General features: G+C 43.7%; 1 protein-coding gene across 2 annotated transcripts; it reads right to left on the bottom strand.

Moving 5' to 3' along the window:
* Positions 1-1,594: 1,594 nt before the first annotated feature.
* On the bottom strand, positions 1,595-44,429 carry SAR3 (SUPPRESSOR OF AUXIN RESISTANCE 3). Of its 2 annotated transcripts, XM_086488728.1 has the most exons (5): positions 41,349-44,425; positions 12,753-12,876; positions 12,469-12,614; positions 2,318-2,415; positions 1,595-2,241 (listed from the first exon to the last, which is right to left on the bottom strand). In XM_086488728.1, exons 1-5 carry the CDS (start codon positions 44,103-44,105, stop codon positions 2,037-2,039), a joined length of 3,330 nt encoding a protein of 1,109 aa, XP_086344854.1. In that variant the 5' UTR covers positions 44,106-44,425; the 3' UTR covers positions 1,595-2,036. The 2 variants fall into 2 exon arrangements, with proteins under 2 accessions (XP_086344854.1, XP_086344856.1); XM_086488730.1 differs by lacking the exons at positions 1,595-2,241; positions 2,318-2,415 and having other exon boundaries at positions 12,474-12,614; positions 12,728-12,876; positions 41,349-44,429.
* Positions 44,430-60,948: the final 16,519 nt, after the last annotated feature.

Genomic DNA, 60,948 nt, shown 5'->3' with positions numbered 1-60,948 from the left:
ATGGATCATGGCTGCTATGTGCAGCTTGTGGCTTTCAAAGAGTTGCAATGACACAATCTACTTCAACCAAATATAGGAGAGAAGTTGCAAGAGCTACAACAAAGGACCATGCTTTATTCCATCCCAAAGGATCTAAAACATCCTTGGAAAGATTCCTTGTAAGAAATAGGAGAGCGACATCTCACTCAAGAACTTTAGGTGGACTCTCTACGCATGACATGGCAGAGGGGAAGAAGGTTGCATTGGGTAAGGCAACCAAATGCTATCAATTCAAGAGCAAAGACAAGACTCTATAACTTGAAAAATGAGTTGACTAGAGCAAACCATAAGAAAGGAGCCGTAGAAGAAAGTAAATGTACAATGACATGATCTACAAACCAATGGACAAAACTATGTCAACAAGTCATAAGAAGCTCACCATCTGCATCCAAATTGTTTGGACCACACAACTAGACTACAAGGCACGGCATGGCTTCCATTCCTTGTAATTTTTAGGGGTTGACTCTCCACCATAATTCTGTATGTGACCCTTTGTATTACATGCACTATATATGGTATGTAGTTTGTGGCATTTCCTCATTGCATGAACAACACTTTAACTCCTCACATGGTTTCCTATAGCTTGACAAAATAATGTTCTCTACCTTGCACACTTGGACGAGACGCCTACTCAATGACCGGGTGGGAAGCCCAAGTTAATTATTGCATTTCTTTACACTACAATCTACAGGCAAATTGTTTATGACTCGTAGCAACACATCAATACTACCATATAAACAAATCAAAACTAAGCCATATCTACAAATTTCTTTGGCAAGGCCGACCATGTTATCACGCCCGTGGAAGAATTCAAGCATTTAAATTGCAAGGCAATCGCATTCAAACGAGTTTTGAACGAACATGATCTAAAAGGCTTATAACGTGATTTATAACGTTGGCTCCCATTATTTTGATGTGTGCACCGGATAGTTTCCGACGATGTTAAGACTCTTCTTCTTCTTCCCCCCCCCCCCCCCGCCCCCCCCTTCTCTCTCTCTCTCTCTCTCTCTCTCTCTCTCTCTCTCTCTGTGGGCTATTCCGGAGGCAGCACCAGGGAGGCCTTTCTCTCTCTCTCTGGAAGCCCAGGAGGCAGCGCCAGCGAGGTAAAGGACGCTCAGAACACGGTGTTTGTTTGTAATCAACAAAAAAAGGAAACAATAATCGAGATATGTACGACCCTTCGCTTAGACGAAGCCCATGACATTAAAGCTATGGAATCCTTCATCTCGCATTCAAAGAGCAGAGAAAAACCATAAAAATAACCATAGAAACATGAAAAAGAATCTCCAAAAACTGTCAAAGACTTGAGTTCTTTAGCAAACGCGTTCTAAATGCAACCTTGATCACAATTTGGGTTAGGTGAAATATGGCAATTCAAGTGCCCACTTGTACCCATGCGAGGTTATGACACTAGGCCCTTAAAAAATCAAAACTAGTGATTACAGATGATGTCGCAAAAACTGTACAGCCCATTCTCGAAGTGCAAGACGAATAGCAGGGATTCACAGATAATCTTATGCCATGTCAACCAAAGTGCACTCGCCGACTTACATGCTAATGCTATCTTGAGAGTATATATATTTCTATGGTTAGGCCATACCTTTTTTCTTTTTTTTAAAGAGAGTAGGAACTTGAAATTACAACTTACACACCCAACTCCGTGAGGTGGAGCATCCCGACTGGATAAGGTTGGCCATCCCATCATATGGACTAGGGGAACAACCCCTAAGGGCTACATGTCACATGAGCTGTCAAGGGGGTATGAACCCAAGACCTTCAACACAAGAGGCTCTTGCTCTATCAACTGAGCCACACATTTTTTGGGATTCTGCATATCTGGTTAGTAGTTTGATTGACTAACTAAAAAAAAGCTACAGCATATCCTTGAGCTAACAAACAGCTAGCAATTAGTGATGAGCATTGGCACACTGTGTTGACATATGCCACACTCACCGATACCTTCCGAAACATTTCCCTTTGGTTTCTCATTGTCAGCTTTACCTTGGCACCGTCTGTAAAAGCCACGAGGTGAATGACGCAGCTGCTCCCTGGAGGCGACAAAATCGATCATCGTCCGGAACAGGTGCATCCATCACAATATTCTGTAGCTTCAACTCTGCTGATTCCCCATGGACCATCTTCGCCTTGCTCTCCGCCAGTAGTAGTGTGGCTAACTCATGAGCCATTCTCGAGTAAACCATCCTACAGAACAGAAGCCCTGTGTAACTATCTTAATACTTAATGTTAAGATCAACAGTAAAAATCTTTAAACACGTACCTGTTCTTCGCTTCCCATCGACCTTCCCATAGGACTTGTGATTCTTTCAAATGCTGAAAGAACAACTTACAAGCAGCAGTCTTGCTCTCAAAATTTCCCTGTTCACATGCAGGTAAGACTTCAATACATTGTAAATCCTCCGCAAAGTCTGAACGATGAACTAAAAGAGGGGCTAAAACATTTGCACAAAACCCAAATAAGCCACACAGAAAAGGAATAAAAAAGCAAGACTACATTAAAATTTGTCTAGCTTGTTTGAAAAGTACATAAATAAACAAGTTAATCCAAAATTGAAATGGCCTGCCTCCACAAAAAGATAGAGAGAGAGAAACTCACACACACAAAGAAGAAAGAACTTGTGACAACGAGAGTGAAAAAAATAGTTGAAAGTTTCATTGCAAACAAAACTAAAATATAAGATCTTTAAAAAGAATCTCCTTAATAGTTCTTTTCTTAAAAATGTAATCAACTCATACATAATCAATTAACACAAACTCATCAATGTTATGAACCAAGAGAATGAAGTTTGGTATCTTGAAAGAAATTCCATCATGTCTCTTTAGTGAGAGAGTGCAATGATCACAAACAAAGTGGTAAACACTGTGAATGAAGGTGCTGAGACTGAGAGATAGAGAGAGAAGAATACGACACCAGAATGTTGGCAAACCCTCCTCCGAAGGCCCCACTCTCTATGGCGAGAGCGGTCTACTATTGATTGCACAAATCTCTACAATGCAATGGACTTGCGATGATGTCGACGACAATAAGGACGACGACGAGACGGGCTAAAATCTGAAAACGCTAAGGGCTGAAATATGCAAATCTTGTATCTGTTGAATTCTAACTCTATGTCGGTGACGACAACGCGACGACGATGCACTGAAAACGCAGATGCTGAAATCTGCGAATGGCAGGCTGAAACTACAAACGCTTGCTGATCTGACCGTGCGGCGAGGATCTGTTGCGGGATGGTGAGATCTGCGAGGTTTGGCGCTGCTCTGCGGTGCCTATATGCTGAAAACTGAAAACGCTGATGCACTAGATGGTTCTGTCGCCAAGAATCTGCAAAACGCTGATGGTATCTGCAATTGCAAAAACGTTGGGCTGATCTGCTGCTTGATGCAAAAATGCTAGGAAGTTTGTGGTGATCTGCCGTCGCCAGGCATCATCAGCAACTGCAAAACGCTCGGCTGATCTGCAAATGCTAAAAAAGCTGGCTGGTCTTTGGTGGCTGAAAACGCTAGGTTGCCTGCCGGGGGGTCTTGCTGAGAAGGTGCACTGTCGAACACTCGTCCCTGCTGCCTCTTCTACCAGAAAGTGCTAGCGCTAGCTTTTCTTATATATTGCCTGACTCAATTTGCCCTACCCAGTTTCCCAACAAAGTCACTTATTAATAATAAGTGAAAAATGGCTAAAATAGGAAAAAAGGATCTGTGCACTGTAAAAATGCTCATGATGGGTTCTAATAGTAATCTGATGATGCTGTGTGCAACCAGAGGATATCCATCTACTCTAAGTGCCTGGACATGCACGGTCTGCGAACAGACTCACAAAGTGCCAGAACACTTCCTAAGCTAGGCTAACTAAACTAAACCCAACCCTTGTCATGAAGTAGCTTGTCCACGTACACATAGGGTTAGATGTGCACGTGACAGGAAGACCGTACTAGTAGCTTCACGCAAAAATTGTCCTTGCTTTATATTTAAAGATCTTGTGTCCCTTGGGCCCCATCGGACAGGACCCCATAAGATGAAACTTATGAAACTCATTTTATATGTCAACTGGACATGCACGCCATCACTTTGAGACATACCCCGAAAGAATTGTAATCACCCTCGATTACACCTACAAAATCAAACATAAGCCTCAAATCACATTCATATTACTACTTCCATCAAGATATTGGATCGTGATCAATCAGCAATGTATTTAGCAATCACATAGATGTCTCGATTGACTAAATCTTGTTACTATCATGTCCATCTCATGATTCATCTCTCCAGAATATCAAGACCGAAATGCTAGTCATTTTGTCTTTCAAACATGCACTCAAACACTACTCACATGAGAGAGCACACGTATATCAAATTCATTTTGGGAATTCCTAGTTCGAAGTACTTCTTTCATAAAGTCCTCCAACAGAAAACTGTCAGCCACGTCAGTATCCCTAAAATCCAAAGGAAGTCAGTGACTTTATTCCATCTATGTAATTTGTGACAAAGGAGCAGAGTAACTCCCCTCTTGTGCAGTCCCGCTTGCACCAAATTCAACCCGCTGATCTCTGGGAACTCTTGGAATAGTCAAAGCTAGACCAAAAGCGTCAAGGTAAAGTTCCAAATCTAAGGAGTATCTGCTAGGTCCTCCTCCATCCACTTCGCATCCAATGGCGGATAGTTCTTGACTAAGAACCGCCCTTCACTTTACCTTTCACTTCCTTTCCATGTGAGCCAATATCTGTTTTGGAACACAGATGAACCCTAACAGTGTTCCCATGTTTCAGTCACTTCCATATGACAACTTAACGCCGCTGGAGAGGCCAACTCCATACAAAGAAGGTGGCAAAGGTGTGACATTCACGACCGTTATAGGGTTTGATGACAAGAAGAAGGCTCTCTCATTCCTCCAGCAGTTTGACAAGGCCTATGCAGGGGGGAACTTTACAGAGGCTTCAAAGATCCGCAAGGCAGCCACTTTCTTGACAAGGAATGCGGGACAATGGTGGACAACTTTATTGCTTCAAGGGCAAGCTCCGTCCACATGGATTTACTTCAAGCAGATTTTTGCAACAGCATGGTTATCTGATGACTTTGAAGCAGATGTCATGACAGAATGGCACCAGCTTAATGCTGCCACTTGCAAGAATATGGACGACTATAATCGGAAGTTTTGGAAAGCTCTACTTCCAGTAACTTCCTATAGATTTGTGCCATTGACAGAACAGATTGAAAAATAATGTTGTGGTCTACCCAAAGGATTGAGAAAGTACTGCACAAAGACCAAAGTCACTACTTTGACGTAGCTCATCGAGGTAGCAAACACTGGCAATGGTTTGCTCAAGGGAGAAGATTGTGAATTTAATACTGGCGTCAAGGAAGGATCAGCCAAGAAAAATTCAACGAAGGATCAACCAAGAAAAATTCAACGAAGAAGTATGTTCCCAATGAGCTTCCTAAAGGGACTCAGGAGCCAGCCAACGCAGGGAAAGGCAAAGCTACGGCTAAATCAGAAAAGGGGCCAGCAAAGAAAAGGAAAAGATAACTTCAGATCCAATCATTGTGTTGCCAGATCTTAGGAAGTCATTTGTGGTCCATTGTGACGCAAAGTTATGGAAGAGAGTCATGTCCCACCGTATGCAGGGCATCGTGGTATCGATGCTACAGTTAAAGCGGTTGAGACATTCTTCTACTGGCCTACATTGAGAAGAGATGTGGATGCCTTTGTGCGAGAATGCCTAATATGCCAAAAGGTCAAGTTTGACAGGCAAAAGGCACCAGGGTTATTGCAACCACTGCCTATTCCAGATAAACCATGGGAAAGTATTGCTATGGATTTTATCTTTGATCTTCCGAGAACGCAGACAGGAAATGATGGTATTTGGACCATCATATGCAGATTCAGCAAACAGGCTCATTTTATTCCTGTCAGGAAGAAAATAAAGCCAGATCAGATGGCACGCTTGTTTATGAGCAATATTTTCAAGTATCATGGCATGCCACAGTCGATTGTTAGCGATCGTGATCCACGCATGACAAGTTTGTTCTGGAGAGGTTTGTTTGAGAATATGGGCACAACGCTCAAATTCTCTTTGTCATTTCATCCTCAAACAGATGGGCAATCAGAAGAGGCAAATTCTATTGTCCTAGATCTGCTGAAGTGCTATGTGTCAGAGCATAAAGGAAAATGGGAGTAGTATTTGCCATTGGTGGAGTATGAATACAATAATACAATGCATTCATCAACTGGCAAGGCACCTTTTGAGATAGTTGAAGGTGGCAAGAAAGTTCCTCCCATACTGCATACAAAGGACAAGATATTTGAAGTAGACAAGTATGTTCAGGACATGGATGAAATGTACAAGAAGGTCAAAGTCGCCTTGGAAAAGAGTCAGGCAAAGCAAAAGAAGGCAGTTGATCGTCACCATCGTGAAGTGGTATTTTCACTTGGTGATTGGGTGCTTCTACGCTTTGAAAAGGCAAGGTTAAAGAAGATAAAGGGCAAGGAAAGACTGTTTCCAAAGCTCATCATGCGTTACTATGGGCCTTTTCAAGTATGCGACATAATCAATGATGTTGCATATAGGCTGAAATTACCTGAGAGTTGGAAGATTCACAATGCGTTTCATGTGACTCTTCTCAGACCCTATGTGGGTGATGTGCCAGAGGATATGCCAGCTGAAGATCAGCCGGAAGTCGAGGAACTTGACGAAATCTTGGTCCCGGAACAGATTTTGGCACATAAAGAAAGAAAAGTGAAAGGCAAGGTTGCTAGGAGTTACTTGGTAAAGTTCAGAAACTATCCACCAATGAATGCTAAGTGGATGGAAGAAGGTGAACTTGCAGAGTCACCAACTGTGTTATCACTTTACCTTGAAGCCTTCGAGTTGCAACCTACCTTGACCCCTTGACTTTCAAAGCTACATGGATTGTCAGTGTGACAATGGCTTCTGAAAGAAATGATGTACATGGTAATTAAAGTGAGCTCAAATCAAGTACATGCTACATGAATGTTAGAGCTGTACAGATTGTCAGTTTGGCAATTGCTCTTATGGAAAGTCTAAAAGTTTGGTTAGTGCTATAGAAGTGAGTATTTCTTGTCAGTTTGTCAAGGATACAGTAATTGCTTCTATTAAAGGGTACATGTGTAACTGCATTCTTAAATTGTCGGTTTGGGTATGCTCGAAAGTGTTACTGGATCCAACGTGTACTAAAAGACGGTGGCAAAATGCGTAGCTACCATTTTGTCATTGGAAAGTTAATGACTCAAAGAAACGGCAGAGTGCGAAGCTACCACTATGTCATTGGGACAGGGTTCACACGCAGGCAATACATGTGTCGACAAGGTGTTGAATACACCAAGGTTGACAATGAGCATGTATGTGTCGTACATGTGTTGAATACACCTAAGCATGTACGACATAGATGCAAACGAGGACGTTTGAGATTTCAAGAGGGGAGTATGTCACCAGCGTGTGACTACTATCTATCCTTTTTGTTGATTTCTTTCTTATTATTTATTCATTTTCACTTTTTGGAAACACCCCTCAAGAAATCTAACTGCCCTGCATTGCATAGCTAGTGTGGAACTGTTCAGAGGGAGTCTAGGCCTGAGGGCAAGAGAGCACTAAGGTTGGACAAGGACTATGGTTAGCCAAAGTGGGATCATTGACTAGCCAAAGTGTAATCCTTTGCTACAGAGGCTACATTTGAGTTCTGGGTGTCGCTGCAATGTACAAAGGGGGTCAGATGACCTAGAAAGATACAATGGCAGCATCTCCTAAAATTTAGGGAACTGCTATTTTGGGACATGAAAATGTGTTCGCGTCATTACCTCCGGTATGACTAGGGGAACATTTTACAACTCTGCCGCGAAGTCAACTGGGTAACCGGTCAGGATATTTTTAGGTGGCAACCCCGAAACGGGAAATAGCTTATAAATGTGCCAAGTGACACATTTCTGTGCACTTTCCTCGTGCATGAAGAGGGGGCGCTGATTTTAGAGAGGAGGGGGCTCATTTTCAGCCTGTCAAGGTTGAGAGCTTCAATGGAGTGCTTGCTTTCCCTCTTATGTACAATGCGGTGCCAGGAGTGATGCCTTGTACGCTACGCACTGCCCTCTCTCTCCCCTATGGCAATATGTTATGCCCCTCTAGCGGGCTTTTCAATTGACCAATGTACAGTTGTGTGGGTTCATGCGCGATTCCCGAGGCAAAAGCCTCTTGCACAGGTACTGGATTAGCTAGCGGCTAATCCCCCGCAGGTACAGGTGATTCGGAGAGGTTTCATGTGAGAAATCTCGTCCGATTCAAAGGGAAAGTAGCCCTACAGGTGCGGGAGCTTCAGGACTTGCTACGGATGTGACCAGCACGCAAAACGGAGCCCGAAACAGTGAATTACAGCCTGCTGTGTATTTTTGCAGGTTTAGGGTTTTGGCCCTAAACGGACCCTAATACCCCCAAGAGGTTCAGGGACGCGAGGGGACCGTTGTACAGGTGATCTGGCGCATTTTCAGGGCAGAAAACAGAGAATTCAGCGTGCTGCAGATTCTCACCAGGTTTTGCAAAGTGTCCGTATGCATCGAGAAAGTCATCCAATGTGTGGGAATACTGCCTGTGAAGGGTCCTAGTACAGTTATGCTGCTGAAATCGGGCCAGAACAGTTGAAATTCAGCCAAGGTTGTGTGGAGCAGCTTGTAGGGAACCACAGCTTTTATTCCCTCTGTCAAAGAATAAAGAAATACCGAAAGGGGCGCCTAATTTAGGGGCCAGTCTGGTGTCGGTCTTCTCATACAGGTGCAATCTAGTAACCTGTATCCCTTTCCCCTTTGTTGTGTCTTGAAAGTACAGGTAAAGTGGGCGACAAATTAGATGGGTGAAAGCAAATAAGGTTTAAGTCTAAGGTCTACCTCCCTTTTTGGATTAATAGGCCGGTTTCACATGCTGAGAAAACACTGGAGATCTGCTGGGTCACGCGGGTACTACCTGGTACTACTGCATCTCCGTGTCCTCTGATGTCTTTAACGCCCAAAGGGAACCCCCTCCCTCCCCCCCTTATATAGGTGGAAAGGGCTGGTTTGGCCTTTTGAAGACGTTTAATCTAGCATTTTCATTTCATTTCTCTCTCTCTCTATTAAAGTTCAGCGACCCAGACCTAGTATCAGATTCACCACATGTAACCTTTTGGTCTCATAGGTCATTTTGGCCTTTTGAAGACGTTAATATTACATTTCATTTCATTTCATTTCTCTCTCTTTCAACTCTCCTCGTCGGCTAGATCTTTAAGGTCTCTTGGGATAGTTTCCTACGACGTTAAAACTCTCTTCTTCTCGGGGGGGGGGGGGGGGGTGTGTGTGTGTGCTAATAAAAAGAGGAAAATGGTATAACTTTTCTATCACCCAAGTGTGGTAGATTGGTTATGCCATTTCCCTCTTGAATAACAGGTCTTGAGTTCAACTCTCCTCGTCGGCTAGATCTTTAAGGTCTCTTGGGATAGTTTCCTAAGACGTTAAAACTCTCTTCTTCTTCTTCTTCTTCTCCCTCTCTCTCTCTCTCTCTCTCTCTAAAGTTCAGTGATTATGAAGTTTCTGTTCGTGTGTTGCTATTGATTTCTCGCTTGGGGTGTCCAAGCCAGTTACAGTCTTTGGAGTACTTGATCAATCTTTTCACACACGTGTCAACCTGCAGTTGACGCTTGTACTCCGCTTTGGCAAACTTCTCCGCCAAAAATTTGCCTAAATCTTCATTCTTTTCTTCAGTTCCCACACCAAATTTCAACTTTTCTTTGCCTCCCCCTTGAGAGGTGTTATCTCTGTCAGATTCTCCACGAGAACCCATATGTAATCTGGGGTTCTTTATGGCTTATATCTTTTAAGACGGAGTGATAAAGACGGGAGCGCGCCTGATGCACGATGAACGAAGGGTGTGAGTGGCTACTAAGTCCGGGGTCCACACACGAAGATTCTTTCACAAAAACCTGCGTGTGTTGCAAAAAGGATCAGATCCTCCGTAGAAAAAGAATCTTCATGAGCTCTCATACCACTAAAATAGACTTGGACACCCCAAGTCGAGAATCTAATGCAATACACGTGAGAGAAACTGAAAGTAACTTAATCACAATTGAGAGAGACGACACAACCCGGCGTAGTTCCGTGCCCAAAGAGATTGGCCCCAAAGTCTGGCGCCCCTTTCGTATTTTATTTTATATTAATCTTGGCAAAGTACAATGTCAAAGGGCTCTCTCCAAGCCAATCTGAGGGAGAGAGGCTCTGGCAATTCTTATACAAGCTCTCATGCCTAAAAGCAGTACAAGAAAAGCTTCAAATCCCAAAAGCATCTAATCTCTCAAGCTAGAGTTGAAAATTGCCAGCGTAAATTGCGCCGCGATTCACCGACGTCCGTACAGCATGCCACATCAGCGTAATTTGCAAAAGACCATACTACCTGCCTCGTCAGCAACTTCACACAAAAATTGTCCTTGCTTTACTTTTAAAAAATTATGTCCCCTGGGCCCATCGGACAGGACCCCATAAGTTGGAACAACTTATGAAACTCATTTTATCTGTCAGTTGGACATGTTACATCCTCACTTTGTAACACAATCCCTCCAAAAACAACTTGCAATGTCTTGACTGAAAATTGGCATGCGCAAAAAGCAAGGAAAAAACATGTGAATCAATCTTATAAAAAATTTAAATCAAAAAGTGTCACATGGACATGGCTCTATGTGCCACGTGGACATGTTTCATCGACTTCCAGAGCGAGTTTTCCACCTATCCCTAGATAGGAGTCTCTAGAATCCTAGGAGGATTGGTACCGGCAAGTTTGTGAGCTTGTTCGCAGGACTTGTATGTTCGAACGAGTCTATTAGATTAGCTTTTCCAGTTTTGGAACCCTCTTGCATAAATGGTTTGTACACGCGTTTTGATAGATGTTATTAAACGACAATGGGCATCTCGCATGACGTGCATGTTGTTTTAGCTTAGAGGAATCCAACGAGCCATTCCCCGTGTCAATCGGATTCTCGAGTGGGCAGATGTGCGACAGTTTCACCCAAAAACTTAGTGGAAGTGAAGTTTATTTAATAAATCATTTTATGATTTAATTTTTCACTCTCTCTTCCAGTTTTGCCCTACCTAGCCCTCAAGAGATTTATAACCTACAATTCTTGTCTATAAAGGGAGCACTGAAGCCATCGGTTTCGACAAGTGAAGGAAGCGCTACAAGAGCAGCATATCAGCTTCAACGTTCTGTAGTTCCATATCAGCTTCAGCATTTTTGCAGCAATCAGCAAGCGTTTTCAAATTTCAGCCCTGGCGGTATCCTCCCTCTTGCAAATCTGCCAGCGTTTTCAGTTTTCAGCCCTTCCGTCGCCGGAAGTGTGCGAGATCCGTGAGCGCTAGCCTCTCAAATGCGGTCCGGTACTTCGACAGCCCATTGAGCTTCCCCTCACCCATTCCCTCGCCGCATCGAGTGCTCGCATTGCTGCCCATCATCGGCATCATCGAGATCTGTGTTTCAGCCCTTCATTCCTCTCACATCAGGAGCCCCAGATTTACCCCTTGGTGGCCATCCGCAATCCCACATCAAGAAGGATCCAAAGGTGCATCAATCAACACCTCATCTCGAGGAGTTACCGCGACGACATTCCCCATTTGAGTCAGTAGAGTCTGCACTTGAGAGGTATTGCATGTGTGTACATTCCATTTACGCAATCAAAAACAAATACCACATCGGCAACGGTGTGGGGGGCGCTTGAGAGGGTTGGTTGGGACCCCGTCGGGTCTCTCTCTCTCTCTCTCTCTCTCTCTCTCTCTCTCTCTCTCTCTCTCTCTCTCTCTCTCTCTCTCTCTCTCTCTCTCTCTCTCTCTCTCTCTCTCTCTCTCTCGGGAAAGTAAAAGGAACCATCACTCAAGCTGAAGCAATTACTAATGCAAGGAAAGAAGGGATTTGTGAAAATGTAAAACCTAGATCTTCACCATTTCAATTCCGCTGCACCTGACAAGAAGCTTTTGGGATAGGAAAAACCAAACCAAGCGAGAGAAAAACAGCACCCTTTTCTACAGAGAGAACATCAGCCGAGTACTTGATACAAAAAAAAAAGCATCTGTCTAGAGAGTGAATATCAGACTTCACTCGAGACATAAAATATAGGTTTTAGGGAAAGAAAATCCATGTGCAAGGAAGTAAGTTGCACCTTCAACTCACGGGGAATTCTCAAAGGTCGAAAAGGAGTCCACCAATATTGTACTTCAATGTCAGAATGTTAACATATATGCCTTCAGAAGATCAGAAAAGTCTGAAGCTACGAATTAAAAAATGGGCTAAAACACTTGCACAAAGGTATCTGCTTATCAGGGTGAGCATGGGATCATGATTTTCAAAAGTGACACTTCCGGATATTCCACTAATGTCCATAGGAAAGAAACAATTGACTCACCAAGTCTGTAGTGAAGTGGTTGCTTTGGAACGAGCTTCTCAGCACAAAGAAATCTGCATAAATTCCTCCACTTACAGCCCAGTCATCCAGCTCCATTTTATTTTTCTCCAAAGAAGTAACTATTTCCAAAAGTTCTTCATATTCCCCTGAAATGAAAATAAATAACTGTAAATTCTCCAAAGCATTGATACTTCATAAAATCAACAGGTGCACTCATGAAAATCTTTATATAAAAAGCTTTTTCAACCATAGATCATGCCTGGCGCTCGATAACGTGATCTCACCCGCCAGAAAGAGCATTGCTGCAACCGAAATCACAAAAAGAAGATGCGCTCTCTGCCATTGCATGCTTCGGAGCAAATGTCTGATTGCCTTGTGTGTATTGCCATTATACTGCCAATATGTACCCTGCTTGATCAAAAACAAATTCTTAGGCCTTCTACAGAAAATGCATTAAACGATGTTTATTGTTAAGTGAACAGATCAGAACAGAGTATAGGTTTGATTTGGTAACATGACAATTATACTCTGTTACATATGAAAAATGTAAAGATTCCCCCCACCAAGTAGCTAATTCATGCACAGTTAATCACTGTGAGCTTTGCAAACTTGAAGCACCAAAGATTTCTCTGCAGCCCTTACCTTTCCTCAGCCACCTCCATGCGCCCCAACACCCCCACAAACCCCGAATAAACAAAACAAAACAAACAAAGAAGCCATCTTACCCACCCTTCTGAACCTTCTGGTCTTTGCAAGCTCACTTTCGTATAAACAGCCCGTACAGTCACCTTTTTGGATCTTGCCACAATTGCTGCTCCAATCTTCTTGCCAAGGAATGAAGAGAGAAGCACACGAGAGAGGAGACAAACACAATGTGAGCTAGAGAGAATGAGAGCCTTTGCATAAGTGAAAACCTGTAAAAGCTCTAACACCCCCCCTAACAATAGATGCTGAGAAGCTGCGGAGGAAAACGTTTCAGTCCTGACAAATCTGGAGAACCAAACTAAGTGCCAAGCCAAAAACGACAGACATCTTGGTCCTCACTGGACTTCAGATGCTAACACTATATCTAGACATCTCAACCCAGCTCACTAACCTTTACACCAAACTCTTGATGCCCTAGAAGCACTGTCTATCTACTCATGCTCCCCTCAATAGATGTCTAGAAGATCCCTCTATAGTTCCGTCAAATCAAGTAGCTCACTATCTGATGCACCTTTCCCTTGCACCTGTTGCTACACATCAACAGATGTTTTGCATCCAATTTTTGATTTGTACCTTTTTGAAAAGTTCCAACTGCAACTTTCCTACTCACGCAATCTTTTCAACAATTTTGGCTTTCTTTGCTTTTTCTGCATAATAGGAAGTGTTTAACCGGCTAGCCACTGGCAAGGCGGTGAATTCACAACAATTGAACGTCAAAAAACTGTTAACACTTGAACTTGAGAGATGGCAGTGGAGTGGCGGAGTTCCACTCCCGGATACACTAGCCCCTAAGTCGGGTACCCCGTACCGTAATTTTATATACTGATAATTAGAGAGTACGATTGTCGGAGAGTCACTCTACAATTCACTTCCAAGCAATGATCTGCCAAAAGTCGGTCCCTACTGATAATTAGAGAGTACGATTGTCAGAGAGTCACTCTGCAATTCACTTCCAAGCAATGATCTGCCAAAAGTCGGCGGTCCCTACTCTCATTTTTTAGAGGCATGTGGCCCAAAAAAACAATGCTAAAAACACGCACCCCCAAAAGTCCTACAACTAAAATGTCATGTGCACATGGCTTTGTGTGCCATGTGGACATGCTACATCGGCTTCCAAAGCCAATCCTGTACATAGCAATGTCTTAGAGCCTAGGGAATTTAGTACCGGCAACTTTGTGAGCCTATTCGGAAGACATGCATACCCAGACAAGTCCATTAGATTAGGTTTTCCAATTATAGAACCATCTAGCATAAATAGTTTGTACACACGTTTTGACAGATGTTATTGCACTTTGGTGGGCATTTGGAGTTACTAGCATCTAGATTTACATTGGAGGAACTTCTTGTGCCAATTCCCACAACAATCACATACTTCAGTTGGCAGATGTGTAGCAGTTTCACCCAGAAACTGACCTTTCTAATAAAATATTAAATAAGTGACTTGTGATGTGTAACAAACTGCTGACGTGTCAAAGCCTAAAGAATGGAGCCAACTTACAGATGTGGCCGGGGAGCCTAAACCCTAAGAAGAACAAGTAACAGAAGAAGTGTCACAAAGTGATGACGTGGTTGCCTAACCCTAATTTCTGCCAGAAACCCTAACTGCTGAAACCCTACTTCCAGAAACCCTAATTCTGAAAACCCTAACCCTAAAACCTGCAAACCCTAATTCTGGAAACCCTAACCCTAAAACTGCAACAGCGTGCCTGATTTCCGAAAATTGCACTGGCATGATGATGTGGCAGGCTGTACGGATTTTCGTGATTTATGCTGGCACCTTTTAGCATTGCTTTTTGGACCAAAAGCTTTTGAGTTTGAAAGTTTTTCATGTAAACTGCTTTTTGGACCAGAAGCTTTTGAGTTTGAAAGCTTTTCATATAAAGTGCTTTTTAGGCCAAGGGCCTTTAAATATGAGGCTAGGGCTCATTCTCTAGCATGCTTCTTGGAGAAGGTGCAGAGTCTGGAGTACCGGCTTGTACTTTGATGATGCAATATAAAGAAATACCGAAAGGGGCGCCAAGGTTTGGGGCCAATACTCTCTGGGGTGGAATTCAGCCACTCCGTGTCGCGTGTCGTCTCTCTCTTTCAGTTCAGTTGTTATTGAAGTGCTAAAAGTCTGTTCAGTCTGTTCTTTTCTATTGGCACGTGGTGCCCACCTTGTGACACTGGTATCAGAGCATTAAGCGTGTGCTTTTCTAAAAGCATACCGGTCCTACAAAAGAGCAGACAGAGCTATTGGAATTTGATTCGAGGTATCTTCGGCCCCCAACCCGGGCGTATTAGCCACTCCGGCGTATTAGCCACTCCCACCCTTACTTCATTGCGCATCGGGCGCGCTCCCGTCTTCACCGCAGTGTCTTACAGGGCATAAGCCAATTAAGATCACTTGCAAGAGAAGGATCCAGATTTGTTTCAAGTCACTGTTTTTTTTTTCTCAAAAGTAGTGCCATGCAGATGTTGATGTCTACAGCTACCAAGCAGCATACTCCAAGTACTTGGCAAGCTTTCGAGAAATTTTTTTGCCCGAAGTTATATGGTTTCTGACATCTTCCTTCGGAGTGCAACTTCTGGCAGATTGGGGTATCCTAAAATGCTTGCCATGGAAACCCTAGCAGATTATATCTTGAAATTTCTCGACATCTCTCAGTAGATGTCTCTTCTAGAGTTGATAACCTTGGAGGTTTGGTGTGATTGCTATCTCTTGGAACTACCATCGCCGCCAAAGAAACACTGTCTGTCCAAGAGCTGATGGACCATGCTGTGCTCGGCTATGACCTTATGGAATGAACCTAACCCTAATTTTGGTGCAGGTTTAAGGATGGAAAGTCAGTCGACTTTTCGAGCTCGACTGATGTCGAGATTGCTTTTTAAGTTTGAAATCTGTTTGAGAACTTGTTTGGTGATCCTGTTTGAAATTTGTTTGAAATGGATGGTATCTGTTTTTAACCTGTTTTGGTGCCGATTTGAATTGTTTGACTCTGGTTTGATACTGGTTTCAATGATTGGTGATTTTACTCCCGGGTGGAGAAGTGAGAAATACTGTTTTGGTATTGTTTGAACCTCGGAACGACGCAAGCCGATGCCTGGGAAGCGTTTCGTTGTATGTTTGAAAACCTCGGAACGACGCAGGCCGATGTCTGGGGAGCGTTTCGTTGTATGTTTGAAAACCTTCGAACGACGCAGGCCGATGCCTGGGGAGCGTTTGGTTGTATACTTGTAAAATAATTGTTGTGACTCCTGGCCCGGACCTGGGTGGTTATGCGTAAGGACTATTAAGAAGTCTAAGCAATGGTTACTCTCAGCACCTCCAAACGTTGAATATCTCCCGGCCCGGACCTTGTTAGGTTATGCGGGAGGAGTGTTCATCGGCGGCTTTATGTTTCTATGTCTTGTAACATGCATATGTAAGCATTTGTGTTGCATTGTGATGTGCCAACTACTGAATATTCTTAATTGGATGAGATTGCTTGGGTATGTAAGTTTAGTGCATCAAGACACCCGTGGAAGATCAGTACGGTCTGGGTGTGATGGCTAATTTTACTACGCCGGAATATCAAGAGTTCCGATTTGGACGAAAGGAGAAGCTAACTCCTTGATCAAAACAGCCGAAAGGAGAGGCTAACTCCTTGATCAAAAGAGCAGAAAGGAGAAGCTAACTCCTTAATAAAAAGAGCAAACTGATTGTCCCTCGGAACGTCCCTCGGAATGACCCTCGGAAATTTTTGAGCTAACTTGAGTTGTTTTGCAGATATGTTGTAATCGAGGACGATTACTCTCTTTCAAGAAGGGGAGATGTAACAAACTGCTTATGTGTCAGCCTAAAGAATGGAGCCAACTTACAGATGTGGCCGGGAAGTCTAAACCCTAAGAAGAACAAGTAACAGAAGAAGTGTCACAAAGTGATGACGTGGTTGCCCGAGAGCAGAAAACCCTAACCCTGATTTCTGCCAGAAACCCTAACTGCTGAAACCCTAATTCTGAAAACCCTAACCCTAAAACCTGCAAACCTTAATTCTGGAAACCCTAACCCTAAAACTGCAACAGCATGGCTGATTTCCGAAAATTGCGCTGGCATGATGATGTGGCAAGCTGTACGGATTTTCGTGATTTACACTGGCACCTTTTGGCATTGCTTTTTGGACCAGAAGCTTTTGAGTTTGAAAGTTTTTCATGTAAACTGCTTTTTGGACCAGAAGCTTTTGAGTTTGAAAGCTTTTCATGTAAACTGCTTTTTAGGCCAAGGGCCTTTAAATATGAGGCTAGGGCTCCTTCTCTGGCATGCTTCTTGGAGAAGGTGCAGAGTCTGGAGTACCGGCTTGTACTTTGATGATGCAATATAAAGAAATACCGAAAGGGGCGCCAAGGTTTGGGGCCAATACTCTCTGGGGTGGAATTCAGCCACTCCGTGTCGCGTGTCGTCTCTCTCTTTCAGTTCAGTTGTTATTGAAGTGCTAAAAGTCCGTTCAGTCTGTTCTTTTTTATTGGCACGTGGTGCCCGCCTTGTGACATAATGATCTATTTTATAAGTCATGTCAAAGTCACTTGCCCGACCAAGGGTCAAATGAGTACATAAGATGTGTCTATGAGTATAAAGGGCACACATAGGTTCCTCTCTCAGCAAATTCCATGGTGCCTATCATCCCTCCAACATCAGTACATAAGATGGGTCTGTTAGTATAAAGGGCACAAAGAGGTTCCTCTCTCAGCAGATTCCAAGGCAGCTATCAAATCATCCCTCCGGCGTTTTTTGCTCTCTAGCGTTTTCACTCCTTTGGCATTTTTTGTCTGAAATCGCCCCTCCTTGCTTGGAGTATTTTTCAGCCAAATCGCCTTCCTCCCTGCTTCTGTATGCCAACAGCCATCAGTCTCCTACATCCCGGCGCACCATTGTTGGGTCAAAGAACCTCCACTGCTGCCCATCATAGCCTAATCACTTGCAACCTTTTTCCAGTTGGTTTCCCAAGACAAATTTGCTACATTTACATCTCAGATCTGTGTTTTTGACTTTTTGCGGATAGTGTAACAAACTTGGGCACCCCAAGTCTAGATTCTGTCATGACACAAGAGATTCACTTAGAAACACTTCATAACTTTAAAATCACAATTCAATTTGGTCGACACGGCCCGGCGTACTTCGGTGCCCAGAGAGATTGGCCCCAAAGACTAGAGCCCCTTTCGGTATTTCTTTTATATTAATCTTTGATCAAAGTACAACTCCCGCAGGGTCCGCCGCTCTCAAACTCTACGTCCAAATGCTTTGAGAGTGAGGCCCTTAGGGCTCTTTTATTCTCACAAGGGATGCCAAAAGCAAAGCCTCAAAATCATTTAAACTCAAAAGCAAAAGTTCCAAAAGCAACTGTTTCCAAAAATCTGCAATAAAAGCAATCAACGTAATTTATGGAAATTCCGTACAGTTGTCAGTGCAAAAAAGCGGGCATGTCCTTATAGCCTGCCACGTCAACATGTCAACGGAAAATCCGGGTGTTCCGTATTGCTGCCACGTCAATGTCCGTACCGCTGCCACATCAGCATGTGAGCGCAAAAAACAAAAACCCGTACTCCTGTCCGCGTGTGTGTCAGGGCAAAACTGCCACATCATCAATTTGTGCCATACCCCCCAAGCGTAACCGCGAAACGTTTCAAGGCCAAAATATTTCACCCTGAAACGGGGTGTTTCACCACGAAACGTTTCAGTCTAAAATTAGAGCATAGTGAAACGTGAGACCGAAACGTGCGTTTAGCGACTTCGAAACTAAAACTATGGTAGCTTGTTGTTAGTGAAACGGCTTGTGTTTCACTTGGTGAGCGAAACGTTTCACCCGCCTCGACCTGTCGAAACGCGTTTCATGCTGATGTTGTACCCCCCTCTTGAAAGAATTGTAATTCCCTTCGATTACGCCTGCAAAACAGACAGAGGCCATAAACTGTCTTAGAAGACATTGATTCTTAGTACCGACGCACTAGACACGACACATCTAGCACATGTACAAAGACGACAGTCACATCATTGCACATGACATCACAGGACATCACATGACAACCAATCACAGAAACATTCATTCCAAATCTCAGACTATGATTGTCAGCAACGTATTTGGTAACCACACCTAGATCCATTCTGGACCTCGCTGATGTCAAGTGCCATGTGACACATCCAACCCTATGTGTCCGTGGACAAGCTACAACACGACCAGGGTTCAGTTAGTCAAGTCAGTCTAGAATAGAAAGTGATCTGGCACTTTTGTGAGTCTGTTCGCAGATCGTGCATGCCCAGACACTTAGAGTAGATGCATATCCTCTGGTTGCACACAGCATTACCATCAGAATCCATCAGTAGCATTTTTACATTGCATAGATCTATTTTCCCTATTTTTGACATTTTTCACTTATTATTTTTAAGTGACTTTTGTTGGAAAGTAGGTAGGACAATTTTGCTAAGATAATATAAAAGCAAACCAGAGCTAGCACTTTCTGGCAGAAGAGGCAGAAGGAGCACCTTGCTCAACAGGCAACTTCTCAGCAAGACAAACCCCCGCCACAACTCTAGCGTTTTTAGCATTGCAAAAGGCCTAGCGTTTTTGCATCAGATCAGCCAACGTTTTTGCACTTGCAGATTCACGACGACAATAGACAGCAGATCAGCCCTAGCGTTAGCAGATTCCCCCACAATAGCAGATCAGCCCTAGCGTTAGCAAATTTCCACCGCAGAACCCCAAATCAACTTAGCGTTTTTGGATCAGCCAAAGACCTAGCGTTTTTGCAGATCTTCTCGACAGAAGCAGCACAAGCCCTAGCGTTTTCAGTTTTCAGTAGTCAGATCCCGTAGTAGAACCCCCGAACCTCGCAGATCTCACCTTCCCGCAGCAAATCCTTCCCGCTCGGTCAGATCCCGCAAGATTTACAGTTTCAGCCCGGAAAACGCAGATTTCAGCATCTGCGTTTTCAGCGCGTCGTCGTCGTACCGTCGTCATCGACATCGTCACCGACATAGAGTCAGAATTCAACAAATACAAGATTTGCAGATTTCAGCCATTAGAATTTTCAGATTTCAGCCCGTCTCGTCGTCGTCATCGACAAGTCCAAGCATTGTAGAGATTTGTGCAATCATAAGTAGACCACTCTCGCCATGTCATATTCTTCTCTCTCTATCTCTCAGTCTCATGCACTTCCATTCACAGTGTCCATTCACTTTGTTTGTGTCCATTGCACTCTCTCACTAAAGGACAGAAGGCTCTCCCTTCCCTAAGTAAAAGGGACCTTGAGCACAGTTCGGAGCACTCATCTTGAGCAAAGTTCAACATTCACTTCCGCTGCACCTTACATTGGTATCAGAGCTTTGGCAATGTTCTATATCAATCAAGGAAAGAACCACATAATTTTTTTGTGCTTGTTGCGGTCGCACGTAACCCAAGTTCTCTTGGGCGTGTCGATTCCTAATCGTGTTTTTTGGGCGTGTCGATTCCTAATCGTGTTTTTGAAGAGAGACAGGAAACCCAAGAAAGAAGGGCTTGTCCAGCCTCCCCTTGTGCCTCTTTTCACTCATTGAGAGCGGACCGTGCACTTAGTGGCCGGCCAATCGACGTGAGGTGGGAAAAAGCAACCTTGGTGTGAGCGCAAGTCCGCCAAGGGGTGCGCCCGCGGAAAAGAGCAGAACTCGGGTAAAGAGAAGATCCTTCTCTAACACAGATTGCAAGCGAAAGAAGAACCTCAAGATCCGCAAGAACCTCAAGAACTCAAGAACCCCAAGAACCAAGACCCCCAAGAACCCAAGTTCCTCGTGAACTTCAAAACCCAAGACCACAAGAACCCACGACTTCAATGGATGGTCATCACTCGAAGCGGAATGGATACTTCGCTTAGACGTGATGAGCATGAGAGAGGCGAAGAACAATTTTCCTCACCAGGAGGTTTTTCTAACCCTCCCCTTTCCCCATCTACGCAAAGGATTGCACTAACTCCTATGGAGGCTTTCGACAAGATGGTGATGGACATGAAGTTACAACGCAAAGCACGAAAAGCAGAAAGAAAAGCAAAAAACAGAGAAAGAATGGCAGCCATAGAGCGTGAGCACGAGCAAGAATGGCAGCCATAGAGCGTGAGCACGAGCAAGCGCGCTTGGAAGCCGAAGAAAGAAAAGCAGCCATAGAGCGTGAGCACGAGAAAGAATGGCAGCCATAGAGCGTGAGCACGAGCAAGCGCGCTTGGAAGCCGAAGAAAGAAAAGCAGCCATAGAGCGTGAGCACGAGAAAGAATGGCAACCATAGAGCGTGAGCACGAGCAAGAATGGCAACCATAGAGCGTGAGCACGAGCAAGCGCGCTTGGAAGCCGAAGAAAGAAAAGCAGAATTTGATCGAGAGACCAAAGCAAGAAAAGCAATGAACGACAGACACATGAAAGAGATGTTCCGACTCTTTTCTCAAGTGCAGGCACAGATGCAAGAGATTCGGGAAAAGGAGACTCTCTCAGTCTCTTCTTCTCCAAAGCATGACACACAGGATTTGCATGATGATAAGCATGATGGTTTGAATGATAATGACAAGCATGAAGAATTGCATGACAATGACCAGCATGATGATCAAGATGTGATTTCTCACAAGCATGATGATTTGTATGACCACGATGTGATTGTTCACAAGGATGATGTGTTAGTGGATACTTTTTCTAGCGAAGCTAACCTCATTGCAAATTCGATCAATCACGCAGAACCGATCTTGGCTTTCGAGTCTAGGTCCACAGAACCCCCACAAGAAGACTCGATAGATCCCGAAGAACCGATCTTGGCTCTCAAGCCTAGGTCCAAAGAACCCCCTCAGGAAGAACCGATCTTGGCTCTCGAGCCTAGCTCCAGAGAACCCTCACAGGAAGTATTATGTGTTCGCATGATTAGTCAACACGCATTGTACAAGTGTTTCATTCGTTATCGTTTCCTGTATTTTAGTCAACGTCTTTATGTGATCCCTTTTCCTAGGCATGACATATTGTATGTTGAGCACATTTCACTCATGGATGAGCACAGATGTATGCGGATTATTCATGAAAAGCTGAAAAGTATGCATTCAAGGAAGTCACATTCCATGTCTCTTCTTTGGCATGACACAATCGTAGAAAGAGCACAAGAAAGATCGAGAATCAAGCATTGGCATTTCCATTATGATTTGCCACAATTGATTGATTTAGATCAAAAACACAAGATTCGATCTCATTGTTTGCGTGTGTGTGGTGAATGGTTGGGCACTCCGTCTATTTGTTCATCTACATTGCATGCACAGTCTTTTAGGAAGACCAGATTTTTTCCAGTCACCTTACATGGAATAGGTATGTTCATGTTTTTGTGTTGGAAGTGGTTTCAGGAATTTTCAGCATTGGAGATTCTTGAAGAAGATGGACCTACGTCCATAGACAAAGTTGAAGCATTGAAGGAGCTACCAATGACTTTGTGTCGCTTTCGGCGCGGCCAAAAGAAGCAAGCATTGCAGACCTTTATGACGTTCAAGTATCGCATGACCCACACATCAGAGTGGGCCGGCAAAGAGTACTTTCCAAGATTCCGGATGTTGTTGGCGATCTCCTTCGACGCCATACAGTTCAGTACCAGTACCTCACTTTGAAAAGGAGGGGATGTCACGTGACACATCCAACCCTATGTGTCCGTGGACAAGCTACAACGCGACCAGGGTTCAGTCGGTCAAGTCAATCTAGAATAGAAAGTGATCTGGCACTTTTGTGAGTCTGTTCGCGGATCGTGCATGCCCAGACACTTAGAGTAGATGCATATCCTCTGGTTGCACACAGCATTACCATCAGAATCTATTAGTAGCATTTTTACAGTGTATAGACCTATTTTCCCTATTTTTGACATTTTTCACTTATTATTTTTAAGTGACTTTTGTTGGAAAGTAGGTAAGGCAATTCTGCTAAGATATAAAATCAAACCAGAGCTAGCACATAGGCAACTTCTCAGCAAGACAAACCCCCGCTAGAATAGGAAGTGATCTGGCACTTTTGTGAGTATTCGCAGATCGTGCATGTCTAGAAACTTAGAGTGGATGCATATCCTCTGGTTGCACACAGCATTACCATCAGAATCCATCAGTAGTGCATAGACCTATTTTTCCTATTTTTGACATTTCACTTATTATTCTTAAGTGACTTTTGTCGGAAAGTAGGTAGGGCAATTTCGCTAAGATAATATAAAAGCAAACCAAAGCTAGCACTTTCTGGCAGAAGAGGCAGCAGGAGCACCTTTGCTGAACAGGTAACTTCTCAGCAAGACAAACCCCCGCCACAACTCTAGCGTTTTTAGCATTGCAGAAGGCCTAGCGTTTTTGCATCAGATCAGCCAGCGTTTTTGCACTTGCAGATTCACGGTGACAGTAGACAACAGATCAGCCCTAGCGTTAGCAGATTCCCCCACAATAGCAGATCAGCCCTAGCGTTAGCAGATTTCCACCGCAAAACCCCAAATCAGCCTAGCGTTTTTGGATCAGCCAAAGACCTAGCGTTTTTGCAAATTTTCGCGACAAAAGCAGCACAAGCACCAGCGTTTTCAGTTTTCAGTAGTCAGATCCCGCAGCAGAACCCCCGAACCTCGCAGATCTCACCTTCCCGCAGCAGATCCTCGCCGCACAGTCAGATCCCCCAAGGTTTACAGTTTCAGCCCGGAAAACGCAGATTTCAGCATCTGCGTTTTCAACGCGTCGTCGTCGTACCGTCGTCATCGACATCGTCACCGACATAGAGTCAGAATTCAACAGATACGAGATTTGCAGATTTCAGCCATTAGCATTTTCAGATTTCAGCCCGTCTTGTCGTCGTCCTCATCGTCATCGACAAGTCCAAGCATTGTAGAGATTTGTGCAATCATAAGTAGACCGCTCTCGCCATAGAGAGTGGGGCCTTCGGAGGAGGGTTTTGACAACATTCTGGTGTCGTATTCTTCTCTCTCTATCTCTCAGTCTCATGCACTTCCATTCACAATGTCCATTCACTTTGTTTGTGTCCATTGCACTCTCTCACTAAAGGACGGAAGGCTCTCCCTTCCCTAAGTAAAAGGAACCTTGAGCACAATTCGTAAGTTCAACATTCACTTCCGTTGCACCTTCCATCAAGTAAACTAATCCCATATTGCGATCATGTCTATAGAAATTTTCGTGTGCGAGAATCACTCGCCTCAAGCATTATCATGTGCGAGAAATCTTTTGCCTCAAGCATTGTCGTGTGCGAGAATCATTCGCCTCAAGCACTATCCTATGCGAGAAATCTTTCGCCTCAAGCACTGTCATGTGCGAGAAATCTTTCCCCAAGGTCCCAATCCATCACCAAGTTCATATTGAACAGAGTGGTTTAATCATTCATTCGATTGAATCAGTCGTGATCCATGATTCGTTATCAGGTTCATTCGGGAGCTGTCACTACTCCAAAATCATCATCATCTCATTCTTAATTCTGCTCTTTGTCCAAAATTAACAAATTCTTTCATAAAACATTAGTTTTATTCAAAATTTAAAATCATCTTCCAAAAAGTCTTGTTTCATAAAATTGATAAAGCAAAATAATGCTAGTTCATCAAAAATCTGTTCCGGAACGAGTATCGCCTCGTCTTGTTGTCCTTCAATCTGCCAGTCATCCTGATTCTTGTGCCTTTTTGGGGAACTGTGTAGCGATATATCCTTGTCCTCCAATATTCATCTCTTTCGCCTTCTATCACTGAAGGTCGCCTATCTCATCGTCGATTGTTTCTGCTATGACTTATTGAAGGTTCATTTGATGGGTAAGTCAAGCTATCCGAATGTATAGCAAACCCCCGCTTCACATGTCCCATCAATTGTTGTATAGACTCGTACTTCCTTTCGAGACAGTAGTCTCGAATTTCTTTAAAAAGCCCACAACAAAAACGTTCAATCTGCTCCTTAAAACTGATCTTCTTAAAGGATAAAACAGATAGAAAAAATTCCCAAAATCTTTCACAATAAGAATCAATAGATTCTGTCATGACCATCCGAGCATGATTCCAGTCAATAATCAAGTCTCATTCGTATTCTTTTGTGGGCCATGAAGAAATAAAGAGCTCTTAAATTTCAACCACTTAGTCGGCGCTTGTTTCCTTAGCAACAGAGTGGACCACCATGTCCGTGCATTGCCTTTCAGAAAGGATGCTGCCTCTGACAAACTGTTGACGTCTCAAGCCCCGAAGAACGGAGCCTCAACCCTAGAAGAAGCAACATAAGAAGAAGTAGCAGCAACATAAGAAGCAGAAGCAATTGATGACGTGGCAAATCTGTACGGACAGCCCGGATTTCGCGCTGACTGTTGACGAGGCAGACTGTACGAATTTCCGAAAATTGCACTAACATGCTGACGTGGAAGTTGTACGGAATTCCGTGATTTGCGTTGGTAGCTTTTTGGCATTGCTTTTGAACCAGAAGCTTTTGAGTTTGAAGGCTTTTCATGTAAACTGTTTTTGGGGCCTAGGGCCTTTAAATATGAGGCCATGAGCTCATTCTCTAGCATGTTTCTTGGAGAAGGTGCAGAGTCTGAAGTACCGGTTTGTACTATGTCGATACAATATAAAGAAATACCGAAAGGGGTACCAAGGTTTGGGGCCAATACTCTCTGGGGTGGAATTCCGTCACTCCGTGTCGCGTGTGCTCTCTCTTTTAGTTCAGTTGCTATTGAAGTGCTAAAAGTCTGTTCAGTCTGTTCTTTTCTATTGGCACGTGGTGCCCGTTGTTAGGAAATAAGACGTAGCTAAATAGATAATTGAGTAGATTACTTAATGGAGAGAGACAGATTTATATACACGAGATTGTAGAGTAGAGAGAGAGAGAGAGAGAGAGAGTACACACGATATACGTGGTTCACCCAATGTGGGCTACGTCCACGGGAAAGTAGCCACTCAATGGCTTTAGTACTTCAAAACAAGAAGTAGTTTACAAAGTGATTATACCCTTAATGGAGCTCCCGCCTTGCTTCACTCTCACCACCTCACACTCACCTTGTTGCATCAACTTCACACTATGAAATGTGTGTAGAAATGGCCTCCTTTTATAGGCCAAAAGGGCTGCCCTCTCTTATGAGAGACAGCCATGTGTAGCCGCCCTTGTGCGAATAAGTCCAAATCGAACCCTCCAATCCGCCAATGTGTGGCCGCCCTTGAGAAGACAAGTCCGCTTTTGAATTCAGCCATCGGCCATTGACTTCCGACCACCGGCCATCGGCCATTGACTACCGGCCACCGGCCAACCGACCGGTTGTTTTTCGACCACTTTCCGGCCGCCGTCCGGCCATAATATTCCGGCGAAAAAGAATATTCCGGTGAAAAAAAAAGTCTCGGGGGCCTTCGTCCCCGAGGCCTTTAGAGTTGCCCCTGATTCTTGCCCGTGAAAATTTTGGTTTCCGGTGAGTGATTTTCCTTTACGCACGATGGCTTCTCCTCATAATGGGGGCCTTACAAATGTGCGCTTTTACCACAGAAAATTACAAGGGTAAATCAGGCTCCATACTTAACACCCGTCTTGTGACACAGCCCGTCTGATCTTGGAGTGCTTTGTATAACGGCCTCCAGAAAATGCTATGTCAAACTGTTGGACAAAGGCTAAAGCCTTGGGAGCATCTCGAAACCCTGAAAAGTGCTCAAACTTTCCTATCTGTCCTCCCTCTTTGAATTCTTTGGGCTTTTTGCCCTTGTCATCGAGGAAATCATATTGATTGGCTCTGTAAAAATGCTTTCTTTTTGCATAAAATATGTCATCTTTCCGTCGTTTCTTGCCCTTCCTGTTCTCATCACTCGAGTCAGAAGAAGATGATGTGTCCGAGCTTTCAAAAGATGAGGATTAATCGGGCAATCCTTCAAAGCATATATGCTTCTTCTATAGAAAAAGCATCAACTAACACATCATCCTTGTGAATATTCACATCTTGTTCATGCAATTCATCATGCTTGTCTTTTTCATCCAAATCATCATGCAAATCATTATCATTCAAATCATCATGCAAATCCTGTGTGTCATGCTGGGGAGAAAAAGAGACTGAGAGAGTCTCTTTCTCCTGAATCTTGTCAATCTTGTTCTGCAGATTAGCAATGAGAGATGGAGAATGAGCAATGTCCTCTCCGTGAATGACAATAGGAGAATCACTTTTGGCATTGAGAGTTATAGTGTTAGTCAGAAAATCCATGAGAGCGTCATTATCACGAAACCATCGAATGCCCAAAATCATATCACATCCTGAGAGAGGAGAAACAACAAATCTTCTAGTAAAGGCAGTCTGTCTAATTGCAAACAACACATCAAAGCATTCCTCGGTGATGAGAGCGTCCATACCAGGACGAAAGCCAGAGACCTCGATAGGAGATCTCGGACTAACTTCGAGGCGGACTCTCTCAACAAGAGAGGAATAATCACATCATGCATACTACCTGGGTCAAACAATATGACAAAACGGTGCCCCGACGTACGACCATAACATTTAATGAGAGAATCATCAATGGGAGGGTCCTAAGAAACATTGGGCACAATCGTCTTATCATTGATTGCATTGACAGATGTAGTGGGTGCTGTGGGTTCTCCTCTGCGAGAGCAATCGCTACCGCCTTGTTGAGATCGATTGGATCGAATACCTCGACATCGTACTTGATATACTCGTCCAATCCAAAGAGAAAAGCCTCTTTGCGCTCATCATCCGACATGCGAAGTTGGGTACCTAGCTGCAAAACACAATCAGAGAAAGACATAACCGGCATACCATTTTGCTTGAGAGCGCGCCAATCGTCTTTCAATGTGCGAGGTACTGAGGTGGCATAAACCGCGCCTTGAGATTGTCTTGGAAATCAGCCCAACTAAAAGCGAGGGGCGTGAAATCGTCGGCTGCCTCGAGGTGCACGGCTAGCTGTGCCTCTTGCCATGCGTGGTACCAATTAATGGCATCACCGGCAAGGTACATAGCTACCGTCAAAACTTTGCTATTGCTTGTCTTCTTAGTTGTCGCAAAATAAGCATTAAATTGATGCAACCAAGAATGAATAACAGTAGCATCCATCTTACCGTCATACTTACTGGAAATCAACTTTTTTGTTTTACTGGATGGTTGGAATCCGCGTCGTGGCTTGCGCCACTTGACGAACTCCCATGATCTTTGGGCGGTTCGGTCTTCGAGGCTAGGACTTGGGCAATCAATTCTTGAGTGCGTAGCTCTCGTCGAGCTTCACGCTCAGCCTCCAAAGCCAATCTATGAGCAGCAGGATCGGCCTCCAATGCTGCGTTTCGTGCTGCCGCTTCTTCCTTCCTTAGTTCTTTTCTTTCTTTTCTTGCGTCGCGCTCGCGTTGGAGAAGGATCTTCTCTTCACCCGAGTTCTATCCTTTTCTGCGGGCGCACCCCTTGGCGGCCTTGCGCTCACACCAAGGTTGCTTTTTCCCACCTCACGTCCATTGGCCGGCCGCTAAGTGCACGGTCCGCTCTCAATGAGTGAAAAGAGACACAAGGGGAGGCTTGACAAGCCCTTCTTTCTTGGGATTCCTGTCACTCTTCAACAAAACACGATTAAGAATCGCCACGCCCAGGTAAAAATGGGTTCGTACGATCGCAAAAGCAAAAAAATTCTTGTGGTTCTCGTGGTTCTTTCCTTGAGTAATGCAGAACACTTCCAAAGCTCTGATACCAATGTTAAGTGCAGCGGAATGAATGTTGTATTTTCTCAATATTAGTGATCTTTATTGCTCAAGGTTCCTTTTAGTTCTTAGGGAAAGAGAGAGCTTTCCGTCTTATGGAGAGTGTTATGATCACGAACAAAGTGAGTGGATATTGTGCATGCAAATGAATGAGACTGAGAGAAGGAGAGAGAAAAGATACGACACCGAGAGGTTGTAAAACCCTCCTACGAAGGCCCCACTCTCGTCGGCGAGTGGTCTACTTTGATTGCACAAAGGTGTACAATGCATATGAAATGGACTGATGCAATGGGACTATGCCGATGACGACGACGGTGGTGACGACGACGACTTGGTGGCTGAAATCTGCAATCTTTCTATTGCTGTCCAAAAACGCTATGGGCTGAAATCTGCGAATCTTCTATCTGCTGAATTCTGACTCTATGTCGGTGATGATGTCGATGACGACGATGCGACGACGACGCGCTGAAAACGCAGATGTTGAAATCTGTGTTTTCCGGGCTGAAACTGTAAACCTTGCGGAAACTAACCATGTGGCGAGGAACTGCTGCGGGAAGGTGAGATCTGCAAGGTTCGGGACTTGATCTGCGGGTACTAAGGGCTGAAAACTGAAAACGCTGATGTTCTTTGACCTTCCGTCGCGGAGAATCTGCAAAACGCTAGGGTTTGTAGCAGATGCAAAAACGCTAGGCTGATCTATTGTCTGCTGTAGTCGCCGGGGCTGATCTGCTGTGCAAAACACCAAGGCTGGTTCTTCATGCAAAAACGCTAGGCTGATGGATCTGCTCCAAAAACGCTAGGCCTCTTGGGGGGGTTCTGCTGAGAAGTTGCCTGTTGAGCATGTGCTCCTGCTGCCTCTTCTGCCAGAAAGTGTGAACTTTGGTTTGCTTATATATTAACTTAGCAAAATTGCCCTACCTACTTTTGTAGAAAAGTCACTTAAAAATAATAAGTGAAAATCCCAATAAATAGGAAAATAGGCTAAATGCATTGGAAAATTCCCCTAACTGATGCGAATGGATTCTGATGGGAATTTCGATGATCATGCTGTGTGCAACCGGAGGATATGCATCTATGCTAAGTGACTGGGCATGCACGGTCTACGAATAGACTCACAAAAGTGCCAGATCACTGCTATTCTAAACTGATCGGACTGACTGAACCCTACTATGGTGTAGACTGTCCACGGACACATAGGGTTGGGATGTGTCACGTGACAAGCGGGATATTCCATTCGGGATGGCTACTTAATGAGGAAAACAATGTTGTGCGTTACACAGCCGTTGAGGGAAAAGGTTATGACTGAATGCCACTGTCCACCTTTTACAGGTCACCGCGGCATTGCTACCACCTTGAAAGGGGTAGAGAGATACTTCTTTTGGCCGACACTCAAGAAGGATGTGGATGAGTTTGTGAGCAGGTGCTTGGTATGCGAGAAGGTCAAGTTTGACAGGCATAAAGCACAGGGATTGTTACAGCCTTTGTCCATACCCACCCGCCCCTGGGAAAGTATTGCAATGGATTTTATTTTTGATCTCCCGAGAACACAGAGTGGTCACGATGGTATCTGGACTGTTATTGACAGGTTTAGCAAGCAAGCTCATTTCATTCCAGTGAAGAAAACAGTCAAGCCGGATCACTTAGCAAGATTGTTTGTGGCCCAAATCTTCAGATTACATGGCATGCCCGAGACGATTGTCTCCGACACGGACCCCAGATTTACAAGTTTGTTTTGGAAGGCAATTTGGGAGAACATTGGCACGCGGTTGCAGTTCTCGTCATCTTTTCACCCACAAAGACTGATGGGCAATCTAAGATTTGCCAATTCAGTGGTTCTAGATTTATTGAAGTCTTACATCTCAAATCAGAAGACTCAATGGGAAAAGTATTTACCTTTGGTGGAATTTCCCTACAATAACACAATACACTCTTCGCCGGGGAAGGCACCATTTGAGATTATTGAAGGGCACGAAAGATAAAATTTTTGAAGGCGATGAGTACACGCACGACTTGGACATGGCTTTTGCCAAGGTCCGCGAGGCTTTGCAGAAATCTCAAGAAAGACAGAAAGAGGCAGTAGATCGCCATCGTCGTGATTTGAAATTGAAGGAGGACGATTGGGTGCTCTTACGTTTTGAAAAGGCACGCCTGAGAAAGAAAAAGGAAAAGGAGAGGCTTTTTCCAAAGCTTAGTATGCGATACTACGGACCTTTCCAGATCTCCGAAAAGATAAATGATGTCTCCTTTCAACTAAAGCTGCCTGAAACTTGGAGGATTCACAATGCTTTTCATGGGAGTCTCCAAAGGATTTTTAAAGGCGATGTGCCCGAAGATGGGGAGCCTGATCAGCAACCCGAAGTGGAAGAAAACGAGAAGATCCTTGTTCCAAAACAGATATTGGCACATTAAGACAATGATAAGGCGGTTCTTGGTTAAATTCAAGAACTATCATGCATTGGATGCGAAGTGGATGGAGGAGGACCTAGCAGATACTCCTTAGATTGTGAAACTTTACCTTGAGCTTTTAATTTAGCATAGTCTATTCCAATTGGAACCCGGAATTCAGCTTGGCCGCAAATCTAGTGCAGTGGGTATGCACAAGAGGGGAGTTACTCCGCTCCTTTGTCAACAGATGCCACGAATTTTGAATACTAGAGTCATTGATGTCTCTTTGAGCTTCAGGGATACTGAGAGCTGACAGTATTCTGCTGTAATGACTTTATGAAATGACATTCCCGATAATATGATACTGATTTGTTCTTGACTTGTTTAAGTGCAGGAATTGATGGACGAAATGACTGCAACATTTTGGTCTGAATGATCTCAATAGACATGGTTGCAATAGGGATTAGTCAATCGGGCATCTATGAGATCCTGAGTGGATCTAGATGCGGTTGCTAATTGCATTGCCAATAAATCATGGTCTGAGATCCAAATGAATGTTAAATATGATTAGTCATGTGATGTCTTGTAATGTCAAGTGATGTCCTATGATATCGTGTGATGTGACTGCCGATTGGTACATGTGCTAGATGCGTGTTCCTAGTGCGTTAGTACTACCAGTCAGTGTCTGCTAAGACAGTGTTTTCTGTCTGTTTTGCAGGCGTAATCAAGGGCGATTACAATGCTTTCAAGAGAGGGGTATGTCACAAACTGGTGACATGGCTGCCCTTGGTACACACATACTCTAGCTAGGGCTGGCTGAACTGTCGACTGCAGTGACACGTGACACAACACCGTACGGACAGGCCCGCCTTTTGCGACGCAGTTCACGGATTCCGTACAGCCTTGCTGACGTGGCAGAATTGCGTACGGAAGAGCTAGCTGCTTTTTGGCTATACTGTTTGCCTTGCTTTTCCTACGCATATTAGCAAGAGAGAGAGAGAGAGAATCCTTAATTGCTTTATTTTTGCCAAGTAGTGGCTTGAGAGAGAAAAAGCAAAAAGAAGTGCTTTATTTGTAAGCTTTTGATTTTCAGCTTTTGGGGCTCTGCTTTTGGCATCCCTTGTAAAACTCTTTAAATAAGTGGGCAAGCCTCCCACTCTATAGAGCATCTAGACGGAGAGTCTAGAGAGTGAGAGCCTCCCACTTGCTTGTACTTTGCAACAGATTAATACAAAAAGAAATACCGAAAGGGACGCCAATCTTTGGAGCCAATATCTCTAGGCACGGAACTTCGTCAGGCCAGTGTCGAATCAATTGTGAACTATGAACTGTTTGAAGTGATTTCTTGTGGTGTCGTGATAGATTCTTGACTTGGAGTGTCCAAGTCTATTACAAATTTACTGTTTATGGGCAGAAATCAAAGGGTTTATGAAACCGGTCCGTAGGGCGGTAGGCTTTGGCTTTCACCCGAAATTCTTTACTTTACTTTACTTTAGACACACAAAGAAAGAGAGTACTTTGCAAAGGGAACCTGCGACGGGAATTAACACTTAAATACACACACAGCTCGGAAGCTAGAATGCTCCGAGCAGACGCCGACAACCTATAGGCCCCAAAATTGGCGCCCCTTTCGGTACTTCTTTATACTTTGAGAGGGTAAATTACAAAGTAGAGTCCTGGGAATCCTTCACCTGTATCCAGCTAGATACCATCTGTTTTGGCAAAATTTCGGTAGCATAACAGCCCCAAAACTTGCGTGAAACCAATTCCCCTGCTAGAACTCACTTCCACTGGCATATACCCTCTGATTCCTGCCCAAAAACGGTAAATTCAGCACGCTGTATTTACTGGTTTTTGTCCTCTTTTCAGGACCAAACAGTCCCCTAACTGTCCTCTGCCAATGGGGCACGATTCCCAAGAGTTACGGCGTTCGTATGGCTGAAAAACAGTCAATTTACAACGCATACACAACGCTGAAAACGCACATGTACGGTGAGGTTATGACCCTCATCAGTGCATGCTTTGGAGTAGCAGCTAGCTACCCATGTTCTTGCTCAAGGAGCCTCTTGCCTCTGCACAAAAGCATGAAACCACACAGCTGTACATCAATCAAATGAAGAGCCCTCTTGTGGGGCATCACATAACTGCACGTAGGGGGGAGAGAGAGAGAGCAGTGTGTAGTGTGCAAGGCATCGCTTCTAGCACCACATTGTACATGAGAGGGAAAGAAAGCACTCCATAGCTCTTAACCTGTGATGACAGGTTCTCAATGAAGCATCCCCCCAGCATAAATCGAGCGCCCCCTCTTCTGCCCTTGACCTGCAATGCATCTGTGAACAAATAGATGCAAAAGGGGAAGATTTCCATGGCTGTCAAAACCTGTGTATCGCTGAAAACGCAGCAAAACAGCCCTGTAAACATGCATCAGATGCCTTCCAATGCTGAAAATGAGCTCCTTGGACCTAAGTAAAGTCATGGGAAGCTCAAAAATAGAGAGAAATGGCTGAAAATCAGAGTTATCAGCCTCCAAAACTGCTCCAAAAAGTCAATTACGAGTTCTGTTCTCCTAGACTTGGTAAATTGGCCAAAAAGTGCCACTTGGCACTCATACATGCAATTTCCCCACATTGGGCTTCCTGCTTAAAAATCTCTCAACTAGTTCATCAATTGACTTTACAGCAGAGTAATAAAATGTTCCCCTTGTCATTCTGAAGCTAATGACGCGAACAGATTTCGTGGCCCAAAATAGCAGTTCCCTAAATTTTAGGGGATGCTTCCGTTGGGCTCTCATTGGTCATCTAACCATCAATGCCCATTGGGACCGCATCCAAAATGCAATGTAACCAAGCTATCGGGTACTTTGCTTTGGTGACCCCACCTTGACATTGTACCTTTATTGAGTTCACTTCCTAGTATCCACCAACTTGCTAAGTGCGACGGGGGGACCTACATGATCTTGAATTGAGCCTAGACATCCTTTTACTTTACGAGTTCCAGTGCCGACCAACTTCCCGTCTGCGGGTGAAACTACGGGTGAAACTACGGGTGAAACTACCATTCACATTGGCCATACAATGTCTGACCATTTGCAACTTCAAAAAGAGGGTCTCAAAAATTAAACAAAAATCATTGGAAAGAAACCAACAACTAAGGTTAGCAGTTGCCACGTCCTCATGACATACCCCCCTCTTGAAATCGCAAACGTCCTCGATTGCATACCATAAATACATGCCACTGATGATCTTGTGTTGTTAGCACTCTTTTATCATCGCATGTATCCCCAAGAAAGGTCGTAACACATAGATACAAATGACTTAATGAGACCTTCATACTTTTGTCATTTCCATCTATTACACTGAATTTATATGTACATATGATGTGCTAGCTCTATCATTATCCCTCCTTTGCACACGTTGGGTTGGGGCATAAGTAGGCTGTAACCCAAAGACCTCAAAGTAAAGCTGCAATACATTTGGTGACTCTGACAGTTCATGCTCTTCCATCCACTTTCGATCCATAGGTGGATAGTTCTTGAACTTCACCACATAGCATCTTGCAATGTCACGTGACACATCCAACCCTATGTGTCCGTGGACAAGCTACTTCATAACAAGGGTTCCGTCAGTCCAGTCAATCTAGATTAGCAAGTGTTCTAGCACTTTTGTGAGTCTATTCGCAGACCGTGCATGCCCAGGCACTTAGTGTAGATGCATACCCTCTGGTTGCACACAGCATGATCATAAGCATTCCCGTCAGAATCCATCAGAATCCTTCAAGGGAATTTTCCGGTGCATTTAGCCTATTTTCCCTATCTTTGACATTTTTCACTTATTATTTTAAGTGACTTTTTTTGGGAACTGAGTAGGGCAAATTGGGTAAGATAATATATAAGCAAACCAAGGCTAGCACTATTTGGCAGAAGAGCAAGGAGAACACACGCCACCGGCAGCACACAGGCCACCGACAGCAGGTTCCCCTCTCTCTCAGCAAGACCAACCCTTGGGCGATTCACTCTCAAGCAAGACTTTCCCTTTGCTGGCGTTTTTCAGCAAATGCTCATCGCCATCATCAACCTCAACCTAGCGTTTTCAGCAGGGATCCATCGCCACAAATCCCCCCCCCCCCCCCCCCTTTTGCTAGCATTTCCATCAGCAGGACTTCATCGCCAAAGGACTACAATACCTAGCATTTTCAGCAGGCAGTTACCGCTCTTTGCCTAGCGATTTCAGCAGTATACAGCAGCAAATCAGCGACCTAATCATCAAGGATTCAGCCATACCAGATCAGCCAAACCAGCGTTTTTTTGGAGTCCTTTCACAGCTGCAAATCAGTGTTTTTATGGGCAGCAAAACAGCGTTTTTCAGCAGCAGCAGATTTCAGCCTCCGGCGTTTTTGGACAGCGGGACAAGAGCACTCATTTTCAGCCCTTAGATCGGTCTCGTCATCCCTGTCGTCGACATCGACCTAGCCTAGACTTGGATCAGTCGCATGCATCCACTTTGTACCAGTTTGTGCAATCAATAGTAGACCACTCTCGCCAACGAGTGGGCCCTTCGGAGGAGGGTTTTACAAACGACTCTGGTGTCGTATTCTCTTCTCTCTCTATCTCTCAGTCTCATACACTTTCATGCATAGTGTCCATTCACTTTGTTAGTGATCATTGCACTCTCTCATTAAGAACGAAAGGCTCTCCCTTCCCTAAGAACAAAAGGAACTTTGAGCACATTATGGAGCACTCATCTTGAGAAAAGTACAACATTCATTCCGCTGCACCTTGCATTGGTATCAGAGCTTTGGCAGTGTTCTGTATCACTGAAGGAAAGAACCACAAGAATCACAAGATTTTTTTTTCCTTGTTGCGGTCGCACGAACCCAAGTTCGCTTGGGCATGTCGATTCCTAATCGTGTTTTTGAAGAGTGACAGGAATCCCAGGAAAGAAGGGCTTGTCCAGCCTCCCCTTGTGTCTCTTTTCACTCATTGAGAGCGGATCGTGCACTTAGCGGCCGGCCAATCGACGTGGGGTGGGAAAAAGCAACCTTGGTGTGAGCGCAAGGCCGCCAAGGGGTGCGCCCGCGGGAAAGAGCAGAACTCGGGTGAAGAGAAGATCCTTCTCTAACACAGATTGCAAGCAAAAGAAGACCCTCAAGAACCCAAGAACCCAAGACCCGCAAAAACCCAAGTTTCTCGTGAACTTAAGTACCAAAGATCATAGTGCATCGTCATCACCCGAAGCGGAATGGATACTTCACATACAGGTGATGAGCATGAGCGAGGCGACAAAGAATTTTTCCCACCGGGTGGTTTTTCCAACCCTCTTCCTTCTCCATCTACGCCACGAGTTGTACCAAATCCTATGGAGGCGATCGTCAAGTCGATGTTGGACATGATGACACGACAAGAAGCGACTCGCATGGACAAAGAACGTGAGCGCGATGAACGCAAAGAAAGAAAAGCAGACAGAAAAGCGGCTATAGAGGATGAGCGTGAGCAAATGCGCTTGGAAGCCGAAGCAAGACGAGCGGCCTTCGGGGCCGATCGAGAGATTCAAAGGGACCTTCGCACTCAAGAATTGGTTCGACAAGTTCTTGCCTCGAAGTCCGAACCAGCCAAAGAAGTTGGTAGTTCCTTGAGTGGCGCAAGCCGGGATGCGGACTCCAACAACCCAGTCACAAAGAAGTTGACTTTCAATAAGTATGATGGTAAGATGGATGCTGCGGTTATTTATTCTTGGTTGCATCAATTTAATGCTTATTTTGCGACAACTAAGAAGACAGGGAATAGCAAGGTTTTGACGGCAGCTATGTACCTTGCCGGTGATGCCATCAATTGGTACCACACATGGCAAGAGGCACAGTTAGCCGCTCACCTAGAGGAAGCCGACGAATTCACGCCCCTTTCCTTTAGTTGGGCTGATTTCCAAGACAAGCTCAAGGCGCGGTTTATGCCACCTCAGTACCTCGCACGATTGAAGGACAATTGGCGCGCTCTCAAGCAAAATGGTATGCCGGTTATATCTTTCTCTAATCGTGTTTTGCAGCTCGGCACTCAATTACGCAAATCGGATGCGGAGCGCAAGGAGGCATTCCTTTATGGATTGGACGAGTATACAAGTATGATGTGGAGGTACTTGATCCAATCAATCTCAACAAGGCGGTAGCGATTGCTCTCGCCCAAGAGATGAAGCACAACAAGGGGAAGCCTAAGGAAAACAAGACTTCTCAAGGAACCCCTCAGAATTCATAAAATACGCAGAATGGTAAGAACGGTAAGAATGATAAGAATGGTAACTCTTCTAACCCATCTTCCTCTAATTCTTCGGAAAAGAACTCTAACAATGAATCTAAGGGTAAACTAAAGCACCTGCAAAACCTAAGCTAACCCCATATGAAAAAGCTGCACAAGGAATTATAGGAGGTTATATCACGGCTAAAGAACAAGTGATTTATACTAAAGAAGGTAGATGTTATCAATGTCATGTCAAGGGTCATATTAAGAAGGTTTGTCCTAAGACAACCCCACCTAAGGAACCAAAGGCACCCACAACAACCACAAGCACTTTAATGAACCAAGCTGAATCTTCTCATGTCTCTGAATCACACATTGATGAGTCTCTCATGAAGTGTTATGGTCATGTAAAGGGTCAGCGTTTTATCATGTTGTTTGATCCAAGCAATATGTGTGATATGATTAGTGCCTCTCTTGTTGAGAGAGCCCGCCTAGAGGTTAGTCAAAAATCTCCTCTCGAGGTTTCTGGCTTCGCTCCTGGTATGATCACAAAAGAGTGCTTTGATGTGATGTTTACCGTTCAACAAGCTGCTTTCCGTAGGAAATTTGTTGTGACTCCTCTCTCAGGATGTGATATGCTTTTGGGCATAAGATGGTTTCGTGAGCATAACCCTTTCATTCATTGGGAGGCTAACACTCTCACATTAAATGCCAAAACTAACTCTCCCCTCATCATTCGTGCTGAGGAGGGCTTGCATTCTTTGCCTCTCATTTCTCATGTGCAGGTAAAGCGTGAATTACGACGAGAAGCACAAGCAGCATTCATCTATGCTTCTCCAGTTTCCCAGAGCATTCAGGCTCCAACTAAGTATTCAGATTTGTTCACCAAGTTTTAAGCATCTCTTTTTGCAGGATGATCTTCCACCCCGTCTCCCACCTGAGCGGCCGGAGGATCATCGCATCGAGCTTATGGAGGGGACACAGCTTGTCAGTAAGGCTCCCTACCGTTTGAACAAGACACAGGAGGAAGAGTTAGAGCGACAACTCACGGAGGTGGTGGCTACAGGATTCATACATCCTAGTGTAAGTCCTTTTGCTGCTTCTATTTTGTTTGTTCGCAAGAAGGATGGTTCGTCTCGTTTGTGTGTTAATTACAAGGCATTGAACAAGATGACCGTCAAGAACAAGTTTCCGATGCCTCGCATTGAGTATATCCTTGATAGGCTCAATGGGGCAAAGGTTTTCAGCAAGGTCGATCTCAAGAGTAGATACCATCAGGTACGGGTATTCAAAGGCGACATCTTCAAGACCTCTTTTCGCACTGAGCGAGGGCAATGGGAGTATATTGTTATGCCTTTTGGATTGACAGGTGCTGTGGGTACATTTTATCGTCACATGGTAGGTCGTTTCGGCGACATGGTCGGTATATGTGTGTTTATCTTTTTGGATGACATTCTCATTTTTTATGCATCATGGGAACAACACGAAAGGAATGTCGAAAGGGTACTAACCCGTTTGAATGAATGTCAGTTGTACATTGTAGCTAAGAAGTCTGAATTTTTCCTTACTGAAGTCACTTATTTGGGTTATATCATTTCTGCAGACGGCGTCAAGCTAGATCCCGCGAAGGTGGAACAGGTTCATAATTAGGATTTGCATAAAACTGCATATGATGTGCGTTCTTTTCTTGGTTTATGTCAAGCATATAGTTCGCACATAGAGAATTTTGCACGCATTGCTGCACCTATGACTGATGTTTTGAAAGGGGTAAAGACTCGCCGTCAGTGCATAGACTTGCCCGAAGCAGCCATTGAGACTTTCGCAACTCTCAAGGTTGCGGTGACAGAAGCACCGTGTCTTATCCTTGCCTCTTGGGATGATCCCTTTGAGGTATGGACGGATGCGAGCAATGTCGCCATAGGCGCTATGCTTCAGCAGCATGGTCGTCCTGTAGCTTTCCTTAGCCGGAAGCTCAATAGTGCGGAAAAGAATTATTCAATTTATGATAAAGAACTTTTGTCTGTCATTCACTCTCTTAAGCATTGGAAGCATTTTCTTTATGGAAGAGAGTTTACAGTTTGCACAAATCATCAAGCCTTCAAGTGGCTCCAGTCTATGCCTAGTGCACATTGGAGTGATCGCCAGGCACCGTGGTCACAATTTTTTGAGCACTTTGGAGGTTTGATTGAGTATGTGCCTGGAAAATCTAACCCTGTTGTTGCAGATGCGTTGAGTCGCAAAGGACAGATTTTGGCTCTTGAATGATCCACTTTTTCTATTCCGGGTGTGTCTTTCGAGAGCATGAAGAATCAATATGCGGATTCCGAGTTTGGTAAGCATTGGTTGCAGGCTCTTCCTTCCCAAGGGCCAAGCAACTATCTCATTTGTGATGGTTTGTTGTTTTTTCGTCAACGTTTATGTGTGTTGCCCTCTCTCAGACCAACCATATTACATGATGCACATGATTCTCTCACGGGTGGGCACAGGGGAATGAACACCACTTTGGAAAAAATAGAAAGATTCTTTTATTGGCCTAAAATGCGAAAGGATGTGTTTCGTTATGTCACACAATGCACTATATGTCAAAAGGTAAAAGCTCCTCGGGGTAAGCAACAAGGCCTTGCTTCCACTGCCTATTCCCGATGGACCTTTTCAAGATATTTCCATGGATTTTGTGACTAACCTTCCACCAAGTTTGCATTTAAGGAGCACTCAATGTTTGACAATTGTCGATTGTTTCAGCAAGTTTTGCATGTTGATACTTTGTAAAGCCACAGTTACTGCACAAGATGTAGCATGGTTGTTCATTAAACATTGGTACCCCCTCTCTGGTTTGCCAAAATCAATTGTTTCAGATAGGGATGTTAAGTTCACGTCCAATTTTTGGCGCGCACTCTTTGAAAATTTTGGCACTAAGTTGAATTTTTCATCGGCTTTTCGTCCACAGTCAGATGGTCAAATAGAGATTTACAATCAATTGCCTTTTGATGTTTTAAAGTCATAAGTGCATGAACGGCAGTCTCAGTGGGAGCTCTATCTCTCATTGATCTAGGCTATTCTGAATGACTCTTTTTCTTCTGCCATTGGTCGAACTCCGTATGAGGCAACTTTTGGCCGTCCGTTCCAATCACTTTTGACTCGCTCGATCAGTCAAATGCCTGATGCCAATGCTGAAAGTCATCTCCAAGAGCAATCATGATCTAATGATAGCCACTTTTAAAGATTGATGTTCTACTGAAACAAGTAGAACATTGTAATCCATCAAGTACATCATTGACCTTGGGTATTGGAAACCTACTCTAGATCGTAGTCTTATTAAGAGCCCTGTAATCAATACACATCATACAAGATCCTTAGATATATAAAGTGTATCATCTTCTATCATCTGAAACTTATTCCAAGCAGTCAAACCTTTGCTTCGTACTTTGGTGTAACCATAGAGATGAAAAGAATTTCTTAAACCCCACCCACTTGCGAGGTGTACGATAGGTGTATTAGTTACTCTTTGGTCATTAGCTGATAACCGAGAGCCAGCATAGAAATAAAATAACTTGCCTTCTATTGATTCCCACCCTCAAATAGGTGTATTAGTTATTCTTCGGTCATTAGCTGATGACAAAGAGAGCCAGCATAGAAATGAAATAACTTCCCTTAGCCGAGAAAATATTACAAAGAAATGAATTCGTGGAGCTTACAAATCAGCATGCAACCTACATCAAAATGTTGCATACACAAACAATAAACATTTGTTGAACTAGTTACTTCCCATTTAACCTTTGGTAACTTTGTAAGAACAATTATTATGCAAAACTTATAAAGCACCAACGTAAATAAAGCACAGAAGTACAACTTTTACTGAAAAAAATACCAAGCAAAAGGATAAGGAAGAGAGAACTACCAATGCCTCATGCAGCCATTCTGCAGGTACACCGAGCTCCTTTTCAATAAATGCTTGCTGAATCTCATTTGTACTCCACACTTCACAATACTGATTCAAAATCTCTTTCACGACCTTCTCATGCAAACTGGGATAGTCAACAGTTGGAGGCATGTGGAGGGCAACATACAGAGCCCAGTGGCACTCACCAACAGAAAGCAGTTGGGATACAAAATTCATGTCCAAAATATGCAGCTGTGTAGGTGCAAGAACTTTTATAGATTCAAGAATGGTATGCTGAAGCCAAGCCATCCTGTGATCCAAAGGATCGTATGTTGATGAAGAGGAAGAAAACATCCTTGAAACATCTACAACATTTTGCCCCTGACTTGCATGTAGAAGCATTAAGTAATAAGCTGTGTCATACAGAGCTGATCCATGTACACTTGAAGAGGCCCCTTCTTCTACATACATCGGAACTGGTAATGGTGCCGCACCTTGTTCGATGAGGAAACTGTAAGCCTTAATAATGTCTGGGATATGTGTGTTAGGAGCAAGATGATACCACATAAGCAGTCCCAGAAAGCGTTTCCAATCGATTGAACGGTCTTCCAATGCTCCTTCGATGTCCCCGGAAAGCAGCTTGTATATCAGGATCATGTCCCTCTCTATCAAGCTGAAATCTAGACCTTCTTTCTCCCAGACATCCAGCTGACAAGCAATGTCTCTACGGGTAGCCATGGAGCTTCCTCCTTGACTTACTAAGCAAGCCAAGCGAACATTCCCTTGCAATGCTGCCAGTTGAACTCCTTCATCTAACTGCCTACCTGTCAAGTGAGAAAACAGCACCTTCAAGTGGTCTTTAGCATCTAAATCTCTCATTTCGTCCTGAATAGCAAGCCTAACACTGTCTTGAAGCCACCTGCTAAAATCTGCTCTCCTGACTAAAGCAGCTACTCCTGGCTCTAAACCTGGACTAAAGGCTTTGACATCATCAAGCGTCTCTAGGTCTTCATCATCTTGCACTTTGTGTTCTTCGTTTACAGACTTTTCTGAAAAAAGCACACTCAATAGGTGCCATGCCATGACTTGATGACGTAACACAAGGAGTTGAGAAGAAGACAAGCCTTCTACAGCATGTTGTTTAACAAGAAGATCTTCATACTTGTCACATAGACCCAGAAGTTCGACTCTGTTACATTGAACAAAACGTAATTTGATTTTAGCTGATTGGTCATCCATCCCGTTTACAACCCTGCTCAGAGACATATGAAGGTTTAGAGGAGAGAGAAATTGCAGTTCAATCAACTCGTCCCTAACCTTCCCTTCATTATCCCTTACACAAGCATCTAAAGCTACCTTTTCTACTTGTACCATTGAGGACATCGTCAGTCCCTCTACTCCAACTGGATTTCCTGAATGAACCAAGAGTCCATGTGGGCCCCAACCCACACGAAAGGAGCGCCCTAAAAACAGTGCAGCATCCACAATATCTCCAGATCGCCCATACATACAAGATGTTGAATCCAAGTTAATTTCAAACCCAATTTTGGGCTTCTTCAAGGCAGACATCTCATTTTTTCTCTCTATTGACAACAACATTCTGGAATGATTGATCAGTGAGCCTTCCTGCTCTGATTGCAAACTCAAATGTCTGCCTTTAGGGCTTGGGGAGTGACTTGACGTATGTTTCCAAGAAGCTTGTGGACTGATTTTCATGATGTGCTTTGAAAAAATAACTGATTTGGGAGACTCCTCCCTAGATAAAGGTTGATCTTTTTTCCAACCAGGACTGCTCGTTAAGCCAACAGCAGCGGGTGTCCCAGGACTTCTACCCTTACTTCTTGGCTTGAATGAAACCCTTTCAGAAAACTTTGGCAAAGCAGGGATGTCAGCCTCCTCTTCAGAAGAGAAAAACAGCATTTTCATCTGCTGCATCTTCAGAGGATCGAGCCTTAGATGTTGAGGGAGTGAGTGAGCTAGTGCACTTTGAGGGCCACCATAACGTAAGTCCTGCATTGGAGAAGCTTCTGCTTCTATCTCCTCTGAGCCATCCTCCAACCTTTCGGATTGCCAAAGAACAACTTTTCCTGAACTTTTATCCAAATCAGCTGGCATGGCATCATGCACAGCTTCAGCATTGCTTGGTGGAGCGTTGGTATCATCCATGGGCTCGTCATCATCATCAGAATCATCAAGAGCAAACCTACTGAAATGCTCGACCTGGAACCTCCATTCCTGTTTGCAGATGTTGTAGGATATAAACTTTGCCCCTTGAGCTTCTATTTTTCTTTTCAAAGTTTCTATAAAGCTCTCCAATTCTGGACCATTATAGATAAGTTCCCCGGTCACCTTGCTTTTGCACTGAACTCTAAGTAAAGTAACCTCTGCAGGTTTATTGAGACCGTACCCAATACAAGGTTTGGTGTTTTCGTTAGGGTAAACAATCACCTCCTGATGTCTAAAACATACAATGCTATCAAGATCCAGCCATCGCACATCTGTCTCTCCTAAAAACTTAATGGATCCATAACCCTTGTGTCCGATCACAAATCCATTGATCCTGCTGCAAAAGCCCGGTTGTGCACATTCCAAAGCTCCAAGCTCATTTAATGCAGGTATTGTGAAATAATGTGGGCATTGAAGCTTTGGAAGAAGACTTTGTTTCTGTGATGTATTTTTCAAACAGGAAAAGGGAGGATCAAGCGCCGTAAGGCTGGCAGCCTTGTACCAGCACAGTTCATCCATATCTTTATCGGAGACACAGAGTCCCACCATCTTCACCTGTCTGTTGGACTTCCCATAAGCTGATCTTTGCTGCACTTGGATGCTTAGAGATGCTGCATTTTGGGTCGAGAAAGGAGATGATGCCGAGCTCGGCTACGTGATGAGCTCAGTAAACCCTAGAGCTCTGGTCAGAGAAACTATGAATCACCTAGCAAGCGCTTCCATGGTTGCAGAAACCGCACCTCGAAGCAGTTGAGAAGCTGAGAAGAGGGAGGATCCTCGTCGCGCTGAGACATAGAAACTGCGCGGTAGCTCATTTGAAAAGCGTGCTTGCTTGAAACACAGAAGTTCTCAAGATTCTAAAGAAGATGCTAATATCAGAAATATGAGAAGATTTTGGTATTGAGCGTTGGACCTTATGTTAAGTATTTTGGGTGTTGGCCGTCACTAACTTGACGATTGCGGCACTGCTTGATGAGAGAGAGAGAGAGAGAGAATTGCTTACAGAGAATTGCCTGAGACGAGAGCGATCGGGAAGAGTTTGTTGCTGTCAGCTTTTTTAAAGTGCGTGCTATTTTTACTGCAACAAGCATGGCTCCAAAGAATAGCATCTTAAAATAGCTTCAAAAAGCCTAAAAGTTGTGTACAACATTTCATAGGCACCACGCCTATATCACTGCAAACAGTGCCAACAAGCTTGTGAACAACTCACAAGAGTGCCTGAGGGGGGGGGGTGTGTGTGTGTGTGTGTGTGTGTGTGTGTGTGTGTGAGAGAGAGAGAGAGAGAGAGAGAGGAGAGATTTTGCATATAAGGAACATTACCAAGAGACCTCAAAGATCTATCCAACGAGTCTTGAACTATAGACCTCAAATCTTTTCGACAAGTCTTGTGTGTGTGTGCGAGAGAGAGAAAGAGAGAGAGAGAGAGCTTTTAGGGGAGAAAGGAAGAGAGAGAGAACTTTGAGGGGGGAGGGAGAAGTGACCTGCCTTAAGCATGCATTACATGGGCATGGCAAGCTTAAAACAAACACATATGCTACAGTGCTATCAAAGCCATCTAAAATTGGGATTATGTGTGGTTCATTAGTTGAGTATAGTATGTACGATTGAAGTAAAAGTGAAGCTCGAGGAGGTCATTCATCAAAAGCTTCCAATATCATTCGCTACTATGCTATCAAACCCATTTAAAATTGGAACTATGTGTTGTTTATTAGTTGAGTATTTACGATTGAAGTAAAAGTAAAGCTCAAGGCAATCACCCATCAAAAGCTTCTTAAATCATGTGCTTTCAAGAAACTATTAATAATTTTTCAATATATGTGCTATATTTACATTGTGAGACTATTTAAAAACACCCTATCTCCTGGGGTAAAGTAGCCTAAGGTGATATGTTATTCTTCTATTTTTTGGTTGAGAGTACCCTGTTATCTTGGGTTGTGTTTGTTTCTAATAAATGACCACTACCTACAAAATCGAGTTCTTCAAGGAAGGGATCGATTCTTTCTCCTCCAAAATATTTGATTATTGTACAACAATGGCAATGTCCATTGCTTGGTATATATGCCCTTAAGAGCACAATTAATTTGTCTTCTTTGACTTCAGTCTCAACGTGGACAAGATGAGACATTTGCAAACATGGAATGTGTTTTTTTTTTTTTTTTTTGGGGGGGGGGGGGGGGGGCGGCACAAGGGGGGGAAAAAAGTTGGTGGGTGCGAGCTCGCTAGTAAAGGGAATTGGGGGTACTGAGGTCCACCCTTGCTAAGAGGGGAGGGTGAAGGAGTACGAGCGGAAGCGCGACGCGAGAGAGAGTGCGAGAAGAAGAGCACGACGATATGGTGAACTCGCTCTTCTGTAATGTGTAGAGCATAGTGAGTTTTTATTAGGTTTTTACAAAAGAATATGTGTACATACCTGGCGGCCCGCCCACTTACCTGGGCGACCACATTGGGCTTTATACCCCAACAACCTCCCACTTAAAGTCCAATGTGGTACTTTAAGTGTGAGAGAAGCTACTATACAAGCTAATATACAAGAGATGTAGAGAAGTGATGTACTACCCTACACCTAACTGCTTGCGAAAATGCACAAAGCTCTCTGAGGGAAGTCCTTTTGTAAGTAGATCAGCAGGATTTTCTGTGGTGTGAACTTTGACAAGCTGAAGTTGCTTATCCTCGAGCATTTCCCTGATGAAATGATACTTCACATCCACATGCTTTGTCTTTGAGTGATAAACTGGATTGCTAGCCAATTGTATAGCACTTTGACTATCACAATATAACACAGGCATCTCTTCTTTGATTCCCAAATCTGTTACTAGTCGATTAAGCCAAATTGATTCTTTGCATGCCTCTGATGCTGCAACATATTCAGCCTCTGAAGTAGACTGAGTAACACAATCTTGTAATCTAGAACGCCATGATATTGCTCCACCAGCCAATGTAAAGACATACCCTGACGTAGCCCTTCGGTTGTCTAAGTCACCTGCATAATCTGAGTCTGTAAAACCCTTTACACTTAGCTCCTGACTCCCATAGCATATATGCATACTCTTTGTAGCTTTCAGGTATCTCAATATTCCTTTCACTGCCTCCCAATGTTTCTTGCCTGGGTTTGACATGTATCGACTTACTACTCCCACTGCAAATGCAATGTCTGGGCGACTAGCAATCATTGCATACATCAAACTACCCACTGCAGACGCATATGGAATCTTATCCATTTCAGCATGTTCTTCCTCAGACACAGGACAATCTTGTTTGCTAAGTTTCACATATGGTGGCAATGGAACACTCAATGCCTTTCCCTTCTCCATATTGAAACGTTGCAAAACCTTGTCAATATACTCTGTTTGAGATAACCAAATCAACTTCTTTGATCTGTCTCTCTCAATGCGCATACCAAGTATATGACTTGCCTCACCCATGTCTTTCATGTCAAACGATTTTGCCATCTTTGACTTCAAAGCTGAAATTTCTTCCAAGTGCTTGCCAGCAATCAACATGTCATCCACATACACTCGGTGATTGTTTTAAGCCATGAAGACTCTTTAACAACTGGCATACCCAATCTTCCTTGCCTTTCTCAACAAACCCTTCTGGCTGCTGCATGTAAATTTCCACATCTAAATCACCATGCAAGAACGCTGTCTTGACATCCATTTGGTGCAACACCAAATCTAATATGGCAACCAATGCAAGAAAGCATCTCAATGTAGTCATCTTGACCACCGGAGAGAAGACTTCATCAAAGTCAATGCCTTGTTCTTGCTTAAAGCCCTTGGCAACAAGCCTTGCTTTGTACTTTGGCTGACTATCATGAGCGGTGATCTTATACCTGTAAACCCATTTACAGGGTAGAGCCTTTTTGCCCTGTGGTAATTTAACTAGCTTCCATGTCTTGTTTTTATGCAGAGCTGTCATCTCTCTGACTGCATGGCCAATTGCCAATTCCCGGAGTCCTTCATTTGCACTGCTTCCTTGTAACATGAAGGCTCATTGCAATCAGTCAACATGACATAGTTCATAGATGGAAAAAACCTATCAGGAGATCGCATGACACGTCCAGATCTACCCACAATAGGTGGCTCAGGCTCAGCCACAACCTGTGGTTCTACTCTATCCTGTCCTTGCTCCTCTTGAGCCCTGACATTTTGTCTTGCACGTGCAGGTCCATCTTCTTGGAAGACAACTCTTCTAATCTCCTCAACCCTCTCTGGTTTAGAATGATATTTGGATTCATTAAAGTGAACATCATTGCTGCGGACAACCTTTCTGGATTCGGGATCCCAAAGTCTGTACCCCATCTCACCAGAATTACCATAGCTTAGAAAGATGCACTTTATACTCTTTGGCTCAAGTTTGTTCCTAAATTCCTTTGGAACGTGAGTATATGCCTCACAGCCAAAGACTCTGAGATGCTTGTATGAGGGCACCTTGCCTGACCATACCATCTCTGGCACTGAATCCTTCTGCAAAACCTTGCTAGGAGATCTATTTACAAGATGAACAGCTGTTGATACAGCTTCAGCCCAAAACCCATTTGGCAGCTGTGCATTAGACAACATATTTCTGACCTTCTCTTGTATGGTCCTATTCATCCTCTCAGCAACACCATTTTGAGGAGGATTGTAAGGAGCAGTAAGTTCACGTTTTATACCTTTTGACTCACAAAAGTCCTGAAAGGCCTTTGAAACATAATCTCCACCATTGTCAGTGCGTAAGCATTTAAGCTTCTTGCCACTCTGATTCTCCACAAGTGTCACAAACGTTTTGAAAACACTAAACGCTTCATCCTTGTGCTTGAGAAAGTAAACCCATACTTTCCTCGCGTAATCATCTATAAATGTCATAAACTAAGAAGCTCCCCCTAGAGATAGGTTAGGCATAGGTCCACACAAATCACTATGAACAAGTGCCAACTGTGTATCTCTTCTACTGCTTCTATGCTTATGTGGCTGCTGTGTTTGCTTACCATACAGACAATGTTCACATAATTCAAAATCATTAAATGAAAAGCCAGGCAAATAACCAGAACGAGACAAGATTTCCATTCCCTTCTTGGACATATGTCCTAACCGGCTATGCCACAAAGAAACGTTCGGCTGCTCGGTTACATTGATTACATTTTTAGAGACATTTGATACATAAATCATGTAAAGTCCTCCAGACTTTACTCCATGTGCTACTGTCATAGAACCCTTGGATATCTTCCACATGTTCTATCCAAAAGTGGTGACGTAGCCAGCATCATCAAGTAAACCTGTGCTGATCAAGCTCTTTGTAATTGCGGGAACATGTCTCACATTCTTAAGCGTGAAAGAAGAGCCATTCTGAAACTTCAATTGAACATCTCCAACACCTAAGATCTCACATGTCTGCCCATTGCCTAGCCGAACATGATCTTTAGTGGTCACATAAGAAGTAAACCACTCCTTGTTTGGAGACACATGAAGTGATGCCCCTGAGTCTATAATCTAGTCACTTAGTGCATTTCCATCAGATGCTGTAAGAAGAGCTGAGTCCATTGTATTCTTCAAGAAGTAGATGTCTCCTGACACTAGACTGTCATCCTCTGCAACAGTGTTTATCACATTTATTTCTTGAATCTTCACTGAGGACTTGTTCTTCTCACCATGGTCTTCAGCTTTCTCTTTGCCTTTTTATGCTTTCCATTCTCTGCAATCTCTTTTCATGTGACCCTTCTTGCCACAATGGTAGCATTCTATGTCACTCTTGCCTTTAGCACTGCAGGACTTGCTACGAGACTGATTCCTCTTTCCACCTTTGTACTTTTCTTTGGTCCTTCCCCTGACAACTAAGGTTGTTCCTTTGCCTTTGTCCATTGTATTTCTATTGGTTTCTTCAGTAAGCAGACTTCCTTTTACACCTGCTATGTTCAAACCATCTGGAGGTGCAGAAATACTCAAAGCTGTGCGAAAAGTGTCCCAACTTTCCAGCAATGTGATCAACAGGAACATAGCTCTAACAGGTTCATCAAACTTGACACCTTGAGTTGACAACTGACTATAGATTGTGTTGAATTCATTCAGATGATTGGACATAGGTGTCCCTTCTTTCATCTTCAAGTCAACAAGCTTCTTAAGCCAGTATACCTGTGAAGCTGCACTCTGCTTCTCATAAAGATCACTCAGCTTTAACCATGCTTGATAAGTCGACATCTCGTCTGCTACATTGAAGTAAACGCTTTCTGCCAAAGTCAGCATAATGGTAGAAAGTGCCAATTCATCCATTTCGCTCCATTCATCTTCGTCCATATCTTCTAGTTTTATCCCCTTGAGCTTTATAGGTTTTATCTGCTTCTTTTGTACCAACACGTGCCAAATCTGCTTCTTCCACAATGGGAAATTGGTTCCATCCAGCTTCTTGATATTGTAAAGAGCAGTGTCTTGTGATCCAGCCATAGCTACTCTTCACAGTGGTTTACTTTCCTGGGAAAAATTCGGTAGAGTTTCCCCTGTAAATTGACCTCTGAACCAATATCAACCTGTCAAATGAACCAAGAAAGCTTCAGTTTCTGCATGAATTTCGGCAGAGTCTCCTTTGTAAAATAGTTCTGGTGTACTCAAAAACTAGACCAAAAAACAGCTCAAAAAACACTGTCTCTCTGACACTGTAAGATGCGGGTAAACCTGTCCTGCACGTGTACTGTCTCTCACTGTCCTGTCACTGTCCTATAAGCATAGACTGCGACAATGCCTCAACGGCAGTAAAGCAAAGATGCAATCCCAACTGTCTAACTCACAGTCAATACATCCTAGCTGCCTATCTAAGGGTGCTCGAGGGATCGCTCCAAGACCTGTATCACCGAAAGGATCTCAACATTCGAGAATCCCCCAGCTCAATAAAACCTCACTCGACCCTCAACAAAGGCTACAGTAAATCTGACAGTACATAGACTTCCCACAAAGTCATACATCCATAAATTTCCCACTGTATGCTGTAACCGCTGTGGCGGTTGTTTGCTGCGTGACTCACAGCCAGCAAACCCTCAACAGACATACATCATCTCTGACAATACATCCCATGTGGAAGTACCTGCAATGTCAGGATGAAATCTGGAATATCAAGCAGCAAACACAAGCTACCTGATGAACTAATGGATGTTGCCTACAATCTGTGTGTAGATGCGCCCGTGTCGTATGTGACACGCCTCCAAGAACTGTGAGCCGTCCTTCGATGTGTAGACAGCCACAAATCAACACTCTGGGAGTGTCGATATCCTCAGCACCTGCAGTCGTAGGCCGAAAAACCCCAAATTTGCAGAGTCGGATGTGCACCCGCTAAGACCACGTAGTCGAAAATGGCCTACGCAGACCTTTGTCGAAGCCGAACGGTGACCGAGATGACCTCAGAATGAAATTTAGGGCTTTCCCACGAGATGATCGGGCTTTCCCACGAGATTTAGGGCCGTGTCTTTGCCTGTCGAATTTCACTCCAATCTGAGCTGGTGACTCTAGCCTCCTGCAGTGCTGCCCCGAGCCTCGATCTGAGCTCTAATACCAGTTGAAGGAGTACGAGCGGAAGTGCGACGCGAGAGAGAGTGCGAGAAGAAGAGCACAACGATATGGTGAACTCGCTCTACTGTAATGTGTAGAGCATAGTGAGTTCTTATTAGGTTTTTACAAAAGAATATGTGTACATACCTGGCGGCCCGCCCACTTACCTGGGCGACCACATTGGGCTTTATACCCCAACAGAGAGTAAGGAGAAAACATTGAGAGAGAGAGAGAGAGAGAGAGAGAGAGAGAGAGAGAGAGAGAGAGAGAGAGAGAGAGAGAGAGAGAGAGAGAGAGAGAGAGAGAGAGAGAGAGAGAGAGAGAGAGAGATGATAGGTCGACAGGATTGCGAGCTTGCACCGATTCAAGGGTGAGAAGAGAAGAGGGAGAGATCGAGGGGAGGTAAGAGATGGATAGAGGTTAATATTTAGAAGAATGGGAAAGAGAGAGAGAGAGAGAGAGAGAGAGAGAGAGAGAGAGAGAGAGAGAGAGAGAGAGAGAGAGAGAGAGAGAGAGAGAGAGAGAGAGAGAGAGAGAGAGAGAGAGGTAGCTAATAGAGGGGGAGATTAGGATGTGGACTAATCAATGCTTGTTGGCACACAATCCTCACTTTCTCGTTGGTAGCCTTCAATTTGAGTACAAAATTTCTCTCCAAAGGAGCCTCTCTTTACTCTGAGCCTTTCCTCTTTGATCTAGTCTAGCCTCCTCCAAACACCTGTGCCCACTTTTTAGTTTTCTAGAGCAACGAGGAAAGATATTAAATAAAGAATCCAATACTACATCTCACATCCCCATCTAGGTACCTTTTCTACTCATGTTAAGCTTTTTCACAAACTTTCAATCACCTCCCTTATGCACCTCATTACATATTCTCCGTAGTAAAAAAAACTTGACAGCTCAACTTCAAACCTTTTTCTTGCTGGAGTGAGAGCCTAGATTGATCTCATATGAAAACCCCCTCTCAACCAATTATCTATGTGCCTATATTTGTGTCCATGCATTAAGTCAGACAGTGTGTATGCTTTATGGAGTTTCCACCATAGTTGTCACTTGGCTATAGGAATCTCCAAATATCTAGCCTCTTCTGACGCCTATATATGAGGCTCATTGTACCTTATCTTATGCATCTAGCATAATCAAGCTCTCTCTTGAAAATTGAGAAATTCTCTTCTTTATCCACCTAAACCAACATTTTATTGCATGCATGGTGTGTCACTAGTGAGAGATTGCAATCAATGGTCTTAGAGACGAGGAAGCCATGAGAGGACCAAAGCATGTATCCATCAAGTAAAGGTCACTAGAAAATTTGGGAGGATCTTCCAAGTCAACGAGGGTAACTTCAATGACTTAAACAACATTTAAAGAACTCCCAAGCTATATAACAGAATGAGATGGCTTATAAGAAAAAGATAGGAAAAAAGTGGTTGAGAATTCATGAGGAAATGAGCAAAGGTGGTACAAGGCAGGCTACTTTTAAGATATTTCTAATCTCTACTATCATAGCTATCTATATGTGGTAAATAAGTAAATGTCTCTCTTATTTCTGCTAATGAGTTCTAATATTGATTTTTTAGTCCATGATATAGAGGTCCTTCAATGTAGCGACGCTCTCGCTATATAATTAAAGACTATAGAGACGCTCATAGCGACGCCGACCCTGTAAAAATAATTTGAGGGCACCCCAAACTCGGATCTATAGATCTGAGTTTCGGCGCTCTCTGCACAATAGGTATACCTGCCCGCCTCTCTCTCTCTCTCTCTCTCTCTCTCTCTCTCTCTCTCTCTCTCTCACACACACACACACACACACACACACACACACACACACACACACGAGGAGAGGAGAGAGAGCCAAGTATGCTCCCTCCCTCTCCTCTCTCTTATGTTCCCTTCCCCCTTTCTTTCTCTCTCTCTCTACTATAAGAGAGAGGAGAGGGAGGGAGCATACTTGGCTCTCCCTCCTCTCCTCGTGTGTGTGTGTGTGTGTGTGTGTGTGTGTGTGTGTGTGTGTGTGAGAGAGAGAGAGAGAGAGAGAGAGAGAGAGAGAGAGAGAGAATGTACACACACATGCGTAAACAAAGAACACACACATACAGAGAGAGAGAGAGAGAGAGTGTGAGAGAGATAAAGAAATGAAATGAAATGATATATTTAACGTCTTCAAAATGCCAAAATGACTTATGAGACCAATCCGATAAACTCCTTGTGGATCTAATCTAATGTTTAAGTACAAGCATAAAAGTGAAGTAAAGTGGAAGACTAAAATCATCATTGTCTTCGTCAATTTCCAACATTGGGCGTTGTCTGAGAAAGTAGTGCATCGATCGATGAAGAGCTTCGTCAATGTCCGCCTTTGTAAATAGACGTAATAAGTATCTCCCATATCGCGCTAGAGTAGTCTTGATCCTCTGATGGAGCCTCGATTGATATCGTGGACTTCTAGCTCTCCCGAGCTCAATGGCTCTTTCAACTAATATATCTTTAGTATGAGAGAGATAGAGATAGATAGATTGAATTATCGTCCATGGAGGTCATATATGACCCATGAGAACAAAAACACATTACAAGATAGAGAGAGAGTGAGAGAGTGAAAGAGAGAGAGATAGATAGATTGACTTATCATCCATGGAGGTCATATATGACCCATGAGAACAAAAAGACAACATTACAACAATTGCTTCTCAGTGCGGACTGATACATATCAGTTAAGGACTGAGGGTTCATCAAAAGGGTAGAGTAGGAAAAAAGAGAGAACAAAAACCTAAGGGTCGGCTGAGGGGAGAGCCGGTTTGGGTTTTTCAAATTCCTGGATGATCGCTTTGCCACCTTGGTAGACTGCCCATTTGCCTTGTTGCATGCTTAATGCATTTCCTTGAGCTTGCTTGCTTCACTCTTGAGTTGATTCATGGTCCATTCTTCTGCATTCCAAAGCTTTTTTCCCTTGAGAAGTCGATATTGACGTAGCAACTTCATACGCTCATCTTTGTCCTTGAAAGTGAGTATGCAATGCTTGGGTCTGTTGGGGTATAAAGCCCAATGTGGTCGCCCAGGTAAGTGGGCGGGCCGCCAGGTATGTACACATATTCTTTTGTAAAAACCTAATAAGAACTCACTATGCTCTACACATTACAGTAGAGCGAGTTCACCATATCGTCGTGCTCTTCTTGTCGCACTCTCTCTCGTGTCGCACTTCCGCTCGTACTCCTTCAATTGGTATCAGAGCTCAGATCGAGGCTCGAGGCAGCACTGCAGGAGGCTAGAGTCACCAACTCATATTGGAGTGAAATTCGACAGGCGAAGATACGGCCCCAAATCTCGTGGGTAAGCCCAATGGGCTTGGTGTTGTCAGAATTTCATTCTGAGGTCATCTAGGCCACCGTTCGGCTTCGACAAAGGTCTACGCAAGCCATTTTCGACTACGTGGTCTCAGCGGGTGCAGATCCGACCCTGCAAATTTGGGGCTTTCGGCCTACAACTGCAGGTGCTGAGGATATCGACACTCCCAGAGTGTTGATTTGTGGCTGTCTACACATTGAAGGACGGCTCACAGTTCTTGGAGGTGTGTCACATACGACACGGGCGCATCTACACACAGACTGTAGGCGACATCCACTAGTTCATCAGGTAGCTTGTGTTTGCTGCTTGATATTCCAGATTTCATCCTGACATTGCAGGTACTTCCACATGGGATGTATTGTCAGAGATGATGTATGTCTGTTGAGGGTTTGCTGGCTGTGAGTCACGCAGCAAACAACCGTCACAGCGGTTACAGCATACAGTGGGAAATTTGTGGATGTATGACTTTGTGGGAAGTCTATGTACTGTCAGATTTATTGCAGCCTTTGTTGAGGGTCGAGTGAGGTTTTATTGAGCTGGGGGATTCTCGAATGTTGAGATCCTTTCGGTGATACAGGTCTTGGAGCGATCCCTCGAGCACCCTTAGATAGGCAGCTAGGATGTATTGACTGTGAGTTAGACAGTTGGGATTGCATCTTTGCTTTACTGCCGTTGAGGCATTGTCGCAGTCTATGCTTATAGGACAGTGACAGGACAGTGAGAGATAGTACAGGTGCAGGACGGGTTTACCCCGCAGCTTATAGTACAGGTGCAGGACAGTGAGAGATAGTACAGGTGCAGGACAGGTTTACCCCGCAGCTTATAGTGTCAGAGAGACAGTGTTTTTTGAGCTGTTTTTTGGTCTGTTTTGAGTACACCAGAGCCATTTTACAAAGGAGACTCTGCCAAAATTTCTGCAGAATCTGAAGCTTTCTTGGTTCATTTGACAGGTTGATATTGGTTCAGAGGTCAGTTTACACGGGAAACTCTACCGAATTTTTCCCAGGAAAGTAAACTACTGTGAAGCGTAGCTATGGCTGGATCACAGGACACTCCTCTTTACAATATCAAGAAGCTGGATGGAACCAATTTCCCATTGTGGAAGAAGTAGATTTGGCACGTGTTGGTACAAAAGAAGCAGATAAAACCTATAAAGCTCAAGGGGATAAAACCAGAAGATATGGACGAAGATGAATGGAACGAAATGGATGAATTGGCACTTTCTACCATTATGCTGACTTTGGCAGAAAGCGTTTACTTCAATGTAGCAGACGAGATGTCGGCTTATCAAGCATGGTTAAAGCTGAGTGATCTTTATGAGAAGCAGAGTGCAGCTTCACAGGTATACTGGCTTAAGAAGCTTGTTGACTTGAAGATGAAAGAAGGGACACCTATGTCCAATCATCTGAATGAATTCAACACAATCTATAGTCAGTTGTCAGCTCAAGGTGTCAAGTTTGATGAACCTGTTAGAGCTATGTTCCTGTTGATCACATTGCCAGAAAGTTGGGACACTTTTCGCACAGCTTTGAGTATTTCTGCACCTCCAGATGGTTTGAACATAGCAGGTGTAGAAGGAAGTTTGCTTACTGAAGAAACCAATAGAAAGACAATGGACAAAGGCAAAGGAACAGCCTTAGTTGTCAGGGGAAGGACCAAAGAAAAGTACAAAGGTGGAAAGAGGAATCAGTCTCGTAGCAAGTCCCGCAGTGCTAAAGGCAAGAGTGACATAGAATGCTACCATTGTGGCAAGAAGGGTCACATGAAAAGAGATTGCAGAGAATGGAAAGCAGAAAAAGGCAAAGAGAAAGCTGAAGACCATGGTGAGAAGAACAAGTCCTCAGTGAAGATTCAAGAAATAAATGTGACAAACACTGTTGCAGAGGATGACAGTCTAGTGTCAGGAGACATCTACTTCTTGAAGAATACAATGGACTCAGCTCTTCTTACAGCATCTGATGGAAACGCACTGAGTGACTGGATTATAGACTCAGGGGCATCACTTCATGTGTCTCCAAACAAGGAGTGGTTTACCTCTTATGTGACCACTAAAGATCATGTTAGGCTAGGCAATGGGCAGACATGTGAGATCTTAGGTGTTGGAGATGTTCAATTGAAGTTTCAGAATGGATCTTCTTTCACGCTGAAGAATGTGAGACATGTTCCTGCAATTACAAAGAGCTTGATCAGCACAGGTTTACTTGATGATGCTGGCTACGTCACCACTTTTGGACAGAACATGTGGAAGATATCCAAGGGTTCTATGACAGTAGCACATGGAGTAAAGTCTGGAGGACTTTACATGATTTATGTATCAAATGTCTCTAAAAATGTAATCAATGTAACCGAGCAGCCGAACGTTTCTTTGTGGCATAGCTGGTTAGGACATATGTCCAAGAAGGGAATGGAAATCTTGTCTCGTTCTAGTTATTTGCCTGGCTTTTCATTTAATGATTTTGAATTCTGTGAACATTGTCTGTACGGTAAGCAAACACAGCAGCCACATAAGCATAAAAGCAGTAGAAGAGATACACAGTTGGCACTTGTTCATAGTGATTTGTGTGGATCTATGCCTAACCTATCTCTAGGGGGAGCTTCTTACTTTATGACATTTATAGATGATTACTTGAGGAAAGTATGGGTTTACTTTCTCAAGCACAAGGATGAAGCGTTTAGTGTTTTCAAAACGTTTGTGACACTTGTGGAGAATCAGAGTGGCAAGAAGCTTAAATGCTTACGCACTGACAATGGTGGAGAGTATGTTTCAAAGGCCTTTCAGGACTTTTGTGAGTCAAAAGGTATAAAACGTGAACTTACTGTTCCTTACAATCCTCCTCAAAATGGTGTTGCTGAGAGGATGAATAGGACCATACAAGAGAAGGTCAGAAGTATGTTGTCTAATGCACAACTGCCAAATGGATTTTGGGCTGAAGCTGTATCAATTGCTGTTCATCTTGTAAATAGATCTCCTAGCAAGGTTTTGCAGAAGGATTCAATGCCAGAGATGGTATGGTCAGGAAAAATGCCCTCATACAAGCATCTCAGAGTCTTTGGCTATGAGGCATATACTCAAGTTCCAAAGGAATTTAGGAACAAACTTGAGCCAAAAAGTAGAAAGTGCATCCAAATATTATTCTAAACCAGCGAGGGTTGAGGAGATTAGAAGAGTTGTCTTCCAAGAAGATGGACCTGCACGTGCAAGAAAAAATGTCAGGGCTCAAGAGGAGCAAGGACAGGATAGAGTGGAACCACAGGTTGTGGCTGAGCCTGAGCCACCTATTGTGTGTAGATCTGGACGTGTCACGCGACCTCCTGATAGGTTTGTTCCATCTATGAACTATGTCATGTTGACTAATTGCAATGATCCTTCATGTTACAAGGAAGCAGTGCAAATGAAGGACTCCGGGAATTGGCAATTGGCCATGCAGTCAGAGAGATGACAGCTCTGCATAAAAACAAGACATGGAAGCTAGTTAAATTACCACAGGGCAAAAAGGCTCTACCCTGTAAATGGGTTTACAGGTATAAGATCACCGCTCATGATAGTCAGCCAAAGTACAAAGCAAGGCTTGTTGCCAAGGGCTTTAAGCAAGAACAAGGCATTGACTTTGATGAAGTCTTCTCTCCGGTGGTCAAGATGACTACATTGAGATGCTTTCTTGCATTGGTTGCCATATTAGATTTGGTGTTGCACCAAATGGATGTCAAGACAGCGTTCTTGCATGGTGATTTAGATGTGGAAATTTACATGCAGCAGCCAGAAGGGTTTGTTGAGAAAGGCAAGGAAGATTGGGTATGCCAGTTGTTAAAGAGTCTTTATGGCTCAAAACAATCACCGAGGGCATGGTACCATAAATTCCACAAGTTTATGCTTTCTCAAGGCTACAAACGTAGTGAGTTCGATCACTGTCTATATACAAAGAAGGCTAAGGATGGTAGTTGGCTGATCCTTATTTTGTATGTGGATGACATGTTGATTGCTGGCAAGCACTTGGAAGAAATTTCAGCTTTGAAGTCAAAGATGGCAAAATCGTTTGACATGAAAGACATGGGTGAGGCAAGTCATATACTTGGTATGCGCATTGAGAGAGACAGATCAAAGAAGTTGATTTGGTTATCTCAAACAGAGTATATTGACAAGGTTTTGCAACGTTTCAATATGGAGAAGGGAAAGGCATTGAGTGTTCCATTGCCACCATATGTGAAACTTAGCAAACAAGATTGTCCTGTGTCTGAGGAAGAACATGCTGAAATGGATAAGATTCCATATGCGTCTGCAGTGGGTAGTTTGATGTATGCAATGATTGCTACTCGCCCAGACATTGCATTTGCAGTGGGAGTAGTAAGTCGATACATGTCAAACCCAGGCAAGAAACATTGGGAGGCAGTGAAAGGAATATTGAGATACCTGAAAGCTACAAAGAGTATGCATATATGCTATGGGAGTCAGGAGCTAAGTGTAAAGGGTTTTACAGACTCAGATTATGCAGGTGACTTAGACAACCGAAGGTCTACGTCAGGGTATGTCTTTACATTGGCTGGTGGAGCAGTATCATGGCGTTCTAGATTACAAGATTGTGTTACTCAGTCTACTTCAGAGGCTGAATATGTTGCAGCATCAGAGGCATGCAAAGAATCAATTTGGCTTAATCGACTAGTAACAGATTTGGGAATCAAAGAAGAGATGCCTGTGTTATATTGTGATAGTCAAAGTGCTATACAATTGGCTAGCAATCCAGTTTATCACTCAAAGACAAAGCATGTGGATGTGAAGTATCATTTCATCAGGGAAATGCTCGAGGATAAGCAACTTCAGCTTGTCAAAGTTCACACCACAGAAAATCCTGCTGATCTACTTACAAAAGGACTTCCCTCAGAGAGCTTTGTGCATTTTCGCAAGCAGTTAGGTGTAGGGTAGTACATCACTTCTCTACATCTCTTGTATATTAGCTTGTATAGTAGCTTCTCTCACACTTAAAGTACCACATTGGACTTTAAGTGGGAGGTTGTTGGGGTATAAAGCCCAATGTGGTCGCCCAGGTAAGTGGGCGGGCCGCCAGGTATGTACACATATTCTTTTGTTAAAACCTAATAAGAACTCACTATGCTCTACACATTACAGTAGAGCGATTTCACCATATCGTCATGCTCTTCTTCTCGCACTCTCTCTCGCCTCGCACTTCCGCTCGTACTCCTTCAGGGTGGCACATATCTATGTGTATCATTGATCCAAGCAACAGTTTCGGGCTTGATGTACATAGGTTGAAGAATGTCATTGAGCTTGGTGATTTCTTCCTGAAGGGTGTCCTCCGCGGTACACCACAATAAGTGTAGTACCCCCAATGTTGACCTTGAGGCCAAGAGATTCTTGCAGCCGGCATTCTTGTAGGGCCGCCTATATCTTGGTGTCACTCTTCTTATGTGTTGTTTCATGTGATTCTTTCTCCACTGCCACTTCGACTGCGTGTTCTTTTTCAAGTAGAGCTTGGCTCTCTTCTTCCTTCGCATCTTCAAGCTTTCGTAAACGTTCTTTAAGTCTCTCAGTCTCCCCGGTGAGTTCTTGAATATGAGCCTCAAGGGCTATGATTCATGCTTCTTGGCGGGTGGCGGGGTCTTTCTTTAGTGCCACTGCCACGGCAAGAAAGCTCTTGCATGCAACATGGGTACCAAAGGATGACTTCAGGCTACAAAAGGGAATTCCTATTGTTGAAACACACAGTGGTGCATGAGATCAAGGACTTATTTTGATTTAATTTTTTTATATATTTAACTTTTCTTCTTGCAATTGTCTACGGCTTGCCATACGCGCTCTTGACTTTGCCTAAAGCTTACCTAATCAACTATGGATGGTTTGGGTAAGCGCAAAAGCCGTTTCTAAAGTCCGTTTGCGTTTTTCATTAGAAAAACGCGAACAGACTTCAGAAACGGCTTGTATATCTGATGTTTTTTCTTGCGGTTTTGTCTACGGCTTTCCATACGTGCTCTTGACTTTGCCTAAAGTTTATCTGATCAACTATGGATGGTTTGGGCAAGTGTTGAAGCCGTTTCCTAAGTGCGTTTGCATTTTTTTCGTTAAAAAACACAAATGGACTGCAGAAACGTCTTGTGTTTGGTGTTTCTTCTTGCTACGCGCTCTTGATATTGCCTAAAGCTTACCTAAAGATATACAAGCCGTTTCTAAAGTCTGTTCATGCTTTTCCATAGAAAAAAAAACGGACTTCAGAAACGGCTTGTATATTTGGCGTTTCTTCTTGAGATTTTGTCTACGGCTTGTTCATACCATCTATATTTGATTAAGTAAGCTTGAAGCTAAGTCAAGAGTGTGTATGGCAAGCCGTAGACAAAACCGCAAGAAAAAACGTCAGATATACAAGCCGTTTTTGAAGTCCGTTTTTTTTTCTATGGAAAAGCGCAAACGCGAACGGACTTAAGAAACAGCTTCTGTGTTTGACATTTCTTCTTGCGGTTTTACTACGGCTTTTCGTATACTCTATTGACTTTGTCTAAAGCTTACCTAATCAGCTATGGATGGTTTGGGCAAG

The sequence above is a fragment of the Adiantum capillus-veneris genome, chromosome 18 (assembly GCF_014529385.1).
Source record: "Adiantum capillus-veneris isolate H3 chromosome 18, ASM1452938v2, whole genome shotgun sequence".
NCBI lineage: Eukaryota > Viridiplantae > Streptophyta > Polypodiopsida > Polypodiales > Pteridaceae > Adiantum > Adiantum capillus-veneris.
Note: the sequence above shows the minus strand (reverse complement) of the source record. Positions and strands in the feature narration are given on the sequence as shown.

Coding starts and splice junctions, on each gene's coding strand:
- SAR3 (XM_086488728.1), bottom strand. CDS start 44,105: ATGGTGGGACTCTGTGTCTCCGATAAAGATATGGATGAACTGTGCTGG. Junction 12,615..12,752: donor AGCAATGCTCTTTCTGGCGG/GTGAGATCACGT, acceptor TTTTCATTTCAG/GGGAATATGAAGAACTTTTG. Junction 2,242..2,317: donor CGATGGGAAGCGAAGAACAG/GTACGTGTTTAA, acceptor TCTGTTCTGTAG/GATGGTTTACTCGAGAATGG.